Source organism: Candoia aspera, chromosome 2 (genome assembly GCF_035149785.1).
Source record: "Candoia aspera isolate rCanAsp1 chromosome 2, rCanAsp1.hap2, whole genome shotgun sequence".
In the NCBI taxonomy this organism is placed as follows: Eukaryota; Metazoa; Chordata; class Lepidosauria; order Squamata; family Boidae; genus Candoia; species Candoia aspera.
In genome coordinates this window covers 149,296,106-149,366,148 of record NC_086154.1, presented here as the reverse complement: position 1 = coordinate 149,366,148, position 70,043 = coordinate 149,296,106, and the positions used below count along the sequence as shown (strand labels likewise).

General features: G+C 43.9%; 2 protein-coding genes across 4 annotated transcripts; one reads left to right on the top strand and one right to left on the bottom strand.

Moving 5' to 3' along the window:
- Positions 1 to 1,944: 1,944 nt before the first annotated feature.
- DUSP9 (dual specificity phosphatase 9) lies at positions 1,945 to 13,194 on the top strand. Its single transcript, XM_063294221.1, has 3 exons — positions 1,945 to 3,675; positions 9,019 to 9,441; positions 11,872 to 13,194. The coding sequence occupies exons 1-3, from the start codon at positions 3,318 to 3,320 to the stop codon at positions 12,168 to 12,170; spliced, it is 1,080 nt and encodes a 359-aa protein (XP_063150291.1). The 5' UTR covers positions 1,945 to 3,317; the 3' UTR covers positions 12,171 to 13,194.
- A 10,066-nt stretch (positions 13,195 to 23,260) lies between these two features.
- Positions 23,261 to 59,425, bottom strand: PNCK (pregnancy up-regulated nonubiquitous CaM kinase). Of its 3 annotated transcripts, XM_063294220.1 has the most exons (12): positions 59,324 to 59,425; positions 54,324 to 54,434; positions 52,384 to 52,515; positions 50,153 to 50,227; positions 48,090 to 48,228; positions 43,020 to 43,143; positions 40,713 to 40,788; positions 40,482 to 40,594; positions 38,010 to 38,088; positions 37,400 to 37,487; positions 35,922 to 36,042; positions 23,261 to 23,510 (listed from the first exon to the last, which is right to left on the bottom strand). In XM_063294220.1, the coding sequence occupies exons 2-11, from the start codon at positions 54,398 to 54,400 to the stop codon at positions 35,932 to 35,934; spliced, it is 1,014 nt and encodes a 337-aa protein (XP_063150290.1). In that variant the 5' UTR covers positions 54,401 to 54,434; positions 59,324 to 59,425; the 3' UTR covers positions 23,261 to 23,510; positions 35,922 to 35,931. The 3 variants fall into 3 exon arrangements, with proteins under 3 accessions (XP_063150290.1, XP_063150288.1, XP_063150289.1); XM_063294218.1 differs by lacking the exon at positions 23,261 to 23,510 and having other exon boundaries at positions 35,051 to 36,042; XM_063294219.1 differs by lacking the exons at positions 23,261 to 23,510; positions 59,324 to 59,425 and adding an exon at positions 59,056 to 59,160 and having other exon boundaries at positions 35,051 to 36,042.
- Between the last annotated feature and the right edge of the window lie 10,618 nt (positions 59,426 to 70,043).

Sequence of the window (70,043 nt, the reverse complement as noted above, 5' to 3'; positions counted from 1 at the left end):
TTTGGGGAGCTGCACATTCTGAATTCTGTGAACTTGCCAACATAACCCCCTTCATAAGATTGTTAGGAAGGCCAGGGCAGTAAAATACTTGACAAATTAAAAGCTCTGCAGAACTGATAAATGGTCATTGCTTTCAAGCTCCCCTGGGTAAATCAAGTTAACTTTCTGATACAGAGAGCATTCTAATTTGGAAAATAAATTCTGCTGAATTCTTCTCCTTAAAGGACTGGGAATAAGCACTGCTTAATTAGCCTATTCATATTCCCTGCATACAGATAACAGATAACAAAATAAGCACATGTACTGTAGAGCAGTGGTGTTATATGCATGTAGTAAGCCATGGCCTACTTAACCGTGATTTATTGTGTGAACCACTAGGTTCACACAACGTGCTAAATCAAAACCAAACTACAGAGCAATATAATGCACGAACTCAGCCTGTATTTCTGTTCTGTTCCACTGGCTAAGGCAAAAACAGAGTTGAATCATAGAGTTGAGGGGAGCTGTCTAGTCATTAATCAGCCTACACACCTTGCTCTCTTATTCCCATCATGTCCCCACATCTTAGCCTTACTGGGTTGTCCAAACATCATTTGTTTTACCAAAGCCAAGACTTGTAGTAGATTAAATGGACTCAGCATGTGGTGGAAGCATAGCCATTGCTCTTTATGGGGATTTCAGTCCATGTTCATTATAGCTTGTTCATCTTTTTAACCAGCTCTGGCAATCTTGGCAAAAAGCTTGAATTGCAGCTGTTGACACCTGATGTCAGTTTCTCTGCTATGAAAAACTTTCCTCTTGAAAGCATAGGAATAAAACAGGTTGCTGTCTGGTTAGCTGGCAACCCAACACTATGACTTAAGGATTATGAAATCCATAATTAAGTCATCCTAAGTGCTACTTATTCATATTTTTGTAACTGGATACAGAGGTTTGCACATTAAATATACCAACAGTTAAATAGTTTTGAAGGATGTATCATGTGTATAAGAAGATGCCATCCTTTCCCTTTAAAATACACTGTAAGTTGGGAGGTTGGTCCATTTCCTGGGATGTGTTACATGTCTGTTTTTGGCATTAATCTGCCCACATTCAAGCCCTTCAAAACTTTGTGCTAGGCTGTAATCGCTACTTAGAGCCCAAACTATGATATAAGTGACCTTTAAGACCAGTTCACCAGCACACATGCACAGCAGAACATGTCATGGCCTCTCCTGTTCTGCCTCCCCAGGTATATAACTTCTAGAGAAACTAGGGGCCTTTCAGCTTGGGTGTGTGTGTGTGTGAGAGAGAGAGAGAGAGACAATGAGTGGTATTCCATTGTTCTACTTTGCTGGCAGGATTACTTCTAACCCCAGTACTGTAAATGCTGAGTGTCGAGATGGTGTTCTTGAAAAAGTGACATTTAGCTATTTTATTTTATTTTCTGTCTGAACTTCATTATTTTTATAAATAACTCAAGGCGACAAGCATACCTAATACTCCTTCCTCATCTTATTTTCCCCACAACAAGAACCCTGTGAGGTGAGTTGGGCTGAGAAAGAATGACATACAGTTGCAAAAAGTTGCATTATACTGACTGTGGTCACAAACATGCTTAATCAGTACAAGGAAAGAATTAGCTTCTGATTAGTTCTAACCTTGCTCATCTTTTGTAAGTGTGCTGTGCAGACCCTGCCTTGGTTAGTTCATGGATCAGTGGGTTGTGGGAACCCCAGAAATAGGTTAATCTCGTGGGAATGCAGCCATCAAGTCAGGTTCTGGTCCAGGTAGCTCAATTGTACATCTGAACTAAGAGGGGCTTCCTCTCATTTTAGACAGGGAATCGTTCCCGCTTTACCTGGAATGTCAGGGGTTGAACTGGGAGCCTTTTGGACACAACGCAGATGCTCTGCCACCGAGCTATGGCACTTGGCAAACTCCATTTCCTCCTTCCCTTAGTGTAGCCTCAGTCGGTGCTGCTACCGCCACCCCCCGCTGGGTCAAAGATGTGACTGACTGGCCAGTTGAGGCTGGCCACCTCTTCCCTGACAAACGAAAAGGCCCTGGAGGGGCTACTGTGGGCCTCTCTTTCTGCTGCCCTCTAATTCTTGGCAATTGCAGCTGTCTTCCCTTTGGTTGCCAGGAAGTCTCTGTCAGCATCTGGCCAGGATGGAGGGGGACAGCAAGGTGCCAGGAAGGGAACACGCACTTCCCGTGTTTCCCTTACCCAGTTGCTTACTCTCCCGCTCTCCCTCTTGTTCCCCACTCCCCCTCTCCCCCTTTGCTTTTCCATTGCAGGTTTGACCAGGGATGGCTTTCAAAGCCACCATAGCAACACCCTGTTCTCTGGAGTCCTGAGGCATCCTTCGCTGCTTGCTTGCTCTGTCTCGCAGCCCGGGGTGGTCCTTCTTCTTTTCCCACTCCCCGCAGGCTTATGTGGATGCCTTCTTGCCACAGACCCACTCTCCCCTGGCCTCTGCTCCAGCACATCCTCTCCAGGGGAGTTGGGTAGACTGGACTTGGAGCACCACAGGAGGAACTTCTTCAGGCTGGCCACATATGTGGTGGCTCTGCTCAGCCTGCCAAGCTGAGGCAATAACTCAAAAGAGCAGCAACAGCACAAAGGTTATTTCAGATAAACAAGACGCTCTGGATTTACGGAGGTGAAGTTTCATCCGGCGGCCTCTCTATAGTGGCCAATTTTTGCTAAGCCACGCTAATCAGGGATCCTGGGAGCAAAGCAGAGCAGCATCTGAATACAGCTCATTGTTTGGGGCAATTCCTTCATCAGGCCTTTTCTTTTCCAGACCTTCTCCAGAAAATCCCAGGTTCCAGGTTTTGTTTGATGCCCTCGTCTTTGTTTGGAAAGACTGCAGCTGCTGCTTTTTCCTGCCAACAGATTGAAAGATGACTTCTGCTCATAAAGTCATGCTCCAGGATGCCCTTTTCTTGTTTTTCTAGCAAAAACTGTCACAACTGGGTGAAGGACAAGACCATCTATACTGGCAGCACAATGTAGACATTTCTCTGGAGCAAGAACTTGGGATCTTCCAGTCCCTGGTTTGGAACATTCCCTGCCTTCTGGCAGAACCATCCCCTACGTGTGTGCATGTGCACTCTCTCTCTCTCTCTCACACACACAAACACACACACACGTACAGATTTCAGGCGCTGGAAGAGCGGAAACAAGCCAAGTGGCAAGCACGACTCCTCTTGTCAGGCTGATGCATCAGGGTGACTGGGACAATTCAGACGGTATCTTGAGATTCTGCCAAGGTTGACACAAGGCTTTGGACCAAGAAAGTTCCAGCCCCAAAACGGTGGTTTACAGCCTTATGGAAGACCTGGGCAAGTCCACGTTGTGGCTGCAGGCCGAGCTGGCCTCTCCTTCTCCGTGCTTTCATATTCTGGATTGCCGCAGCCGGGAGCTGTATGATTCATCCCATGTGGAGCGGGCGCTGAGCGTGGCCCTCCCAGGATTACTCCTGCGCCGCCTGCGGAAGGGGAGCCTGGCAGTCCGATCCTTGCTGCCTGGGCCCCCTCAGGGGCTCTGCGAGAACCTGGTTTTGCTGTATGATGAGGGGACAATCCAGCTCCCGCAGCCAGACAACCAGGAGGAGGAAGAAGAATCGGTGCTGCTCACACTGTTGCAGAAGCTCCGGGAGGAGGGCTGCCTGGCCTACTACCTGCAGGGTAGGTGTGCAGAGTGGAGCAGTCTAGGCAGGAGAAGGAAATGGCCTACCAATTCCTGACTGGTGCAGCAGGGTAAAGATGGGGCTGGGCCAAAATTGTGGTTGCTGGAATGCAACTAGAGAGTTCCCTTCTGTTTTTTAAAAGCCCACTCATAAATTGGGAGATGCGGAAACGGGGTCCCCTATCCTACTTATTGGTTGTCTTTCCCTGCCCTGCTGGTGTGTACTTCCTCATCTCTCAACCATTCAAATGGGTGAGATTCCAGGTGTGCCACAAAGGGAATGGGTGAAAAATCCTTTGGTTTGAATCAGTGTTTCTCAACCTCAGCAACTTTTAAGACATGTGGACTTCAACTCCCAGAATTCCCCAGCCAGCATGCTGGCTGGAGAATTCTGGGAGTTGTAGTCCACACATCTTAAAGTGGCTGAGATTGAGAAACACTGGTTTGAATGAATGCAGACCTGGTTACATCTCCCATTTTGGCACAGTCAGATCCATATATTCTAGCATCCCATGTCACAATGACCAGCCAGATATGTCTTGGAAGCCCTGACCAAGAGGAGCCCTGACCAAGAGGAACACAGTGTCATTCTCACACTCCTGCCCAGCTACTGTTATCTGTTGCTGGAAGTGATACGTAGGCATCAGGATTAATAGCCACTGATGGAGTCACTGTCCATCAATTTCTTCAATTGCCTTTTAGAAGCATTAGGGTTGGTGGCTATCTTTCAATAAGGAATTTCAGGTAATAACTAAGTTCTGAAGGAAGGTCTAATTATTATTTGTTGTGAATGTCTCACTGTTCATCCAAAGTGAAAATAACTTTTCTGTACCCACTTTCTCCATACAAGGAATTATTTTACAGAGCTCTGTCACATTCCCCAGGATTTACTTTTTCTTAAGCTAGAAAATGCTAGCCACTGTAACTTCTCAAACTCTACAGTATCTTTTTTGAGATGTGATAACCAGCGTCATGCACTGTGTTCCAAGCATAAGTCACATAATTGGTTTATAAGGACACTACTGGCATTTCAGTTTGGTCACTTTTATAATGACCTGTGTTTTGAAATTTGTATTTTTCACAGCAGTTAGATCAATGGATTATTGATGGATCATTTAAAAAGTTATCATCCCCCTAGCCTTTCCTAGCCAGTTTCTGCTAGATTAGGCACCATCAGGTTATATGTATGTATGTGTACATCATTTTAATGTCCTTTCTTCTCTTTAGAAAGTTCTCTACTCCTCCTTGTTTGAATCAAGCTAAATAATTTGATTGTCGGCACATTTGGCCATATCACTGCCCGCTTCTAGGATCAGATCACTAATAAAAACAGATAAAAGACATTTCTCCCAGCAGGACCCCTTGTGCTTACATCTCTTCATTGTAAGAACTAGTTCTACCCCAGGACTTCTAAATTTGCTTCAAAGGGCCCTGAACATTCAATTAAACAATGGCCACGCTGGCTGGACAGCACCAGAAGTGCAATTGAAACGATCCTAGCTATTGAATTAAATCATAGATCTGCCTGCCTCAGTAGGGTCAGTGAACCTCTAGGGAGTCAGGCAAAAGTCTTCTCCGGCTCAGTTCCTTGCCATTTTTTTATTGAGGATATTTGAATGCTATGTGTGATGCTCCCTGTATTTGATAATTGGTGACTCGTCAAGTGTAGAAGGGCCAGCCAAAGTGAAAGAAAAGTGCTGGGAATGGATTGATTCACTGCACTGGAACTTCCTTCTAGTCTAGTTTTGCAATTCTGATGACCACCTCAAGTACAGAAATAAAGCAAGCCACCCATTGAATATAAAGGCTCCCTCAAATCCATGGTCATGTCTACGTAGGTTCCCTGGGGACACAGTGGAAATTGTTTGCTATTGCCATATTCTAGGATGTTTCTGGACTTGGTCCTGATCTTCTTAGATTTTTTCAAGATTAGCTACAATCAGTTAGGAGCTTCATCTACTGCCTGTCATGCAAAAGAGTCCACTGGAGTTGGACGACTAATTAATTCAAATAATGAATAAAAATTAAGAAGGTAAAAGACAGGAGGGCTCATCCCAGGAGGAGAAACATTGGCAACTCAACACTGACAAGTTCTTCAGGGGAGGCTTAACACCAATCCAAAATATACTGGGCTTGACCCATTCCAGAATCCACTGGTTGATAGGGATGTCAGCAAACTGTTGTAATTATGCTTTTTACCAACCTTTTGATCTGCAGACATTTAATCCCTGATTCTTTCCAACACCTTTCTTGCTGATCTCTGCATAACATTCTGCAGTTAAGAAGCACTGATTTTTTTTCTCTGCTCCATTGGCAACTTCTAGATTAGCAATATTTTTGGTAAGTTTGACCCAGAAGGGGGGGCCACTCTTGCCTTACCTGTACTTTGTTGTAATTGAAGCATTTGGAGCAGATTTTACCCAATAACCCTGAAATAACTTTTCCCCCCAATAAATAGTTTCCATATAGTTGGGTGCTCACCCTGTTCTTCTGGAAACATTGATTAAACAGGAGATGTAGCAGCTATAGTTTCTCCTGCAGACTTTTTTATCTGGTTCTCACTGTGGGAAGGGTCCAGGGTTATGTGACAGAGCAGCCATGGAAAGAGATGGACAAAAGGAAGTGAAATCAGTTGTCTCAGTACTGCAACTTTGGTAACTTGCTAGTAATGAAAAAATAACAACTTGGGACTAGGCTAATTAATAGATGGCCTTTTCTGTTAAAGATCTGGACAGTTGATGGGCTTATTTATTCCTTAAATAAATAAATAATCTTGCATCATGACCCGGTGGGCTTTTTCTGCAGAGATGCCAATATTCTGACATGATTTCCCCTTGCCCCCCACATTACGCCAAATTCATGAGGTTTCTGTGAACAACCTATCTGGCCATCTAGGTATTTTCTGTGTGAATGTCAGATTAATGTTTTTTTAATTTCTGCCTTTGTTTTTTCTTCTCCCCTCCCCCTTCCTTATTGCTGTATATATTTTGATAACCTTATTAATTCAGTAGTTTTTATTATGTATTTTATAGCTTTCAACCACTTTGAGGTGCTTATCTCATAGGATTATAAGACAATATAATAATCTGCAAAAGTGTAAAGATACAAACACAGTACAAAAGTATGAAGATCTTGCAGTTAGGTCACTCAGTTTCAGCACTCAATGTTAAGAAGCTGCTTTAGGCTGGATTTCAGATACTTTTATCATTAAAATGCAAAAAAGATCCTATAGGGATGTGCAAAATTCAGCAATTCAGGAATGGAATAGTGTAGAAAATCAGGGACACCCTCATTCCAGGGAGTTTCCCTGAACCACTCTCAAAACAGCATGGTCCAGAGGAGGTTCAACATGGTTCAGAGAGGGGAATGATGCAGAGAGCTCTATCCCCAAATCATTGGATTTTGCACATCCCTGGCCTATTATTAGCCTAGAGCAGTGTTTCTCAACCATGGCAACTTGAAAATGTATGGACTTCAACTCCCAGAATTCCCCAGCCAGCATGGTTGGCTGGGAAATTCTGGGAGTTGGAGTCTACACATCTTCAAACTGCCAAGGTTGAGAAACACTGGCCTAGAGGCTAGAAAAGTCCCATTTATTTATTTGTTTATTGTGGATGCAAATCTGGGTGGCTGACAGCACTTTACAAAGAATACAGAAAACAGCATCAACAAAAGTATAAAAACCTACAAAAGTTGCTAAGATCAAACCCAATAAATACTCAACAGTAACAGTAACATCTCACAGCCATGTTACTTTCCAACCCTCATGCCCTAAAGCTTATCCAGGTTTTCACTGCCATGTGAAAGGTCAGCAGAGTTGGGGGCAATTTAGACTTGGGGGGGTATGGTATCCCAAAGGGCAGGCACTGTGATAGAAAAGGCCCACACCCTAGGTCCCATTAGATGGAATTCTTTAATTGAGGGGAAATGGAGCATACCCCATTGGTTGGACCTGGTGGGTAGAAACAACCAGGGAGAGGCAGCCCTGCAAGTAACCCCACCCCATGCCATGAAGGGCTTTGTAGATGACGACCAGCACCAAGTACAATTCCATCCAGAATCACATTGGGAGTCAGGGCAGCTCATGGAGCAGAGGTGAAACATGGGCGTACCAAGGGACGCCCATAACTGTCCATGCCACTGCATTCTGGACTAGTTGTGGCTTCTGGATGGTCTTCAAGAGCAGCCCCATGTAGAACACATTGCAGTAATCCACCTAGGAAGTAACTGAGGTGTGAGTGACCATGAGCAGTGCCTCCTGGTCCAGGAAAGGATGCAGCTGGCACACAAAACAAAGTTGTGCAAAAGCTCTCCTGACCATAGCTGCTACCTACTCTTTGAACTGGAAGCATGAGTCCCAGAGGAACCCCAGATTGTCCACTTGTTCTGTTTGGGGTGGTACAACCCCATCCAGAATCAAAATAGGCTCTAAAACCCACAGGCACTTGTGCCATGGTTGAGCTGAAGTCCGTTCTTTCCCATCCAGTCTCCAGATATTGAGACAGAACTTCCACAGTCCAAGGTAGAAATGTACAGCTACATATCATCAGCATACTGATGATCCCTCACTCTGTGCTGTCAGGTGGCCTCAATCAGTGGCTTCATGTAGGTATTAAATAGAGTGGGGAGAGTGTGAAGCCCTGAGGGACCCCACAGAGAAGGGGCCATGGGCTAGATCTCTTCCCATGGAACAAAAGTTATCCAAAATGGTCAGATCCAGCAATGGCTTCTGGAGGAAGGAGTAAACTACCACCTCTGTCAAGTATGAAGTCATCACTACCACACATTTTCTCCTGGAAAGCCTTAGCCAACCAGGAGGGACGTGGGTTCAATGCCCAGGTGTCCAAGCTAGCAGTCCCAAGAACCCTGTCCCTTTCATCAGGACCAACAGGATCAGACTCATCCCAGATAACCAACCCAGACTGAGTCTCAGTCACCTCCATATGCTCTGCTTCAAGGCCGAAGTCCAGTTTGGAGCAAATCTGAGCAGCTTTATCTGACAGATGCCTCACATCTTCCTCAGAGCAGCTTGAGGGGAAAAGAAATCTCTGGCTCAACCCTCCCCAGGAGGAGCTGGGTCACTCTCAACAAGGTCACCAGGCAGCTATCTGTGGATGCAGTGAGGCTGAAAAATACAGCACTAGCATTAATATTCACCCAGTTTAAGAGAAATCAGGACAATATGCTGAAGTTGAATGGTTCATGCAGCTTACTTCCTGCCTTGGATGTGGATGGATCTTCCCTGTGACTTGTGGGGTGGTAGAGAACAAGGTTTGCCACATCCTATAATATGCTGCCTGTAACACTGATGCTGTTCTTTCTTGGATCTGCCCTTCCTCCAGGAGGCTTCAATAAATTCCAGGCTGAATGGCCCCATCTGTGTGAAACCAACCTTGACGCAGCCAGTGCCAGTAACTCTCCTGTTCCTCTGGCGGCTCCCATCGTGGGGCTGGGAGGCCTGAGCCTAAGTTCAGATGGCTCAGATGCAGAGTCAGAGCCCCTAAGCAGCGGCATGGAGTCTGAAGGCGTGAGTCCCCCCTCCTTTCCTGTGCAGATCCTACCCAATCTCTACCTGGGATGTGCACGTGACTCTGCCAACATGGACACTCTGGCCAAACTGGGAATTCACTACATCCTCAATGTGACTCCAAACCTACCAAACCTCTTTGAGAAGAATGGCGACTTCCATTACAAGCAAATTCCCATCTCAGATCACTGGAGCCAGAATCTTTCTCAGTTCTTCCCTGAAGCTATTGATTTCATTGGTGAGTGACAGAAAGCTGAAGGGTAATAATACCATGGTGATGGTGATGGTGATGGTGATGGTGATGTGATTGATCATGTGCCATCAAGTCATTTTCAGCTCCTGGCAACCGCATAGATTTTCTCCATGCCGATCTATCCCTAATCTGGTCTTTCAGGCCTTCCAACAGTACACTATAAAATACAAGTAGTACATTGTATTATTTGGGTACAGTGGTATTCATACAGTGTTGACTGGAGATTATTAACACTCTAATGCTTAGATAACTTAAAGATAAAGAAAAAAAGAAAGTTTGTTCGTTTACTGAATTTATACAAAGGCCCATCTGACTTGCATGTGACTCTGGGCGCCATACACAAAACAAATACTAGCAATCCAGATAATTCATTCACGAATTATTTGTTATATAATAACAGTTTCTGTCTTAAGCCTGATGCTTAATACTAGGGTCTCCACTGTATTGTAGGTATGGTTGTTTATGCATATTAAAAAAAGAAACAAAAAGAAACAACATTTTTTTTAAAAAAGCTATTTGATTTCTAACTTCCCCTTTCTTGTGCCTCTACCAGTTTGCGGTGTTTATAAGCATTTGGGCCCCCTTAGAAACCAGTAATACCCCACTGTTGAACACATGGGCTAGATTACTCTGGAGGAGTCCGGGGCTAAAAGGTCAACTGCTGAAAACCAATTAACATGAATATTCTGAGGTAAAGGGTGGCTTTTTTTTTCAGAGGGGGGGCGCTTGTAAGCCCAGACTGAAGTAGGGATCTGATTTCTCAAGCCCTCTGGTCACCCTTGAATGAAATGCGTTCCTGGAAATGAAAGCTTATAGCTGTGCTTATCTCTCCAGGGGTCAGTCATAAGGGAGAAACCCTTTATAAATAAACAACATTCTTCAGATCTCAGAGATTTCTGCAAGATAATCAGTCTAAGGCTTTCCATGATCTCTCTAATGGAGATAGCCAATACATAAAATGGGGAGCGCATTGGGGTTCACTTCCATTCTCTGCCCTAAATTGGAAAAGATTGCCCCTCTGCAATCAAACCAATTAGCAGAGAAGCTGAAATGGGGTTTTTCCAACCCTGGGTCCTTTTCAGTGAGTTGTTGGAGCCTGGAGTTTGTGTGAAGACCAAAACAAAGGAGGCCAAGGTACTTCTCTGTTGACCAAAACCGGGCAGAAGGTTTGGCTTTCAATATATGTTGCTGGCCTGTCACACCTGAAAGTCTCCTATTGCCTATCAGTTGCAGGGGGATCAGTGCTGTGCAGCCCTGTTCCCTGAAGAAGGCTTTTGAGGCCTAAAGCATGCACCCAGCCTTGGATAGCTTGACAGCCCCCTAAAGCTTGTGAGGTTCCCCCATCAAGCCTTTTTCACTAGTTTTCATCTCATGACCCCTTTACCACATAATTCTGAACAGCCCATTGTCCATCAGTCAGGTGAGGTACAGTAAATGTAGCTCAAAGCCTGCACGGAAATAACTTCTTGACTTAGAGAGGGAAGTAGAAAATAGTGCTTATTTATTTCAGTGTGATTCACTGGGAAACCTGCTCAGAGCAAGGCATTCAGTTTTCAGGTAGCCTGTGCTGATTTCCAGTCATATTGCGAAAAGACCAGAGCGTGTGGCCCAAATTGGCTTAGGCTTTTGCGCAGGGCCAATGACAGCCTATCCGAGAATGTGGAGGATGCATGCTAAGTGGTTGAAGGTCAGGTCCTTGCTCCAGCTGCTTGCTGCCAACTAAATTTGAGTATTTATAATGACATTCATCACTCTGATTGGTTCATCTAACCACCAGTCATAAGGAACATACTGTATATTTCTTCCCACCTATTCCTTTCCTTCTGCCGTAAGCCTGCAATCACTGTTAAATGAATCAAAGCTTTTTTCTTGTTTTCAGCTGTTTCACCTTTCCCATACATTTGGATCTTGGGTCATTTTGATCATGTGCTGGTGTGGCCTGCAATGCTATGTAAAATATGACATCTCAATATTAATGTTTAGGTCACAAATAAGCAAGATGAATTATTTTCCAAAGTTTTTGCTCAGTTAGAAAGGTACTTCTGGTTAGTTAACATAATGTAATCCAGTTATGACTACTGGACAATATCATAGCAAAGCATTCTACCTCTCATTTCAAACTATTTATTGCAATATGGATATGACTAGGTTGATTATGAAATTGAAGTCCCCGTTTTGCTTCATCTGTGAAAATCTTATTTCAGATGATGTATTTTTATGTGTTAGACGCCAGGCACAAAGATGGAAAAATGCAAAGTCATACAGAAGGTTGCTGTTGGATTCACAAACACGTCACAGGAATAAAGATGTGCCATTTCATTTTTCTAGCTCAGAGTTAACCAATTCCACTTACTTAGAAATGGCCTTGTGTATGATTGCATCCACTTGACGATCTATCTATTATCTCTTTGCCAGATGAGGCCCTCTCTCGGAACTGTGGCATTCTGGTGCACTGCTTGGCAGGGATCAGTCGCTCAGTTACCGTCACTGTAGCCTACCTCATGCAGAAGCTCAACCTGTCCCTCAACGATGCCTATGATTTGGTGAAGCGAAAGAAGTCCAATATCTCACCCAACTTCAATTTCATGGGGCAGCTGCTGGATTTTGAGAAGTCCCTGGGGCTCAGCCAGGGCAGCCGGCGGCCTGCCTCAGACCAGACCTGCTTCTTCACCTCGCCAACCAATGACAGTGTCTTTGAGCTGGATCCTACGTAGGAGCCAAAAGGGTGCTACTTTCTCACCGATGTCCACCAACACCTCCTGTTCTTTGGTTCTACCTGCCTGCCCTGGTGGCAGAGCCCTCTGGGACCAGCTGAATACCTCACACAAGAGAGGGAGGTGCCTCTTTCAGGAACAACTGCCACTTCCAGCAAAGGTTCTCATTGCCTTTTGGATTTTCTGAAATGTCAACAGCAATGTTGTCCTTACTAAACTTGCAGCCAGGCTGACAGGGCCACACCAGTAACCAAAGACTCTTCTCCTCCTCCCTTTCTCCCAAAAGCCCTGTACAGACCAAGAAACCAACACTTTTCTGGGGCCTCCTGTTTCTAGAATGTTTGGTCTGGACATTACAGCATGTCGAACTTGATCCAGATCGCCCTCTTTTAAAATTTCAATATTTGGAATGGAACATGTCAGGGCTGGAACCTGCCAGTTATTAATGATGCTGATCATATATTGAATGTTTTATGGTTTTCTTGTGTTTCTCCTTCTCCAGCCATAATTTAGAAATTAGGCAGAGACCTGCAGCTCTCCCATAAGAATCTTCTGTAGGCAGGACTTTTGGTGATAGAAGCCTTCACCAGCTGTGTTAGGTTATTACTCCAAACACCTCCAGTGAGCATGGCCAAATGATGACCTCTGGAGCGCTCTTAACCGAAGAAGGCTGCTCTAGAGTCATCTCTTTCCGTTTGAGAAGTGAGGGGAAGGAACATAATTCTAACATGGTTATCCTGGAATGACTAAAAAGATTTTATAGAAATTTTAACACAGAGTTCTGTATTTTAGAAGTGAGACAACAGAGTTCCCCAGCTCTCTTGCTGAGACCAGGATGAACGATAGAATCGAGGAATCAGTGTTACAGCTTACACAAATGTAACCTCTAGAGATATCTTAAAGAACCTTGACTAGCTCTGATGGTACAGGAGCTGCAAAAATAGGTTGGAGAATCTGCAGTCTTAAACTTTGTTGATGCTAGGAATTAATATCAGCAGAACAGACCCTGAAAGCTCCAGTTCTGGGACTCAATCTCCAGTGCTGTACCAGGTCCAGAATTGGAACAGGTTTAAATGTTTGTACGATAACCTTAACTCTCCCATCAGTCCCAAAGCTACGGATGCTCTCAGCATGCCCAAAGCGCTCATTCAGTCACTCTGCAGTCCATTCAGGATTTAGGCAGAGAGAAATAAAATTGGGGGGGTGGGGGGGAGAAGCTATGGAAAAGAATCACAGTGGGAAAGCATAAGTATTAGAAGCGGAAATCTTGGTTGTTACACAACCGGTCTTGGGTTGTGGGATTAAATAGAGCAGCTCTGCATTTTGTATCTGTATTTGTACAAATGTTGAGTTTGTATGTGTGCCTTAATACTTGCATGAAAGCAACTAGACCTGCGAATGTGTGTACTAGGCATTGTCTGAGTAGTAACTGCCTGCAAGGGTTAATTTGTGCCCAGGTTTTGTTCCCCAAATTTCAATCTGGAACTTTTCAGTATTAGAGCTCAATTCCAGGATCACGCGAGGTCATAGCAAAAAGACAAAAGCTCTGAGCATTACAGGAAAAGAAAGTGTGTACAGAGGGACAGTGTTTCTTACTCAACAAATTTAACTAGGAAGAAAACTGGAGACTTGGCAATGTCAAAATTTTCTCTGATTACTTAAAATCAAGTTAACCACTATGTGTACATGAGAATGGTCAGACAATAAATTGTGGGTGTGCTTAAAAGATATCCAAGGTGTTCTAGTGATCTGCATTTAAGGCTTTTATTTTAGCTCTGTTAGGGACCCTACCTGGTAGTTCCACAGGAATTCAGAAGGACATCTTGTCTGCAAAATTAATCTTCCTGAGAGTCTGCTTTCTTAATGTTTTACTTTACAGGACTTTTCTGGCCTTTGGGACTGTGAAGATATGTGCCTAGGGACAATGCTTGCTAAAATACAGGTAATCCTCGACTTATGACCATTCATTTAGCGACCATTTGAAGTTACGACTGTGCTGGAAAAAGTGACTTGTTATTGGTCCTTGCACTTAACTACCGTCGCGGCATCCCTGCAGTCACATGATCAAAATTCAGGTGCTTGGCAACCGGCTCGCACTTACGACAGTTGCAGCGTTCTGGGGTCACGTGATTGCCATTTGCAACCTTCCCAGCGGCTTCCAACAAGCAGAGTCAACGAAGGAAGCTGGATTTGCTTAATGACCAGGTGATTCGCTTAATGACCACAACAAAAAAGGCCATAAAATCAGACATGACTCAACAACTACCCTGCTTAGCAATGGAAGTTCCAGTCCCAATTGGGGTTGTAAATCGAGGACTACCTGTAATTTGAAATTGCTGTTAATTGAGATTTGGAAATGTGGGGCTTCAGTGCCCTGCAGTGTCTTACAGGTTTTCCCTCTGATGAGAATAAATTAGAATAAATTGAGAATAAATTATGCAAAGCAGTTAAACTGGCAAAATGTTATGCAAAATATGAATTGTTATGCAAATTTGACCAGCTAGCACAATTCAAGGTGGTTGCAGTATTCAGGTTTGCTGAATATAATTTGGGTTGCCTGAACACAGAACTTTACATTACTGTTCATGCAGGCCACACACAGCATTGGCTACCTGCATGCTCAAAAGAGTTTGCTTGTGTCTGTGTCTTTCTCCTCTTAGTGGCAGCTGAGAATTTGTCTAAGAAGGATCTCTCTTTTAAGAGAGAGAGAGAGTGAGTGAGTGAGTTTGGGTCTCTTGTTTTCAAGTGAATGTAAATGACTGGAAATAGAAGGCGGGTGGACAAGAACTGCCATTTCCATGGACAACAACAGTTACTTTAATAAAGCAGGACTTTTAAACAACACAAACAAGTGTGGATTTATTGGTAGGCTTAAAGGTGATGCGTTCATGAAATAGTCCCCGACCATTCTGCTTTAATTACAGACACGAGATAGAATTAGAAAGCTCATTCTACTCGTGCGCAGGCACTGTGCAAGTAGAAAACAGCCACTTTCTGCCAGCTCCCTGAATCTGAGGGGGCTCCCAAAGGAAGCTTTACTGGGCAATCAACTCTGCCTTATAAATGAAATCTTATGAGGAACTCAGAAGCTTGTCTTCTGTTTGTGGCCAACTGTAGCTACTCTTGTTTTCCTTAACAACAACAAAATACCCACTAATGGTATAAAAACAGAACTTCACAGTATTTTCTGATGGACAGCAACAAAGATCTTGTGAGACGCAGGAAGTCTGTCTCCAAATCAGTTCTTGTGGTTCCACAAAATCAGTTTTAAAAAAGGAAGGCAAGATCACCAAAGTCTCGTAAAAATTGGGGATCCCGTAAGATTTCAGGCTTCGGGGGGGGGGGGCACCAAGTATCTCTAACGTTGCCAAATACTTTATAACCACCAAGAATCTCAAGATCTGGTGGTATATAACTGAAATAATAAGTATCAGGAAGCGCCTAGAATATAAAATAGTGTATCTATATAATGATTAAGATGGAGTATGTCATCAACAGGTGTCATGCTTAAAAAAGAATTGACAATTGGTATAATAGTTTAATTCCAAAATAACCTTTTCACCAGAAAAGACGACAACCACATCATATTGGCCCATAAGAAGAAACACCTTTATAATGGTAAACTCAAAAAGGACAAACTCAAAAATGTACAAAGTTTTGATTAAGCTATCAAGTTTGCCAGGTCATCAGGAAAGATAACTGCCAACAACAACAAAGTGGGAATGACACAAGGGGAGCAGGGGATGGGAAAAGGCTGACTTGATATTAAAAATGACCTGGTTGGAGTCTTAAAAGGGAATCAAGAAGCAAGTTCAAAAAGTCTCACTAGAAAGTATCATAAAGTTATGGCTAAAACTCCCATAATAATATTCTCATTTTAAAAAATATAAAGCTCATTGTGTTACTTGGATTTATTTCCAGAAGCAGCTGTAGGGTGGTAGGTTATGAATACCCAAAATAGAGAAGAGATCAGGATAGATGTTTGCATAAAATGTGTGTATGTTAAGATGATGGATGGATGGATGGATGATAGATAGATAGATAGATAGATGATAGATGATAGATAGATGATAATCAAGGCCACTAAAGGAATAACCATTATAAATCTGAAAGATAAGCCAGTTTGGAGAAGAATTGCCATTCTGATTGTTTCTGTGCCGAAGAGAGGATGCCAGCTTGCTCCTTGCCTGACGTAGCAAAGTGATTGCAGCTGAAACTCTTCCTTAATGCTGCTTGGATCCTTGACTTCCAAGATGAAGAGCTGGCCACCAAAACTGAGTCCCACAATGCTTCTCAGTTCTTTGCAAGGAGCCCCCTTGCCACTGCCTTCTCCCTCACTGACCTCCTAGAGTGGCAAGAGATTGCCATCCAAGATGTCACTGGCCTCCCAGAACAACTTTTTCTCTTGGCAGAGACCTTCTGGAAGAGCCAGTGCCATTCTTGACAACCCCTTCCTCCAGGAAGACAGTGCTTCTCTGGATCTTCAGCCACTCAAGTGGGAGAAAGGAAAGGGATGTTACACCATGGGTGGATGCAGAGTGCTTCTTCAGGTCCTGGCACATCTCATCATGCCTCTGTTTCCAGACCTCTGGCTGGCAGTCAGTTGCCCCTCTTCTCCATCCCCTTTTGATCTGGGAGAGGGGCATGATCCCATTCCAGACATCAAACATCAAACAGAAACTGGAGTTCCTCTTTTCAGCAGTGTTGGTTCAGTCCTCACACAAGCTTCCTCCCCTGGTTCTCCCCACTCTTCCCATCTGTGTCTGCTGCATGTCTTTTGGCTTTTTAATTTTTTTTTTAAAAGTCTCTCTCTCCTACTCTGTTGCTTAGTAACCAGTCTCTTTTCTGTTCCGAGAAGAGGGTGGAGTGGGAGGAAAATTAGTTCTAATCCTGGGGGATGTCCATATTGGACATTCCCTCCCTCCACCTGTTTTCTTTCCTTTGTTCCCCCCCTTCCTCTGGAGGAAGAGGCCTATGGCAATGTATGCTTCATTGGCATTATCAGCACCCACATCATGCTGGAGTTAGAGTCAGCATGAATTGCAGCATTGTCCAAGTGCTCCTTCTACCAGATTATACCGGGACAAACTTCCATGGCTAAGAGTAAATAAATAACCATGTGGGAAAAACAGTGCCCAGCAGATACAATAGCTAAGCCCACTGCTCACTGTGAGACAGATACAATCTGAAATACCCACCTGGTAAAGAGTGTGAGGCAATGAAAAGTATGGATCTAAAAATTCATCTATCAAAGATCAAGCTAGATGTGTCTGACACCATAAAACTGACAGGGAGTTCTTTGGGAGTTGGCAGTATATAAACACCATAAATAAAGTGGAGTAAACTCTTCTAGGTAAAACATCCATGGCAAAAAAAAAACCCTAGATCAAATAGATGAATATGTATACCTTTGTAGAACATTTGTTAAAGATGGGGAAAAGAATTGAAGACATTTTAAGATGTGCAAATGCTAATAGAGAGGTAGGGCGTAGTATGTGAACTGTTGCAAGAAATAAACATTTGTCAGAAGGAGTGAAAATGGATGTATATTAAGAGTATGATTCTGCCTGCTTTGTTATATGGAAGTGGAGCTGGGGATGTCATAAAAGTAAGTGATATGCAATGTGAAGGCAGCACTCGGGTGTGTGAGATAAAGGAAGAAGAGATAGGATCAAGTATGAATGGGTCCTGCATGAAGTTGGATTCATTGCAAAACCAGTATGAAAGAAGTAGGTGGTGGTTTGGTCATGTGGAGAAAATGGGAGGACAGAATTGCAAAATGAATATGTGATGAAAGAGTGAATGGATCAAGAGAAAGTTGTGATTGTCTGGAGTGAATGAGATCCTCAACAAGAGAGAGGTGAGAAGCTTCAGAAGCAATAGGAAATGCGTGACTTGATGTGGTGGAAGCAAGGATCATTGCAAGATTATAAAACTATGGAGAGGTATAGTGAACGTTGTTGGTGTAACCTGGTTTTAGCTATGTTTCTTTTTCTTGTTTGTATGTCATGCCTTTAATTTCTTTGTCTTAATGTTTCCTTCTCCTTTTCAGTGTTCCCCCAAAGGAATTATGTGCTGGATACTATATACTGTATATCTATGTATCTATGAATGGGAACAGCCATAGTACTGCAGCACCTAGAGGAACTTCCTGGCCTTCCTCCATCCAGATGTATTAAACTGCAACACCTAGAAATGTCCCATAACAAGGAACGGGGGCCATATAATGCAACACATTGGAGAAGCCTGAAGAGGGTACAAGCTTTGAATAGGAGAATGGAAATATCTAGTCATAAATCTTTATATATGGGACTGGCCCTGGGCCGTAAGGTCCAGAGATACGGAGGTCATGTCATTCGGTGTCATTGAGGCAGCTTGGAAGACAGTGGCGAAATTCCATGCCTGTCACTTTAAGCTTCATAACCAAAGTGTAGAGGCTCTGAGCTGGCTTCAACTACAGTACCACAACGGCAGGGTGTATTTCTGCTGTATATCTATTAAAGAGGTAGGAACTCCAACCGGAAAAAATAAAAGCTGCAGCCCTCACAGGGATTGAGAGAACTAGCTGTCCCGGCATGTCTCGGCCCCCCTCTTCCACACGCACCCTTGTGGTTCTCTGGCTACAAGCTTCCGTTCCCACCACCACCCTTCCCCTGTTTGCAGCCGTTTCCTGCAAGCTGTTTCCGAGGGATTATTTCACTCACTTTTCTTCCTGTTCGAGGACAGGAAGGGCAGCTTCCTATTCAGAGGGGATTGCTGTTGCCCTAGCAGTCATTCTTATTCTTTCTCTGTTATTGTATGCTGTGAGCTTTAGTCCTTATCTTCTGTCATCCCCCAAAAAAGGCTTCGGAAGACAGGATATTCAAATTTTTACAGGTGGAAACTTAACAGAACTGCCCTGTGCTAACGGTTCTTTATAATAATAATAAAGGCGGGAAATAAATAAATAAATAAAACTTGGAAGAAGTTAAGGCCAAATTTTGTAATGGCTGCCCAATGATCCTGTTTCAACCTGTTTTTCCTGCAGTGCAGAGAGTTGAATGCAGATCTTCCTCCTGATCAGATGTTATCCCTACCACAATCGTACATGATTTGTTAGCTTCTCCTTTCCTTCCCTCACTTGGTGCCATTCAGAAGTGTTGGATTTAAGTCCTAGAACCCTTAGCCAACACAGCCATCAATAATATCTGAGATAAGTGACCAAGTAAAGGCTGCCATATCTGGGCTGCAAAATCAAGGCCACCACTGGATGGCAACAAAGAGTTTTCTGTATCTCTTTACTGACCTCTAGTTGTCAGTGCAGGAATCCAGAGTAGAACATCCTACACAGATGGCTGTCTAGCCTCTGCTTTAACATGTACCATGATGAGGAACTCACCAGCTCTCTGGGTCCTTCATTCCACTGTCAAACTACTCTTATTGTTAGGATGTTTTTTTCTCCCTAAAATTATGTCAGAACCTGCCTTTCTGTAATTTAAATCCCCCTTTCTGCTTCCTGTGCTCCAGAATTAAGGAGAGAAGCTCTAGACCTTCTTCTTTGAGAATGTATTTCAGTTGTTTGTGGAGTTCAATCACAGCCCCCATCGGCTGTCTTTTCCCAAAGCTAAACATATCCAACTCCTTTGTTCATTGGGTTCATCTACTGCAAGCTCTGATTGGCTGTTAGCTCTCAATTAATTTACATTGCAAGGAAGTAAATCTGCCAGTTCCCGTAAATTATTGGTAACAAAAAATAGTCAGAACTTCATATTTTACTGAAATTGTGTAACCAGAAGACTTGGATGGTGGAAAGGTGGTCATCTGGAGAACTCCTTAAAGTTAAAATCCTAAGGACTCTTGTCTGAACCCAGAGATGCCATACATTGGGATATATAGAAACTATAATTTGAAATCCATGACAAGCCTTGGTTTGTTACACAGCTGAGCGTAAGGTAGCTTATTAACCAGACTTTTTCCTTAGCATATCATGGAAATGTAGCCCGTATGGTACACACAATTGTAAATTTTATGGGTGGCCAGATTCTCCCCATTACCTCTGCTATTTTTGTTCTTTCTGGAAAAGTTGCTTTCAGAATGGAAATGCAGCAGAGAAAGAAGGTGCATTACTAGCCCGACATTTCCTGAAAGTGATCTGCTGACTCCCCTCCCTGCAGGGTTTTAGATGGTCTGGGTCCCAGGGGAAGTCCCTGGGGATAATATGAAGCAGGGAAATAGCAAGTGAAGAAAAGATTAAGCACCATCCCATTTGCCTGTCATCTGTCAGACCATTTGGAAGTACATTAAGAATGCTGTGCTACCATTTCATACATTTGAGGATGTGTTGGCTTCAGATTTGTTTAGTTATTTATTTAAAGCTTTCAAATCAGCCTTGACTCCTGGCAACTACACGGACAAGTCCCTGCAGTTTTCTTGGCAAGATTTTCAGATTTGCCCTTGCCTCCTTCCTAGGGCTGAGATAGAATGGGGCTGGCCCAGGGTCACCCAGATGGCTTCATGCCTAAAACGGGACTAGAACTCACATCTCCTGGTTTCTAGTTCGGTGCCTTTAAGCACCACACCAAACGGGTTCAGATAAGTGAGATACTACACCATGTTCGCTTCCCTGAGCAGTTCTAAAACTCATTTTATCTTAAGGCAGTTGCAGAAATCTCTTCTAGAGTAAGGATGGGTAACTTTTCAACAGCTGGGGAATCCCTTCTGAAATGTAATTTTTTCAGCTGTCAAGAGCCACAGTGTACAAAACAATAATCTACAGTAATGATGCTGTCATAAAAGGAGGGATTTGTGGCCCAGTATTCCCCATTTTGGAAGATGGGGAAAATGTTACCTTTTATAGCTATATGATGGCTGTCAGCATTTAACATATTGTTTTTTCTTACCTGTAGTTTCCAGTCAAAAATCAGTGGGAAGTTATAGCACAATAATTCTGCAGTTTGCCATTGCAATGGGCAGATTACCCTAAGAAATTGAGCAATTGGCTAAGTCCTGCATATCTTTCCTTATATCTTCATAAGGACTAGTATCTCAATGATGCCCATTGAAAATCGGGTGACATACAATTTTAATAAATTATTATTATTATTATTATTATTATTATTATTATTATTCCTCCAAAGGCATTGAGATTACGTGCAGATGAACAGTCTGGAAACTGAAGCTCAGTACAAGAGCAATGTTGAATGGGGAAACTGGTAGAGAGAGAGAGCTCACAGCATGTCTCTTGGCTGTCAAGCAACTCTGCTTCTTCCAAGTTTCAACACTAAAAGGGACAAATGTGTATACTGGTAGAATCACACACCACTTCAAGTACCAAGCTCACTGCTTTCCTGACTGGAGAGGGAGTGTCATCCTCATTGAAACTGCCAACAGAATAGCTCGACCAGATGCAATGGAAGGATGCCGATACCTTAAGCAATCACGGAGAATGATCATCCCAAAATGCACTGTTAAACTCCCTTCCATGGGGTCCCAGTCTCCTAGGCTTTATCCTCCTTTGAAATTGATCACCCTATCATCTAACAGAGTCATGTGCACCACCTGGAGTCACAAGCGTGAGGTGGGCAGGCTATATAAATTTAATAAATAAATAAATAAATACCTGTTGATTGATTGATTGATTGATTCATTCATTCATACATTTGTTCATTCAAGTTTAGCCCACTGCAGCTAACTGACCCTCAGCTGATACATTAGTAATCTACAGTAAAAAATCTCCAGTACAATCAATTAGAAGTAAACTCTCAATCATTAAAACTACAGGGTAACATCAACAGGTCTAAGGTTAACAAAAAACAAGAAAAACGACAATCGTTTTTTGTTAAATGTAGTAGTGGCCTTCGAATGTCTGTAGCCCCTTTGAACAGTTATGTTTTTAATAGCAGATCAAGCTAGGCACAACGTGAGGGAGTAGTTATAAAGCTGGCCTCCCATCCCCTGCTTTGGGAAAGTCTCCTGCCCAGTTGGACAGAGATTAAACTGTTCTAAACTAACTCTCAGGTGCTTCTAATGCCTACTAAAGTACTCAAGCCACCTCTCAATTCCTTCTGAGATCTTAAAGAAACGAAAAAGCAAGTTTTCAAAAAGAAGTGCACTTGTGATATAAACACTGAAAGAAAAACAGGCATCCCTCCTCCCTTGTAAATACTCCATTCTCCCATGTTTGTGACTGCTGAGAAAGTACAGTAGGAAGTCTTTGGAGGAAGGAAGCCACATTTCCTCTTCTCTCAAAGGAGGAAGCCAGACTTGGCTCCAAGGTCATGCTGGCAGGAAGGACTTTAATCCAGGGTCAAAAACCAGGATGAAGGCAGAAATAATATTTTTAGAGCAGTGGAACTGTTCAGGAAGGATTCTCACTGGGATTGATCCAAACATGCCTTTCCTTCCCCAGAATTAACTGTGTGGAAAAAGAGAGGGAGAGAGGGAGAGGGAGAGGGAGAGAATTTTTAGCAGTAGCTATTTTGCATGATGCCAATATCCTCATGTCGCCAAGATAGCCTCTCCCTGGCATGAGTGTTGGAGGAGTAGATCAGCTAGTCCAGTGTTTCTCAACCTTGGCAACTCCAAAATGCATGGACTTCAACTCCCAGAATTCCCCAGCCACCAAGGCTGGCTGGGGAATTCTGGGAGTTGAAGTCCATGTATCTTGAAGTTGCCAAGGTTGAGAAATGCTGAGTTAGTCCCTTAAGACATAACAAAGAAACTTCCACCTCACCAGAAAAGCTTTACACTTTCCATTTTGTTTAAAGGTGACAAATAAAATATAATGTTGGTGAATTTTGTATTTATTTATTTCATTTTTTTACAATTGTGTTGGTTATATTTATTACAATTTAAAGCATCCACCCTGAGCTTCACATAAAAATTAAAGCCATTAAAATAAGACCAGACCCCAAAGATCCAGATCACCTTTTAAAATAAAAACATGACAAGATATAAAAGATGGCCCAAACTTAATTAGAATGCTCTCTGGAACATCTCAGCCTGCAGCAGTTCCCTGAGCGCAGTCAGGGAGGGGGCCTACCCTGATCTCCACTGGGAGACTGTCCAGAGAAGAAAGAGATGAGAGAGAGAGAGAGAGAGAGAGAGATTTTGAGATACCCATCTCTTCATGACTGTTCAAAGTACATGAATCCATTCTTGGCATCTCATTCCCATCTCAACAGGTGCAGTGATAATAACACCATCTCTGAGCTGTGAAAAGCTCTAAGTGCTTGTTTCTACAAATCAAGCTGCTATTAAAAACGAGATAGCAAAATCAGTCAGTGTTTTTCCTGTTCAGTTGGCCCCCTTATTCCCAGATTTCCTGAGGGCTTCCTGGATCCTGCTTCAACCATACAAACTCTGCAGGGGAAGAGAGGGAGGGGAATCACCGTATGAGGCCAGCTAAACCCCTCTTGTCTCTCTCTTTCAACACTTGCATTCTCCTTCCCTCCACACACCCACACATCAGGATGCAGCATCTTTTTCTGCACTCCCCAAAGAGATGACAGGGGCAAGCGCTCTGGACCCCAGGCAGGGCAGGCAGGTAGGGCCACCAAGATGGAAATCAGCCATAGAGGAGGAGGAGCAGCAGCAGCACCAGCAGCAGCAGCAGGAGGAAGGTTTTGTGTGGTTCCAATGAAATGTGTGGGGAGGTGTGATTCAGCCAGGAGACAAGAGGGATTTGTCATCAGCAGTGGTTGCATAACTCTCTTGGCATTGCCAGCAGCCTCATAACACCCACCAAATTAGCATGAGACGCCAACACATCCCAGACTCTGAAAAGGGATATGTCTGCCATCTACTGGAAGACAGGTGAACTATGCTAAACAGACCAACTGGTCAGGCCACCTTCTCTCTCAGTCCTCCTCTACAACCTTCTTCCGTGGAAGAGTTAGGTTTTGCCATGCTGCCTGTAGAGGGAGCTTTGTCTAATTCAACTTTCCCTCTCACAGAAACAGCCATGATGTTAGGCATTGTATCCAAAGGGAAGTCAGGTCAGACCTGGGTACTACTTGGCTGTGGAGAAAAATTCCAGGGCTGCCTATGGGCTTGACTGCAACATCTAAAGAACATTGCAGAAAAAGCCAGTGAGAAGCCACTTTTCTGTTGCTGCTCAGGAACCTGTACAACTATGTCACAACATCACCAGGAGTCAACTTGGATGCAAAGGAGATTTGGCAACTTTAAGATGTGTGGACTTCAACTCCCAGAATTCCCCAGCCAGCATTCCAGGAATTCTGGGAGTTTAAGTGCACACATCTTAAAATTGCCAAGGTTGAGAAACACTGCTTTAAAAAGAAAAAGTCTGGGGGGGAGAAGCATCTCAGGTTTGGGATGTAGTCTCAAGAGGCAACAGAACCCCCATAGACAGAGCAGTGTTAGAGGACAAGGATGGGGACAGGGGTGGCCTCCATGCAGGACAGAAAAATCTGCATTTGCAGTGGGCTTTTCTTGTTCCATATCCTTCCAAATCAAAATGGCTATGCTTTAATCATTTAAAACCCTATGCCGTTAGGGTAACTTCAGCCTTCTCCTTCCCCAGCATGGTCCACATAGTGAACTGGTTCCAGTGTGCTGGCTGATCATTCTGGAAGTCACAGTCCAATATCCTTAGGGTGTATCAAGCAGAGGAGGGCTGATCCATATCATAGATGTCCCTTCAACCATGATACAACCAATGGACTTAATACCATCTACTTCAGAGCCTTTTTTAAAAAAAGAAAGGAATTTGTTTTCCCATCCTTTTTTCCCCTGGGCTTGGGCTGGGCCCTTGACAGCATCTCTTCATGTGCCAGTTTAACAGCAGGACTTCAAATTAACTTCTGTTTGCCCAGCTGCTAATAAACTTATGCAACTCACTCTACAGGTCTTAAAATAAGAGGCATTTAGAGGCTGAAACCAGTATAAACAGAGGATGGTACATCCATAACCCAGGAATTTGCTGGGAACCATGACAAGCAAAGGGGGTGACAGGAAGCTGTGAAGTCTTCTCTTGATCATTTATTCTCAGCTCTCTTTGTCCTTCATTCATCTCCTCATGTCATGACAAGCAAGTTGACAGGTGCCCTACGCAGCAGGTGGAAAAAGAGAACAGATGGGACAGAAGGAAGGATAGAAAGGTATGAAGAGAACCCTCCCAGTTGCAGCCTGTGCAAGAACTGTGTGTCTGTGTACATGCACACACAAAAGGACAAGCAAATTGGGAGATACTTCCTGAAAGGAAAAGAGGCATGTAGGTTCCCAGCTAGCCCTAAGCTTACAGTAACTCAAGAGCTCTCAGGCAGAAAATTGCATTTCTTCATGTATGTATCTTAAAGGAGTTTGGATCACACGTGAAACCACCCACGTTGGCCAAAACATCATTTTATTGCATAAATATCTTTCCTCTTCTTTATAATCTATTAGCAATCACACTTTTTCACATATAAATGTGGAAGCCAAACTAGAGATTACAATAGGTCTGATTCACACATTGTACTAAACTCATATAAGCCATGTTTTGTAAATTATATTGGCTAGATTCACCTACAATGAAGTTTGTCAGGTTTTGGCTCAGGGTAGTATTTGAATCCCTGGGTTTGGCAGCTAAGTAGGTTGGGTCTCTTTAGCCCTTGGATGGAAGAGCTTCATGGAATTCCAGAGCTGTAGGCTAAACTAAGATGAAAAAATATCCCCAAAAAAGGCAATGGTAAACTACTTCCACATGTTTAACAGTGGCTTCATTGTGAATTGTAATTGTTAACTTTGCTTACTTGGATTGGTCTTCTGGGAAATGTGGCTCACTGAATAAATTTGACAAAGTCTTGAGAAGCAGCAAAAAGGTTTTATTAACGTTCTGGCAAGGACGGGTGCCCAGCCAAAATAGGCACACCCCTTCACACAAAACATGCAGTTTTATTCTCTATCCCAGCCAGTGGAATCCCTCCTCCTTTCCCCCATTGGATAGGTACTTAGGAGTTACAGCCTATCTGAGACACCTAAAATTCTGCAGGAAGTCCCGCCTTTGTTTATATCTCCCATTCCTCGCTTTTTACCTCCCCTGGTCCCCTATTCACTCTTTTCTTTATAAGGCAGCTAACCCCCTTGGAGCAAGTAGGTCAGGGTCTTGTCTGACCACAAAGCTTGCTAGTACTGGTTTTGAACATATTTTCAGCTTGGGTAGACAGCCTACTTCCTTTATACCTACCCTTATGGAGGAACAGTCTCCTGCTTGCCCAACCACATATATCCCACATCCTCAATATTTTGCAAGCTTAGGTTTGCAAGCTACTGGAAAAGCAATCTTGTAGAAATAGCTATTGCAAAAACAACATTGTGACCCCCCTTTTTCTCACAGTCTTATTTGGTACTTTGTTTTTAATATTTTGAAAACTTGACAAAAATATTAATATGGTGGCCACATTATAAGATCACCTTTATCCTATTGGTTTCATTCCTTGCATTCTGTGAATAGTGTACAGCTATGGCGGGAGGTATGGAATTGGATGGTAAGAGAATTGGGAGTAGGTGGGAGTTTGCTGAAGAGGGAAAAGTGATTGCTGGAAATGGGGATGCTGGTGAATGGAATGGAAGAGAGTGGAGAACATGGGAAGAGGAAGAAGAAGCTGACTGCAGAGTGTGAAAGCGGTGTTCACTGGAAAGCAGTGGAGCCAGCATGATGTGAATGCCATGGCTTCCTCTGATACTGCAGCCACTGGGGACAAGCTGGCTGTGTGGCAGCTGCCATGTTCATCTGAGTGGCTAAGAGAGGAGAAATGGTGTAAGATGGTGTGGCACAGCAGCTGCAGCTACAAATCTATTCGGGCAGTGTTGGCAGGCAGAAACTCTCAGGCTGCAGTCAGGAAGTTAGGGCTGGTGGCACCAGGGGGCACAATCCAACTGCAGTGAGCAGAGGCTATGGTACAGTTTTGTCTCTGAGTGATGCTAGGTCTGGATTTGGATGTTTAGGAAAAGATTGTGGTAGATCATCCAACACCCATGTGAGAGCCAGAGAACCATGTGAAGGGCCCTCTTGGAGTGGGAGAACAGAGGGAGACCCACAGCCCCCACTTGGGACTGAATGGGAGTGGACTTCAGTGGGTTAAGGAGCAAGCTGAACTGTTAGAAGGTGAATTCAGTGTGGAATAGATGGCGTGTGCCTATGTTGGACAGGATTAGGTCGAGTTCATGAGCAGAGAGCTACCTCTAAGAGTTGGTTGGGGAGAATAAGGAGGAATGTTGATTGGGGTAGGGTTAGGGGATGCAGGGAAAGCTGGGAAGGGGCTTAGAAAGGGGCAAGTGTCAGACCCCTCGATCAAATGTTAACACAACATCTGATCGAAATCGCCTCCATTTTGAAGAAATCCAGAAACCCGTGTCAGCAGACTGCGAGTCGCCAGCAGGGAGGGGGAGCCAGAGTGGAGTGTGAATTATATTGTTTGGGTTACATGCCCCTTGCCCAAGGTCAACGGGCAGAAACCACTCGAGCCATCTGCTGGTACCAGGGAGGGGTGCATGCCTATGCAGGGAGTGGGGGAGGAGGGAATTGAAGGCTTTTGTGATTTTAAACTGTAGAATGCGTGGGAACTGCCATTCGCAACTTTGCCTTGTATCGGATGCTTCACTTCATTAAACAGTTAACTGAGCACAAAGTCTCTGGACTGTCTTTTGGTGAATGCTCAAGCGTTCAAGTCATTACAGCAAGGCTATTTCAAGTGTTGGGCAAGGGAAGTACAATGAGAGTAGCTGTCCTGGCCAGCACAGGAGAAAGAGAGCAATTTGGTCCATGACCCCACGACCCCACTTCTAATCCACTTCCTGCCCAGGAGCTTAGTGGTTGGATGGTGGGGCACCTTGACCTCAGGCTGCTGGTGGAGAGTGGCAGGTCCATCTGGAATAAGACCTCATCCATTTACAGCATGGTGATGGATGAATAGGGGAATCTGGCACATATTACTGAGACATCATCAGATGAGGCCAGAGAACTAGCCCTTCCTGAGCTCCTGGGTCTACTGCAGGGCTGATGGCAACCAAAGCACAAATGGCCACAGAGCTCCACCACCAGAGGAAAAGCAGCTGTCCTGTAATGGGCCAGTTGGAGCGCAGCAGGTTGCCCACCTCTCTCAGGCTCCTCCTCCAGTGACATAGGTGGTTTTCCTCTATTTTCTGACCATCTTTTGGACAGATGACTTTGGGCCAGCTTCAGCCTACTTCAGCAGCAGTAGCAAGTTCCTGGGATGGAGGCTGTGATTTGAGGAAAGATCCCTAACCAACAAGCAGGCCACCGCATAGCTGGGGCAAGGGGGCTGTGTGGATGAGCCCACAGCCAAGCTGCTATTCTCCCAGCAGCAGGCTGAGGGGAAAGGAACAATGCCATCCACCATCCTCAAAACATGAGTACTTGCTGGCCCAGGATGTCTGACAGTTGCAGCCAGATGAATTGCACAATGGGAACACCCAGCTTCCAGCTTAATTCACCAATAGCATCAACAGAAATAGGCAGGAGAGGCATCAGCCCACAAATGGAAGGTCAGTGCCAGCTTGCTAAAGCTTGTTCTTATGCGCAGAGATCATTTCCCTCACACATTCCAATTGCAGTGAGCAAGCCAGACGGAAAGCACGTCGATTGACTTCCCAGATCCTATGGCAGATAAAGACGATGAACCGCTAGAACTCATCAGGAGGAAAAAGATGGTCACAGTTTGGCTGAACAAAGAGAGGCATTCCCACAACAACGTTCCTGTTTTCACCAGTTTATTTGACACATTTGTATAGGGAAGGGAAGCATGAAGGGAAACGATTCCCACCCATTCCACCAAGAATCGTTAGAAAATTTCCAACTCTGAGCAATTCAGCAAAGCAAATGACCAGTCCAGCAGGCAAGCTACAGACAAACGTGGTGGTGCAAAAGGCAGAATACAGCTACTGGCCTTGCTACCCCTTTCCCTGTCAATCATTGTCTTTATGTTTGGAAGCCTTGTGGCTTACCCGTCGTTGGGGGGGCACCCACAGCTCCATTTCAGGACGCAGGTCTCATTCGGCTTGCAGCAAAAGTTTGCTAAAATATTTTCAGAGAGCATCTGGATTTCTTCATCATCTTGTAGTCATTAGCACCCCCCCCCACATACATATTTTATTTCTCTTTCTTTTTTTTTCTCGTTTCCACTGACAATCCATTTAGCTAGAAACAGAACAGAAACATCATTCTACAAGGTAAAAGAACCTTCTTTAGTTCTTCACTCTCAGAAGTTCTGAGGGGATACCCCAGTTCACTCCCCATATGCCAGTATTGGGACCATTTGAAACAATAATTAAACTAAAAGTTTGAAACACATGTTTGCTTTTTTATAATTTGCTGTATATCTCACCTATATCCATCTTTTCCTCTTTCCCATTCAAGGTCAAAGAAACTTTTCCTACATATGTACGTAAGTGGGTAGCCAATATGCAAACACATGCTTTTTAAAATGTTCCTATTTGCCCTTCTGAAATACTGATTTGGGGGAGGGAAAAGATGCACACAAACAAATTCTAGTTGGTGATATCAGGACCACTGCTGTCTAGAGAAAATTTGTTTATACATTTATCAGCTTTAGTGGACCTCTCAGTGTTGCAAATTAACTCTTTCATTGTTACCAAATGTAAAAATGTCAACATTATACTAGGAGGACTTTACAGAAAACTTGGTGGTATTTTGAAATTCTGGCTTAAATAAAAAACAGTGTACAGGTGTGCAAAACACCAGCACATGCATTTTCAAAACGACCAGGGTGTCTGAGGGTTGGTGGGACGGCATGTAGAAGTCTGAGAAGATCCTGTCGTAATCTGCTTGCCAATGTAGATGAGATTTTTGCAATGAAACACTAAAGGGAAACACATCACATGGATCCACGTTCCAGTCCCACGGAGTACAAAACCCGAAAAGCAATGACATAAGGGAAAAGAAGACTCACATCTGGAAGCAGCCTAGATGCTAAAGCCATCCTGCAGACGTTGGTTCGCTTCTATTACAGGAAGAGGGATACTACAGTAATAGTTTTAATTTTAATTTGCTTGGAGCATCAAACTCCTCCAGAAGTCCATTTCTTCTTCTGACAGGACCCTACTGGCTCTCTGTTTCCATCAAATTCTGACAAGATCTTGTCTTACTCAGCCTATCAATTAAGATATAAAATAAAAACCCAACCAAACCCAGATGCAAAGATTCAAAAAGCAGGTACAAGTGGACCAAGCTTCATTTTGCATCACCTACAAAGCAGCAGCAAGTCAAATATTGGATCGGCCAGTTGTTTCCTAGGCCAAGGAGATGCATCGGCCTGCTGCCTTGATCCATACCTTGGGCATCACACAGGCTCTTCTTAAGCAGCTCGTTTTTAAAGTGTTGCCTATATTCAGCACTGATCTTATCTACCCAAAATCTCACTCACATATTTTAAATGGAGGCAACATTGCTCTAAGATCAGAAGGAAGTTGTATTCTTTGGGGAGTTTGGCAATACCCAGCCATACCCTTCTAGGACTCCCGAAACCTCTATCCAATTTCATTTTGATCCTGATTCAACTTAGGCTAGATAGCTCAGATTCAAGACATCTCAAGACCAGCTCTCAGCTCTGCTGTGGCAGCTCCCAGGTCCCTTACTATTCCTGTTTCTTCCATTCCAACAGAGTTGTTGTGTTTCACTGGACACCCTCAGCGCCACCAGCGTTTCCCTCTGTGGCAGCTATCGTTCTAGGACTCTTGAGGAGAGGCGGAGAGAGAGCTTCTCAAAGCAATTCTGAAATTACCCCCACAGCTGGCAAAGAATGGCTGAGAGTCTACTTTCCCGCCACCACATTCTCCCCTGATCCTCCAGTAGGTTGCTGGCCTTGGTGGCTGACATGGATGGAAGTGAGGTGAGTAACACAGCAAGATTGCAAAGGCCCCACCAGCTTCAAGGGGAAGACCGCTGGCCCCAGGCAGGGTGAATCTGAGCCGGCTCAAAGCAGGCTGGACAGTGATGCTCTTGGCTTGCCTGAACTCCTGAGCCCCTCAGGGCAGAGATATCCCCAGATGGGGGGAGCACAAAATGAAAGGATACCCCACACTTGGGGAAGGGTGCCGACGCAGCGTTGTGGCTGTGAAGCCGCATGCAGGAGGGTAGCTCATGCAAAGGCAGTGACCCAGGCTCTTTGAAGCACCTGCGGATGGCAAGAAATGGGTTAAGTGTAGCAGGCTTGCTGTGGAAACAAGCTCTGTAGCAAAGTGGGCCCCCATCTTGCCCTCCTCCTGGAAAGGCCCCTGCTCAGTCTTTCTCTGACATGGTCCTACAGGCTGTCAGATCCTCCCTCTGAGCCACCCTGTTTTTCTTGTGCAATTATACATGGGTAACAGATGTGCTGTGATATACTGCCATATTGTACAGGTAGTCCTCGCTTAGTGACCACAATTGGGACTGGCAACTCTGTTGCTAAGTGCTGTGGTTGCTAAGTGAAACGTGATCACAACAGACTTCCAACCTCACTTCCCCTTCGGTCATTAAGTGAAACATCACATGACCACGACTTACAATTTCACTTCCTCCTTCTCTATTAACTCTGTTTGTCGCAAGCTGGTTGTGAAGCACACAAATAGTGATCACATGACTGCGGGATGCTGCAACAGTCATAAATGTGCACTGGTTGTGAAGGGCCTGAATGGCAATCATACTACAACGGTCGCAAAGCTTTTTTTCTTTTAACACATTGTAACTCTGAATGGTCATTAAACGAGGCAGTTGGTAAGCAAGGAATACCTATAATAAGGCAGCTGGGCCTGCAAGCAGTTCTTGGGGCCGCAAGGGCCTGGGCAAGTGATGGCCTGTTGAGTGAACCAAAAGGATCAAGAGAGATATACTGGTGTAGTCTTTCATGGCTGGCATCAGTGAAGCAGTGATGAGCTTTCGAGTTGAATGGCCGTGGTCCAGTTTTGTTTTGTTTTGTTTTGTTTTATTATTTTATTTTATTTTATTTTATTTTATTATTTTATTTTATTTTACCACAGCTGCTGGCAAAACATCAGAACAAAATAAAACTAGACTACAGCCATTCAGCCCAAAAGCTCATCGCTGACCAGGAGAGAACTCTAAGAGAAGAGAATAGTCTTTGTATTAGAGAGGAATACAAATTGTCTAGGCAGTAAGCATGCTCAGGACCATTTGGAGGCTTTGAAATGAACAAACAATTTGACTGTGTCTGTTTTTATATGAATTTAAAGAGCAGAAGTTAATAGGTATCATGGCTATAGACTCTCCCCGACTTTATTATATATCTGGCAAGGAGGGGGAGAGAAGAGAGTGTCATGTTCACTGTTCCAATGTTCCTGGTACATCGTAACGTTTCGCATGTCATTTGCCTGATACGTGTTTGATCTCGGGAGGGAGGAGGATTCCTCTTCGGGGAGTTGTTATCTGTTGGCTGCTGGGTTGGAATGTGTTTGGGTTATCTCATGTGTTCAAGGTTGCTTTCCCAGGATGTGTGGAAAACGGTTACCAGCACCTGGGAGGGGGGTGGTTGCTATGGCCGGGCGAGGGGAGGGATTACATTTGGAGCCGAGGGTTTTTAGTTTGTATTTGGCGCACTTTTAGTCATTCTCAGCTTTCTCTGTATTTGCATACTATTCTTTCAATAAATCAGATATCATTAAGTACCTGCTTGTGAGTCTGAGTATATCCGGATAGGCAATCACTACATAAAGCTGAGAATCCTAAAATTTTACCGTTAACATCCTTCCAGAGTAATCTGTGAGGAAATTAAGTTAGCGATGACTGAGCCTACTCCTTACTCGGGGGAAAGTGAAGACTCGAGTGCGGGGGAACCGGATTCCACGGTAAAGAAAGGGGAAAAGGCCCCCCCTCCGAAGTCGGAGGACCTGTCGGAGGCGTTGAGCTCCAGCCCAGCGAAAGGAAAAACTGTGAGATCTAAAGTGGTTAAAAAAGCAGAAGAACCGCCGGCTGATCCGATGACGTGGGGTGAGGAACAGGGCACCCTACCAGGGATGTCTAAGACGTCTGGGAAGCAGAGGTATCCGCTGTCCCCAAATGTGGTCAGGATTGACAAGCGAGGGTCGGAGGACGCCAAGATCCCTGAGAGATCACAAGGGTGGGAAGCCAGGATACAATTCCTGGAAGAACTGATGGTGAAAATGTCATTGGCGTTGTGGGGCCAGGGCAGAGGGGGAAGGGAACATCACTACAGGCAGTCGTCCCCATCTCCTTCCCCCCCCCCCCCCTGGTGTGAAGAAGAAGGATCGTAGGAGGCATCGGGCGGGCTCACCTTCTCGCAGTCCCAGACGTTCGTCCCCATCGCCCCCACAGAGTCTTGAAGACAGAGGAAGGAGGAAAGAGAAAGATGGGAAGAGAAATCCCAAAGTCAGGGTTTCGAATTCTCCCCCCCCCCCACCCCCCGAGAGGAAAGATCCCCGGTGTCCAGGAGAAGGGCTGGGCAGAAAGAGAGGAAGAGAAGCCCAGAGGGCGCAAGATACAGGGATTTCACTGTCAAGTTTGACGGGGATCCCGCGAAGCTGTCATTTTTCCTGACCAACGCCAAAAGCTATATGGAGGAGTTTGGGAGGTTGTTTCCTTCAGAAAGGGCTAAGATAAATGCTGTGGCCACCAAACTGAAGGGGAGGGCAGCTGATTGGTTTGTCCAATTAACTGAGATGGAGGCCCTGGAACTGGAAGATTTCGAAGACTTCCTGTGGGCACTCAAATTGCATTTTGCTGACCTGTTGGCTAAAGAGAAAGCCAAGGTGGCGCTGAGGGAACTGATCCAAGGATCAAGGTCCATTGCAGATTATGCCCTAGAATTCCAAGCCTTAGCTGCAAAGGTGGACAACTGGTCGCAAACGACCCTAATAGAAATGTTTAAGGATGGACTAAAACCCGAGTTGCTGAGGTGGTCGTTGGGAAGAGCTGATCCCATTACCCTATATGACAGGATTCAGCTGGCGGGGAACATTGAACAAGCCCACGCTAAGTTTGCAAAGAGCAAAAAGGGTCCTAAGGAAATAGCTATGATGAGAGCGACAAAGTCCCCGGGCACCACGGGCAGAACGGGGCGCACAGCCTGGCAGGAGGAGAAGGAGAGCCGTTTTGCAAAGGGGCAATGCCTCCAATGTGGGAAGGAAGGACACCGAGCAGCGGCGTGCCCGAAAGGAAAGACCGAGGAGCGCCCAGGAAAGTCGTCAGGGAAATCTTACAACCTTAAACGCTTACATCCTGTTTTTCATTGCAGCTTGCTCAAGCCTGTTCACCACTCCGATCGCTGGCATCTCCAACCTACACCCCCTCCACCCATTATGATTGATGGACAACAGCATTTTGAGGTGAAGGAGGTCCTTGATTCCTGCAGGCTTCGTAATACCCTACAGTACCTTATACGCTGGAAGCATTTCCCCCACCCTGAGTGGGTGGCTGCCCACGATGTTCACTCTCCTCTTCTAGTTAGGCGTTTTCACGCTGCTTATCCTATGAAACCTGCTCCTTAGTATTTTGGGGGGGGCAGTATGTCATGTTCACTGTTCCAATGTTCCTGGTACATCGTAACGTTTCGCATGTCATTTGCCTGATACATGTTTGATCTTGGGAGGGAGGAGGATTCCTCTTCGGGGAGTTGTTATCTGTTGGCTGCTGGGTTGGAATGTGTTTGGGTTATCTCATGTGTTCAAGGTTGCTTTCCCAGGATGTGTGGAAAACGGTTACCAGCACCTGGGAGGGGGGTGGTTGCTATGGCCGGGTGGGGGGAGGGATTACATTTGGAGCCGAGGGTTTTTAGTTTGTATTTGGCGCGCTTTTAGTCATTCTCAGCTTCCTCTGTATTTGCATACTATTCTTTCAATAAATCAGATATCATTAAGTACCTGCTTGTGAGTCTGGGTATATCAGGATAGGCAATCACTACAGGGAGGCTGAGACTTTCTGGTTCATCAGCTGCACCAGCTGAAGTGAGGGAAACAACCACTCATTCGTGTAATACACAGAGTTTATGCTTTATAGCTCAGAACCTGTTTGGCACTGTGCACTTGTGTGACTTTTGTACCTGTTTTTGGACACGGTTACACATTTTCAAGTATATTTATGAGATTCTCTGCAGCACTCTTTTCACAGCCCACTCTCTCTACCAGGAAGAAACCTAGTGACCTCCTGATGTTGTCGCCTCTGTCGGTTCTTGACAGCCCCAGGAGGCAGAAACAATGGCAGGGGCTTGTTCAAAACATCTGGAGAACGTGAGATAATCTGCCTTGGTCCTATAGGACTTCTGCTACAACAAGACAGGCTATTTGCCACCAGCAGCACTGCTGCCTCATTTTCCTCTTCCAGGGTAGAAATCTAATGCAGAGGAAGGCAGCAAAATGATCTAGGGAAACCCTGCACAATTCACATTGACTGCGGCAACTTGGCAAAACAAACCCTGGCATACCACGGCAATGGATCCACAGAGGTCACATGGTCACACAACACCCTGAACTGCTAATTGGCCAATCACTACAAACAAGCCTATGAGGTTTGAATATACAACAGGAGGTTATGTTAACCCAGAAACCTGGATGAAATTAACCAGAAGTAAACTTGTTTTGTAAAGAGAGGCATATGAATTGTGATCGTCCAAAACCTGCCCATGAGCATTTTTCCACTGCTCAACAAACTCTTGGGTCTGCAGCCCTGGAAATAGCGACTGGTCTTCTCAATCTAAGCTGGGTAGCAATTCAGTAAAAACCAGGATCCAAAGAAACCTAAGCTGATGTTAAAGATACAATATTTTTCTTCAGTGAACCCACCTCTGGGGGGTCACCATTTTCCACGCTGTCCTCCAGGCGTTGCCTCTCCAATTTCTTCACCCTCTGCACCAGGTCCCAACTTGGTGATATGGCGCAAAAAGGATGTGGCATTGATTGCCCGCTGCAAAAACAAAAATGGGAATCAAACCCCCAGATGAACAGGAAATTATCTCAACTGCTTTTATTGCTTTTCATGGCAGCCTGAAAAAAGCTACCAGATGAAATTTTCAATGGAAGGATTAACCTCCTTGTATCCATCAGGGTGTTACTGCTGATAAGCACAGCTACAGAGGTGGCTGTAAAGCTGGGAATTCTAGCTGGGAATTTTATGAAATGTGGAGATCACATCTCCCTTGATTATAGAACACAGATCAGCAGATAACCAAACAATCCAAAGCTGGGAACAAAGGGCTTGTACACAGAATTTATTTATTTATCAGCCACATTTGCAGCATTCCTGGCACCATGAAGTATTGGTTTACTTGTTTGTTTGTTGAAGGAACGCAAGGGGGTAACACAGCTCTCCCCCCTCTAAATAACTGAGCAAACATAACTTTCTGTAAATATCAGCATGAGTACAGAAGTAGAGCCAATGAACAAGGAAGGCTGATGTCATTTTATTTAATTAGTTTTAATCCACCCAATAATCAGAACACGCTGGGTGGATTACAAAGTACCCTAACACAGTAAAGTGAAAACTCTGATCAATAACAGAGGAGGAAAAAAAAATATGTACAACACATGCTGTCCCAGTTTAATTATAGCCCACCTTTCCCAGTTTTCGTGGAGAGCAGAACGATTTTGGTTGAAAAGCAAGTTTTACCTACTTTCTCAATTTACCATCTAAATTGTAGATTCATCCATGCTTAAAATAGAGCCAAGCTCAATGCTGCCAAATCTGTATTCCTTACAATAGGGACAAGAACTGGAGCCAAAAAATGGGGACACAGAGGAACAAGGGGGAGACTTCACCAGGCTCAGCAGCCCCTCAGAGCTTGCAAAAAGAGAACTTGTTAAAAAGCTGAGGGAGGAAGGTTATACAGAGGCTAACAAATCACAAAATGAATGAAAACAAATCACAAAAAGATGGAGTTTGAGTATTGTTGAGTCACAGGAGTAAGGCTTTGCTCACAGGAATCTTGACAAGGAACACGCCTGTCAAGAAGCAGCAGAAGTCTGCTAGACTAACCAATTTAATTAAAAGGTACCAGCTGTCATGAGCTACAGCTCTATCTTGTCAAGAAGGTGAGAACCAAGTGCCAAATATTGCAGCAGGCTCCTCTTACGTTATTCTACTGTTAATGAAGTGTTTCTAAAAAGACATAATCTTACTAATCGAGGACAGAGCATGCAGGTAGGGAGATATATTACAGCTACTGAAATCCAGTTCCAGTATCCCCCTTTAAAATTAAAAAAGGAGCACAGAAGGAATGCAGAACCATCCCCATCTTCAGTTAACCTTCAACCTTTGTCCTTACCTTCCACTGACTGCGAGCAAAGTTCTTCTGAATCTGCTCACACACAGATCCATGAATATCCTTCTCGAGAGCTGTGTCCCCAGAGATCCTGAAAAGTATAAAAGGGAGGGAAGTAATTTCAGTCCTCTCAGTGTTTGCTGAACTGTGTGTGGTCCATTTCCTATATGCAAGAACTCTTATTTTACCCCACTTCCTGGGCTTCAACCACCCTATCAGGTCTTTGAAGGGGAAAGGTGTCCTGATGGCTTTGCTACTCACTATCATAGGAATTGCTCAGATTTTTTTTGTACATAACCAACCAAATGCAAACAGCAGTTAAGTAAGAGCATGATGGTAGTGGAAGCAGGGGATGCATATAATTTATCTTCATTCTTTTTTTTGTAGAGTGGGATGAGGGAATTTTTGTTTCTCCAGAATCTGCAGCAGCTTAGAATAGGACAGGATTCTTTGCTCTCTGTCCTCAGCCTTGAATGATCAGCAGAAGAGCCTCAAAAAAAATTCAAGATCCATAACCCTTTTAAGGGATTGGGGGAATAGGAATGGAAAATTGTAATGGTGTGGAAGAATGGTAAGAAAGAAAACTTTTATCCCCTCAGGTAGTGAGACTTACCAGGGATGTTGCAGAGCTTGTTCACAAGTGAATCGTTTCTCGGGGTCCCGTTCTAGAAGATGTCGGATGAAATCTTTGGCTACATGGGAACAGAAACACAAACCTCATGATTTAAAGTTACCAGCAAAAGCATTTTTCTGGCAACCAGACAGGTATAACGGCTCCTATTATGACTACATTCAGTATCTTAGCTACTGAACCATCACTTTGTCACTTAATGTAGCAGGGCAACATGGGGGGTGTCAAGTGATAGCAATCTATATCAGCTTATTGCCATCAGAACCTGGTCACAGCTGCTGAAAATCTGAAAAAAATGCAACTAAAACAAGTCTAATCCTCATTAAGGGGGTAGATCAGGGTTGTGGGGGGTGTTAAAAAATGTCAAGATGGCAGCTGCAACCACACATTCAAAGCCCTGCCCTTATTTTACATGCAATGCATGTTTAAAAGGGGTAGGGCTTTGATCACAGAGTCACAGCCACCATCCTGACTTTTTTTTTATCTCTCCCCAAGGATATTCCTGGTAGACCTTCCTCTGTGCATCACAGGGTTTAATGATTTTCTTCATACCCTGGAGCATATGAAGCATGTGACAAAGGGGGATATAAGAGAGGCTGTGTACTGAGACTGGAGGTGTCTTTGCTGTGGGGGTGAACCTGGTATCATGCATAAAATCCAAATGTACATAACAGGGACTACTGTCTCAATTGTCATTGGTTAAGCCATTATTTTACTAAGGCAAGGGTGGATTTTTAAAATACAAAAATGTAGCAACTGGGGAGAGGGCAGTTGATTAGCACAATCAACAGCAAACTCTACCTTCATACTTACAGAAACACCCTTGATGCTAGAGAGAAAAACCAGTGTTGAACAGAATAACACTTCAAAGAGTTCTAAAATCATTACAGCAGGATTCACACACCTTACCAAGACATAATTTGCTTAACCACAGTCTACTGAATAAGCCACAACAGTCTTGGTTCATACAATACACTAATCCATGGTCTACACAGCACAATGGTTGGAGTCAAACCACACTCTGAGCTAAAACCAAACCATGTTATGACTTAGCACTGCTTACAAACCCACAAAATGTTAATTCCAGCTCCAGCAATGTGCCCTTCCCAAACTAGACTGGCATTTCCCTGACCTCTTGTGGCAACTGGCACCCTAGAGACTAGTACTGGTATCTTCCATTATCCCGGATGTCAGCTGAGCCCTCTCTCCTTATATGCACCCAGATTTGCTTTCTAGACAATGTAGATTAGAGCTAGAGAAAATCCATTAAGAGACACATTCTTTCAATCTGTTGGAGGATGCATACTGCTTGTGGGAAGGCATAGCTGTCACAGAGGAGGTCATCTTTTTTCTCTCTCTTGCCTCTGCCCCCCCCCCCTCCTTTAGCAGGCTACTAGGGCAGGGTAGCTAAAGATTTGAAAAAATCTTAAGTAATACAGGTAGTCCTCACTTAATGACCATAACTGAGACTGGTATTTCAGTTGCTAAGTGAAGCAGTCATTAAGCAAATCTGACCCGATTTTACAACCTTTTTTGCAGCGGTCATTAAGCAATTCACCTCAAGCATTACACAAACCATGTGGTTGTTAAGCAAATCATGTGGTTCCCCATTTATTTTGCTTGCCAGAAGCTGGCCAGCAAGGTCAAAAATGGTGATCTTGTGACCACGTGATGCTGTGACAGTCATAAATGCGAACCAGTTGCCAAGTGTCCAAATTGTGATCATGTGTCCATGGGGACGCTGCGACAGTTGTAAGTGTGAGGACCAATCATAAGTCAGTTTTTTCAGCACCGTCGTAAGTCCGAACTGTCACTAAACAAATGATTGTTAAGCAAAGACTACCTGTAAGACAAAATGCTTCTCAAGGAACAAACACTACAGACTTCTCACCCCACACGTAAGAGCCATGGCTTGAATGCTTCTGTCAAAATTTCCATATCCTATGCTGATAAGCAAAGATTTCTTGCTCTGGTTAAATGCTATCCAAGTAACCCAACAGGTAGGGAACTAGAGCCCTCAGGCTAATCCAGGATGAAGGAAGCCTGGAAAAAATATGGATACATGGAACAAACCCATGCAAGAAATAGCTTTGTAACTGGGAACATCTTGTAGTTCTGGCCCCCTGGAATTCTGTTAGAAGAAAAAGGCTTGCAAAATGCATACTAGGCAACAAAGCATACAAAGAACATGCACAAAATTGTTTCTGATGCCAAATGTGTATACTGATGGGGAAAGGGGACCAACCAGAATATGCAGGTGGCAAAGTGAATGGGATGGCTAAGGCATGGCATCCCGTTTTTAAGGAACAGGAATGAAACCCTCTCCCAGTCAATATATTTCCCCTTTAGAGAGATTCTGAGCAGGGCTTAACAAAAGGGTTTCTACAGCTTCCAAGTTTAGAACTGGCAAGAAGGCCTTCCTATGCCACTTCCTCTACCCAAACTTGCACTCACCTGACTCAGAGATATCATCCCAGTATGGGGAGTCAAACTCATATTCAGCTTTCAGGATCTGGTTGAAAAGTTCAGAGTCGTTCTCATCATAGAAAGGAGGGTAACCACAAAGTCTGCAGGTTGGAGCACAGGCATCAAATCTCACATATGTATGCAAAAACATATTACAAGTTGCTCCTTGTGCTTATAATGCAAAAGGCTGGATTGTTAGTGAAGTAGAAAGGTACCCACAAGATGTAGGAGATGACACCAAGTGCCCAGGAGTCCACAGCTTTTCCATAGGGCTTCTGCTCCAGGATCTCAGGGGCTGCAGAAGACACAATGGCCAAGAAGGAAAGGAAGGTATGGGGCTGTATTAAGAGCCGTACCACCAACTCAACCTTGCGCAGCTTAACATTGTTTTATACTATGAAAAGAAGGAACAGTTACCCAATAGATCAACTACAACTCCCAGCAGTCCCAGACAGCATGATGAGCCTGGGGGTTGGTGAAGAATACTGGGAATTGTAATCAGCAAAACCTAGTGGTTACAGATTTGCTAAAAATAGTGTTGATCTTGCAAACTGCACTCTTCCAGTAACCACATGTGCTTAGAGCCACCACCATCCCAACCCCATTGCTATGCCCAAAACTTATACCAATCTCTAAGTATTGTTGTAATGATTGCCACTCACTTTACCATTACATCCAATTCATACATGTTAAGTAGTAATCTCTTTAATGAGATTGAAATGTGCAGTACAGAAAAAAAAGTTGTGAAAAGAAGTTCCCACACTTTCCCCAAATTAAAACAGTCCAGTGACTTCTACCCCCCCTTCAGTATGTAGCCCCCCTTTTCATGCCAGTCTGTTCAGTTCTGTGCAGCTGTCTCTGCTGGTTGACCTTGGCAGCTAGAGATAGTCCACACAAGATGTTTTCACATTCCTGGCTTATCCCCCACTTCTACTGACTCGCAAGTTTCAACCTGGGTTGACTCCATTCATGCATGCAAGTCAGATCAGATGTTCTGGGAATGTTTGATCTGGGAGCATGACAATTGTTCTTTTTCTGTACTACTAACCACTTCCTTAGTTAAAAATAAAGAGTAGTGAACAGAGCTCATGATCCAGAATACCATGGACTGCAAGAAGAACCAGCCAATCAGTCCTCAACCCAATAAAAGCTAGCTGTCTCTTGAGGTGATGTTCAGCAGGCAGACATTCACATAATTTGGGCATATGATATGAGCAGAAGATGGACTAGAAAAAAATATTATGCTTGGAAAGACAACATACAAGGTAGATGAACAAGTTCAGAGAGATTATTGAAATGTTCTTGGAAAAGTTAAGTGTTGTTACAGGAGACAGATCAAGGTGGTGAACATTTGTCCAGGCAGTCAAAATTGAATCCAACATGATGGCATCTAAGTAACTAATTAATCCTGTAATCCTGTCCCTATAACCGTACAACTGAAGTGCAGAGCTACAGCATTTTCCAGGTTATAACAGTAAGATTCCCATGCAGATTCAGCTCCACTGCTCCAGCACCTCCCTGTTTTGGTTAAATGTAATACAACCCTCGCTTTTGTTGTCAGTATTTAAGACAATTGCCAGTTGCAAAGTCTTGTGCTAATTGTCATCTCTTCCTGACATATCTATTCTCAGCCCACCACCCATGTAGCATCACATCCAAGCAGGAGGCTGGCTTACCAAGGAAAGAGGAAGCAGTATGGGTTTAAGAAAATACATGATATCCCCAATCTCCTTTGAATCTAACTCAAGGCCCCCACCCTCTGGAACAGCACCCCCCCCCCCAGAGGTAACAACTGCACCCTCTCTCCTAGGGTTCAAGAAAGCTCTGAAAAACTGGCTTTGGTCCCAGGTCTGGGGTTGATGTGTTATTGTTTGTCTAGGGCCCCTGTATTGTTTGTTTTTTGTTGTCTGTAAAATTATTTCAGTCCAGGCTGTCCATTTGGCTTAATGTTTTTATCTGTTTTTATGGATTTTCCTGGTTTTGTGCACCGCCCAGAGCCCATTGGAGTTGGGCAGCTTATAAATGCAAATAAATAAAATAAACAAATAAAAGGTTTGTTTATTCCTTAACTGGATGAAAATCATCTTTAGCTCACCCACTGGTAAATGAGCAGATGGAATGTGAGCAGATGGATTATGAGTCAGAATACAGGACGAAAGCATTACAAAATCTCAGTTTGTGGATGAAAAAAGGAAACAGAAAAGAAACAATTGGCAGTCTTCAGAATTAGAAAAAAATCACCCCCAATGGTTCAAAACCCATTGTAGGATGACTTTTAAGGTTTCGGGTTGCAGTTTCAGGCCCTTGTATTACTCCCTGCTCAAGGATAGTGGAGCAGATTAAATGTTGCAAAAAATCACAACATGTTCTGTAAAATATTTGCATCATTTAGTCTTTTCTTGCCATGCACTGAACATCGAACTGAATTATCAATATGCTACAGAAAGGGGTCCGCACATCTACACAAGGGTGGATATTAGCACAGAATATGTTCCACCCCTCACCCTTCCCCACTGTCACACTCACCAACATAGCCAGGGGTTCCGCAAGCTGTAGACATGATGCCATCAGCCTCAATTTTAGACAGCCCAAAGTCTGTAATCATAATCTTGGCATCCTCAAATGGTGTGGCGTATAGGAGATTTTCAGGCTGTTTGGACAAGCAAAACATAGTAGAGTTACACCCATCATGTTTTATATCTCTCCCTTCCTCTAAGGATCTTAAGAGTTTTCTAGTTTATCTTCACAACCAAGGATAACAAGAGTAGGCCTTTTCCTCACTTGTCCTTTTTTTCTGCTCTATCCTAAAGACATTGCCTTCATCTCATCCCCACCCCAAGAGTGACAGAGGCTTAAGCTGTCTTAGCTGTATAGTACTGATATTAAAGTAGGGTTTTTTTCCTTTATTCCAACACCTTCCAAGGGCATCTCTGAGATGTACATGCCTTCAGGTGTGAGAAACAGATCTTTGTATAGATATGGCTGGCACGAAAATTCAATGTTTATAGCAAATAACTTCCAACAACCTAAAAGGTAACATGGACATTACTGGATGGACAACACCAAAATCAAGTACTGTAGGCTGTAGGCAAGCAAAAACAGAGCAGCTCTCCTCAGTCAGCAAAAACAAGACCTAGTGCTAATTACGGCACAGATTACAATCCCCTGCTTGCAAAATTACAACTTAAACAAACACAATAATCAGACCAACAAAATACAACCTCAGCAGTATTCCAAATAATTATGCAGTGAAGGTGAAGAGTAGCTTTAATAGACTCAATTTGATAAATAGGCTGCCTGAAGATTTCTGGACTGAAATCTGTAAACCTCTTAAAGATATAGCAAACAAAAATATCCTGAAATGCAAAAAGCAGAACAAACCCAAATGGCTTTTCATGATATTGTCCTGGGGGAAAAGCTGCTCTATTAAAACAAGAACCAGAGCAACGGAGATCTGAGTTTGATTCTCTTTATTGAGATACCTACACTGTGATAGCTGAGCCCCAGCCAAAGTGAACTGGGAACCCCAAGTTTAGGTCAGTGAGGACTATATAGAAACAGAGAGAAAGGTAGTAATCCGTAGTGTACTATGTACTAATCCATTCATTAGGGAAGTAGTATAGCCCACAATCTTACATGACTAATGAGGCAAATATCTGGACCCAGACCTTGTTTCTGACACTTGGTTCTTCTGTTTCCCTAATTTGCCCCACTGAGCAGGGAAGCTGGGCCTTCTGTTTGTTCCATTTGTTGTGATAAGGTAGTCCCACTCCATGCTTGCCCTTGCTTGGCAGTTCTAGTCTCACATCTTCTTACCCACTTCTTGCCTCAGGTCATCTGTGGTTAGCTGCAGTATCAGAAAGCTGTCTGCATTCCTTGCTCACTATTTGTGTCACATGGGTGAATATACTATATCATATTAAACCAGAAAGGACTGATGTCTTGTTTTCTTTGCTGTGCTAGCCGAGAATAAAATTCCAACTTCTAAACCCCACAATATGTTGGAAATAACTGAAGAAAAGCAGAAAGCAAAAGGCAAGGCATTTGATCTGCCCAAATGCAAAGTCCCAGAGAAAGCAGCAAAAGGCAAGGCGTTCTATCTCAAGAAGCAATACAAAGAAACTGAAGGGAACATCTGAATGGGAAGGAGAAGGGATTTATTTTTTAAAAAATTACATAAAACAAAAGACTTTTATGAAAAACACAGGCATGATAAAAGACAAACAAAGGAAAGAAATACTGGAGAAGAAGCATATAAAGGAAAGACGGTGCAAATATCTAAAAGAACTATAAAAAAAGATCCCAAAAACAATAATATATACAAAGGTTTGACCACCAAATTAGAATTAGATGTTCTGGAGAGTAAAATTAAATGAGTCCTAGAAAACACTGCTAACACTAAACTCTAGGAGTTACAGCAGAACCTTTTACAATTTTACAAGACGGTGCAGTTAAGGTGCTAACTGAGGATTGTAAGCAGGAATGGAAAAACAACACTGGCCAAGAGGCTGGAAAAGATCAATTTATATTCTAATACCAAAAAAAGGGAAGTACTAAAGAGTACTCAAACCACTGAATTGCACTTATCTCACATGTTAGTAAGATATTGTTCAGGATTCTGCAATTCAGACATCAACAATAAGTGGAACAAGAGCGGATAAAAGTATAAGGTGGATCAGAAACCACACTCGTAATGTCCAGTGGATAATGGAAAAGGTAAATACATCTGGTTTTGTTTATTGATTGTACAAAGGCTATGTAAACCGCAACAAACTGTGAATAGCCCTTAAAAGGATGGTGTACCTGGCCACTTCATCTGCCTATTGAATAATTTGTATGATGACCAGGAAGCAATAGTTAAAACAAATCGTACAGAAACTAAATTGTTCATAACTGGAAAGGAATATGCCAAAATTACATACTATTATTTAACTTATATGCGAAATAAATCATGAGAAAAGCTACAGAAGAAATAGTAATTGGAATTAAAGTTGCTGGAAGAAACATCAACAACCTCAGATATGCTCAGATTTGCTTCCCATCAACCATATTGATGGGAAGCGAAGAAAACTTAAGGAATCTCTTGTTGAAGATGAAAAAGGATAATACAAAACTCTGCTTCTCACTGGTAAAAGATGGGCTAAGGGAACAGACTAAGATTAGTAGCAATGCCACCCCAACACAAACAGTGGGAGAAGTTGAAGTAGTAACAGACTTTATCTTCCTAGTTCAAAGGCTCAAAAATCCATGAACTAAAGAAACATCTGCTACTTAGAAGAAAGACAAAATATTAAAGGTATGTATTGTAAGAGCCATGGTCTTCCCAGATGTAACATACTGCTGTGAAAGCTGGGCAATAAGAAAGACTGAACAATGAAAAGATGATGCCCTTGAATTTTACTGCTGGATAAAATTGTAGAGAATACCTTGGAACACAAGAAGAACAGTTTTGTACTAGATGAAGTAAAACCACTAATAACAAAGCTAAAACTTAGGTATTTGGGATCAGAAACATAATGCAAAGACAGGCGTCACTGCAGAAGAACCCATACGCTTAGAAAAATTGAAGGCAATTAAAAAAAGAGGTCAACACAAGATAAAGTGGCCGGAGACTATCACTGGTGACAAAGAGTTCTATCAATAACAACAGCCTCACTAATGATCACGGAGAGGACAGGAACTGATTCATTCCTCCAGGCCTAACCCAGAGTCGCCCAGAAGAATGGGATGCTTTTTTAGGTGAAAGTTGCTGGGCAGAACTCAGTCACTTGTTTCAGACCAGCAGTGGTATTCCCAGCATTGTTCCACAGGCGAGTGTTCTAACTGGACACAGTTATTGGGAAATGTAGAACATGCTCATCTCTATCAAACAAAAATACTGCATCTCCTCCATTTCCTATGAAGGCAGGTCCAACGTCAGCGTACAGATGTGGGACTTCCTCTACTCGGCATTCATCAATCAGTGCAGAACTTTCAGCATGTTTTTCCATGCACACCTGAGCAGCAGCCACTTGCTTATAAAAGAGGGAAGACTCTGACGCAGCAGGAGTGAAAACCTGCATCTTACTAAGTGACAACAGCCCCCATCCCTCATTGCACCCCCTTTCGGGAGGTTAATTTAGGGGATGGAATGGTTCCCATGTTACACTCTGATCTTTCCACCCTCCTGCCCCTTCCCTCTTCCAGCTGGCCCATTCTGCCAGGCAAAAAATCAGGCCCTGAATCCTGTTTCTTTGTTTCTCTGGGGACCACCATTTCTTGCAGGAAGCAGCTTCATATTGCTTTTTGTTCTGTTGATTGTATTCTGCCCCATAGATTATAACAGAAGGCAAGGTAAGTGCAGCTACAAATTTCAGTGAGTTTCAAACTGGATTTTGCTCATCATGCAAACAAGTTTGCACTTGAAGGGAGAATGAACCAAAAGTTGTGCAATAAAGCGTTTCTGCCTCTTATCCCCTTTTAATATCTGTTTAATTGCAACACAAAAAAAGGAGATTTGTGAGAACCTCAGAGGGACTAATTATCCCATTCCTGATCCTCGCAACTGACAGCTCTGTGCTAAAGGTGTCCCCACACACCAAAGTCTCTCATTTGCTTAATCTCTGCGAAGGGCTGGCACACAGTCTGGCTAAGATAAACCTGTCATTTTTCCTAGAAAAAAAGTAAGTGCACAAAATTCAGCTGCTTCTTCCACATTGCCTCACTATATCTTGGTTATACCAACATGTGACAAAGAGACAGAATCCAGGAGCTGGATTTATAGATAGGACGCACACTGAAGTAATATATTCAGAAATTTGTAGATCTCTTTATGGAGTAATCTCTTTCCCTCCGTGTTCATGGCCAAGTGCCTTGGCTTTATTACAAACATGGCCAAGTACTTTGGCTACATTACAAAATCAGCTTTCTCATTAACTTCCTAAAAGCAAAGCTGCATCTGCACAACACACTGAGCCAGTTTAACACCCAGCACAGCTCCGGCTAATTTTTATTCTCAATTCAACTGAATGTAAGAAAAATATTATATGTTTATATAATATAAAATATATCATATCATATCATGTTATATAAACAAGCTCAGCAGTCTTAGCAGAACAACTCTTTGGAAAATGGGAAAATGGGACCAAATTTTGCAAGGTGGGAGAAACCAATGAAAGAAAGATGCAGTTCAAAAATGGACCAAATCCAGCTGTGAACTGCAGAGAACAAAATTCAGAACAAATTCCCCCAAAGCATCCTTATGGAAGAGGCAAGGCTTGGAATGCTGACTGCTCCATTCTTAACCTTCCTCCCTCTTCCTCCCAGTCATGTGACTCTTATTACAAAGGGTTGGAAAGAATTCCAGAACCTAGGCTTCACATATTTTCCCTACCTTGTTTTTGGTGGTAGTGGGAGCTTAGTGTTTTGTGCCAACACAGACCACTTGGTTAGTTTATGGTTCGATTTATTTTTCAAACCCAGAAAATAGTTTAATTCAATAACCAGGTTAAGTATAAATGTCTATCAGCAAAGCATGGCCTCCTAGTCTGGGGGTTCCTCTCTCACGTATAATGTTGGGACCTATTGGCCAGCCCTAAAGCATCCCAACATACTCACTTTGAGATCCCGATGAACAATTCCCAGATCATGGAGGTAGTTCACAGCCTCCAGCACCTGTCGGATGAGCTGGCTGGCATCCTTTTCTGTGTAATAGCCTCGTTCAATGATGCGGTCAAAGAGCTCTCCACCTGTCACCCTGCACCCAGGACAGAAGTGATTTACATTCACACTCTCTCAGCATGAGGACTAATCCAACTGTCAGGAATGACTTTCTTTCCCAATTGGAAAGGGAGGCCGGGGAACCTAACATCCAGCTTATGTATATGGCTAATGGATAAATTTAGGTAGCACCAATTTATGTATTTGCTTGTTTGTTTGTTTATTTTGTGCCTTTGAGTCAGTTTGGTATAGTGGTTAAGGCATCAGGCTAGAAACTGGGAGACCGTGAGTTCTAGTCCCACCTTAGGCACGAAGTCAGCTGGGTGACTTTGGGCCAGTCACTCTCTCAGCCCCGGGAAGAAGGCAAGGGCAAACCACTTCTAAAACCTTGCCAAGGAAACTGCAGGGACTTGTCCAGGCAGTCACCAGAAGTCAACACTGACTCGAAGGCATAAATAAACAAACAAACAAACAAACAAACCCTTCTCACCCCTATAGATTGTATGTGTCTTCTTCAACCTCAGGTCCTCTACCAGGAGCCTGGGAGTTTGAGGGTTCTGCATAGTATCTTAGCTGTTCCTAGCACTGCACTCTTCTGGACAGAGAGTTCTGATGTTGTTCCTGGGATCCATTGGAGCCACTCTCCCAGCTTATGAGTCACAGCCCCGAGTGCTCCTACCACCACTGGGACCACTTTGGCCTTCACTTTCCACATCCTCTCTAGTTCCTCCTTCAGGCCCTGGTACTTCTCCAGCTTCTCATACTCCTTCTTCCCGATGTTGCTGTCACTTGGCACTGCTACACCTATCACCACCGTTGTCTTCTGGTCCTTCTCTAGTACCATGATGTCTGGTTGATTGGCCAGTACCTGCCTGTCCGTCTGGATCTGGAAGTCCCACAGGATCTTAGCTGTGTCATTCTCCACGACCTTCTGTTGAATCTCCCATCTGGATTTGGGAGGGTCTAGCCCATACACTGTGCAGATGTTCCTGTACACAATGCCAGCTACTTGATTGTGCTCTTCAGTGTATGCTGTTCCTGCCTGCACCTTAGGCCCTGCCACTATGTCAGGAATGTCTCTGTCTCTGAGGCCTCTCTGCACAGTCTGCACCTCAGGTCCTGTCTAGTATGGTAGACCCCTGCTTCTATGGATCTGGTGGTTAGTGCCTGTTCTTGTGCTGCTATGATCAGTGCCTCAGTGCTGTCTTTTAGTCCAGCCCTTTACATCCACTGGTAGGATTTCCCAATGTCAGCTACCTCAGCTATCTGTTGATGGTACATCCCATGCAGGGTCTTGTCTTGCCATGGCACTTCCTCTGCTTGATCTTCCTCCCATGTCTGCTGCTGCCTCAGGCATTCTTTCAGCAGCTCATCTTTGGGTGCCATCTTACTGATATACTCCTGGATGCTCTTGGTTTCGTCCAGGACACTGGCTTTGACACTCACCATATATATATTTGCTGTAGTGGACTCTAGAGCATCTGTTAATACCAGAAAGAGGAAGTAGTGATCCTAATGAGCTGGGATCCTTCATTTGGAGGGTCCATGGTGCTACCTCTCCAGTTCCCTCCTCAAAAGTCATTCTTTGCATGGATTTGGAATAAAGCTAAGTATCAGAAACAGCATTTGCTCTTGAGTCTCTGCAGCTCCCAGACTTGCCTTCCCTTTGCTGTCTGATTATTAAGACCAGCCTTTCCCAACCTGGCACCTTTCAAATGCAGTTCCCCAAATTGCAATAGGATTGCACCAACCAGGAAAAGATTAATTTTAGATTGTAAGTTCATTGGATGCAAGGACCTTTTTCTTTGAAAGAACCACACATCATTGTGATCTACAAAACAATTATTATACCTGCCATTTCCTATCTCTCCAGAAATAGCTGATTATCTCCAAAGGACAAATTCCCCCACCCCAGACTTCATAAGTAGAACCCCATTCATGAGACAGGGTCTTCTACTCACAGCTGCATGGCCAGGTACAAATGAGTGGGACTCTCATAAATATCTTCCAGAGCCACAATGTTCTCATGTTGAATCCTACAACAAAAATTAAGAGACAGAAGAGTGAATGGCTGCCAACATCCCAAGATTCTACCCTGTCCTTTATAGAAAGCTCTGTGTAGGAAGCATTATGAAAACCATGTATGTACTCCTAAGGCTGAAAGGTTGATTAGGGGTTGGGTGAAAGTGATAGGAATATCACTAAGGGCTCTTCCCCATAACTAGTTAAAGTGCTGTCCACCAATCCTTGAGCAAGTTTGATCTAGTAGGTTAAGGTGCTGGGCTAAAAACCAGAAGTCTGTGAGTTCTAGTCCCGCCTTAGGCATGAAAGCCAGCTGGGTGACCTTGGGCCAGTCACTCTCTCTCAACCCAACTCACCTCACAGGGTTGTTGTTGTGGGGAAAAGAAGAAGAGGAAGGTGTATTTGGTATGTTCGCCACCTTGAGTTATTTATAAAAATAATACAGGCGGGATAGAAAACTAAATTAAATAAATAAATAAATAAATAAGTATCTTGACATAAAACCTGCTGTTCCCATTGCCAATCACTAGCCAGAAAATGGTGCTTATTTACTAGTGCTTGTTTACAGTATACAGGGTGAGTTAAGGAAAGGGGTTGGTGGATTTCCCTAGACTGGTTTCCCTCCCCTCCCACCAAACTTGACCAGCTGGTGAGAATCCACCAGTCACACTCCTTAACTGAGATGGGGCAGGGAGGAGGCAAGTTTTGATAGGTGGATTATCGGCCAGCTCTACACCAGGGCTGTGAGAGGTGGCAGGAAGGTGGGGAGCTGATCCTTCACCCACCAGATTCTGATGCTGTGGTGGGATCAGAAATTTAGAGGGTAAAAGGGCCAGCTCTCCCCGCCTCAGCTGCCTCATTTCCCAGTTGTGGTGTGGAAATCACCACACAGTCCCCTGACATTTCTCAGCAAAGCCTAAAAAACAGTTGACAGGCATTGGGGATAGCTGCATGGTGAAGCTGACAGGTGTGGATGGGTTGCATGGTAAGAGAGCTCCCCCAGTGCTTATTAGCTATTTTTCAGGTGACTTTTAGACATGGTTTCAGTGCTCCCCTGAAAGATCAGTAAATCTATGTTTAAAAGTAATCTAAGGGAGGAACTGCATGGTGCAGCAGGAGTCTTTTTCCTAGTGTCGTCCCCACCCCCACTCCAATACCTGTTAGTTGGGCTGATCCGTCTTTTAAACACAGGTCTCCTAGCTGGGGACCAGCTTGGAGGCTTGATGGGTACAAGGGGAGAGGCTGGTTTAAAAGACCCACATTCTCCTACTGCTGTACTCAAAGCAGAATGGCCTTGCAGAATGCAAGCAGAATGGCCCCGGAAGATTTGAGGACTGGACTAAAAGACATGCCTACACCAGCCCACACCAGCCTAAAGTTGCCAGTAGGTGCCAGGCTGATCTGTCCACTAGGATGTCACTAAATGAATGCTGCCTAAGGGGCAAAAACACTGTTAAGGATGACTTAAGGTCACCCCAAGTGTGGGTTGGGGATGAGTTGAAGGTAAGGTCATGAAGTCATGACAAAAAAACCACAATTGCTGGGACATGTTTATGCTTAGGGGCAAATGGGAAAACATGATAAGTAATCTTGGGACAATTACTGTCTCTAACCTTAACCTGACTTCAGAGATTCTTAAGAAAAGTACATCACCCTAAGTATCTTGGCTGAAGGCTAAGATATGGAATAAATAAAATTATACAATGCAAAATTCACTGCCATCCTGCTATGTAAACAGGTGTGGTATGCTTCTTATTTAAGGCCAGACCCTCTCCAAAGTTAAAAGAATGAGAAAAATACACTCAAGAGAAGGAGATCAAAACCTGGAAACCACATTCTCTTACCAAAAGAGAAAAAGGGTTGCCTTCTGAGCCCAGAACTTTGCTAGGTTGGCCTGTACAAAAAATGATTGCAGGTCAAGCTGCACCTCTGAATCTCCCTTTTCTATACAGCTATAAGGGCAGACAATGTCATCTCCTTTTCCCTATCTGGAAACTGGATTCTCTGCTAGATCAATGAAATATCATCTGTATTTGCATTGTTATTCATTATTATAATTGTTGTCTCTGAACAAAACGAAGCTCCAGTACCAAAAATGGATGCTGAGCACTGGACCCTGAAACTCATTTTACATTCTGGAAGAAAAGCACAGAAATCCAAACTGACTTACTTTTTGAGCACAGCAATTTCATTCTCCACAGCCGCTTCTTTACCCCGCAATGCTTTTTTAGGAATACATTTGAGGGCTACAAGGCGCTGAGATCCATGTTCCTGGGCCAAGACCACTTCTGAAAAGGCCCCTCTGTCAGAAAAAGAATGAAAGAAAGGCAGAATAAATGCAGATATGCATAAGTACTCACAACCACACAAGCAGTCACTAAGGTTCTTACAAAAATCCAATACAGCTGCAACAGCAATTCAGCAGTACAAACTCAAGTGTGTTCATATAGCTTTAAGCCCTACTAAATTAAACGTGATTTCTAGGAAAGCGGGGTTTTTTTTAATCCCTTGGAACTTTTTGTTGGACTGGATGTTAAACAAAAAGCATAATGAAAGTAAGGGAAAAACTGTTGCCATCCCACCAATGCAATTCTTTTAACTCTTTGCAGATTATGTGTGAGTTTAAGGTAGCAAAAATGTTCAGTTTGCTTCAAACTGTTCTGGGACAAAGAAACAACTGAGTGTCCCATTTCAAAATATAAAGTCAGCCATTAGAATTTCACCTTATTTTTAAAATTGGGAGAGAAGGACAGAATGAGTAGTTCAAAAGGGGAGGGGGTTGTTTTGATTTTTTTTATTTTGGCTTTGGCTTTGGGGGAGGGAGATCTTTTGGAGTAAGCAAGAGTGACCAAAATGCAAAAGTGGTAGAAATTTCTGAGATTTACTACACAGGTTCCCCCAAGAGTTTTCAACTCCCCCTTCCCCATCTTTGCTCTCCCAACACGCCAAACTGGAGCTGATTCAGATGATTCGATCCCTTGCTTGATGCTTTATGATTCTGGGACAAATTGTGTGAAGCATCTCCAGTGTCAAGGATGCAAACTGACATCAGGTCACATGCAAGTTCTTCAGGGTTGGCTGACTCCTGTGCAGACCTGATCTCCTAGTGCTGCAGAGAAAACAACAGGGAGGCATCCCCTAGGAAATGGTAGCAGACAAAGCCTGTTCAATGTCCCTCTTGAAATGGATTTGGATTCTCTTCCCCTCATCCACCTCAGAAGGCTTGGTGCACTTGGTAAAGAAAGGGTTAACCTGTCTTCACTCCCACCACCTTCCACACATTCCCTTGGGCGCCTGGTCTATTATTGTCCAATGCACGTCAGATATGTCCAAGAGCCCCAGAGCCAATGGGATCACAGCATGCAAATTAAGCCGATCAGGCTGCAGCATTCCTGGGGTCTCTCTCTGCAGAAGAGGCTTCTGGGCGGGGGTAGCACATCCAGCCGCAGAGGCCGGAGACCAGCTGGCTGAGGACCTCAGGGCAGGAAAAACAGATGGGGTGCAGTTAGCATCATGCTAGGCTTGGAGAACAGGAGAGTGGTAGGCAGATCTCAGGCATGCTAACATCCCATAACATTGCACGTGTGAGGTTATCTGTTACATGGGGGGTGGGGGGAATGCTTCTTTTGGCCTATATTTAAAATCATGCAATCTTTAACATCAATCCAGTGCATAACACTGGAGCGGTATTGAAGCCAAGTGGGGTAGGAGGGAAGCATGGTTTAGCTGCATGATAGATGGGCAAGGGTTAGGATTGGGGATGCAAGGGCAGAATGTGATTGGCAAAGAAAAAAAAAAGAAATGGAAGTGGGTGGAAGAAAAGCAAAATGACTGAAGCTAAAACAGCCTTCTTCAACCTTGGGCCCTAAAACTCAGAATTCCCCAGCCAACATGGTCTTTGGCATTCCCAACACATCTGGAGGGCCCCAAGTTGGGGAAGATGAGTATAGAAGTAGAGAAGGGCTAATCCAGAGCACAGAAAGTAAATATATCAAGAAATAGAGGGTGAGATGAAGCTCCAGATCCATGCTAAAGCCCACAAGAGCAGCATTCCCAGAGCAGAAGAGTGTCTGTGCAGATCTCTTGCTGGCCCTTCCTTTTTTTACTCACGCGCCCAGCTTCTCTTTGATGTCATAGACACTGGCAATGTCTTCGACTGTTTTCTTCCAGCCTTTCCCAAGAGGCATTGTGAACAGCTCAAAGCAGGCAGGCCAGAAAGAGCTGGGGACAGAAAAAAGGAGAAAAATGTTACATATGGAGAGGGAAATTTGGAATGGAAACATCTGGAATGGGGTCAGCCTATTCCCATGGCTCCTTGGGCCAGAAACCTCCTGGCCACTCCTCTCTGTCATAAGATACTGAAGAAGAAATTTTGGTGTCCAATATGGAAATTAAAAGACAACACAGAAATACATTTGGAGCTACACATCACCAGAAAGTCCATTCTCACTTCCAAATATTCTTGAAGTAAAAAGAAAGGTAATTTCCAGATGATGCCATGTTCTGATATCCTTAATAAAATGCCTTACAAACCCAGTACCTGAGGAGGTCTCCCCATTTTATGGGTAGGGCCATCTCTAGGCCTACAACCACATTGCAAGCCTTTCCAAGATGCTGCCCCTCTATCTGGAAACTGTAATTTACCACAACCAGAGGGCACCAGGCTGCTAGAAGCTACAGTTACCCTATGGTATATTCTATCTAAATGGTTTAAACTTTGATTATAAAAACAGGTTTTTACCAAGCAAAGGTAGAATTCTGTTCACATCCTGACAATTAAGATGCTCTCCGTGACCACATAACTGGGGGCAGGGAGGAACATGGGCCTTGAAGAGCTTGAAATCAGAAAATCCCAATCCCAGATCAATTGGGTCTGTAAACAGTCATGAGTCCATGTGGAGTGTGGAGGAATATAAAAAAATAAAAAATAAACACCACATTTGGCCCGATTTGGCAACTTTTAGTGTTTCTTACTCAAGTGTCATTAGCACCAAAGGGCAACAGCAAGTGGCAATTTGTCTCAATGCCATGAGAAGTTTTCCTTGCCAACTTTTGCATATCTAGCTGTGGTTCAAAACATAAGATCAGGCCAGCCTAGGGGCTGTTTCGTCAAGTGACAACCTTAATATAAACTCTTAAATGAGAGCTCTTCCAGAGAATAAAAAATATTACAATAACAAGACTGTTATGAAAATATGGCACCTCTGATTTTCTCCCCAATATTTAGGAAGGGGTATCAATAAAAGGAAGAAGTAATGCCAGATCCATTAACAACAGCTACAATTCAGTATTAGCAACAACAAATGAAAATCAATGGTAAAAAAAAAATGGTACAGGCAGAAAAAATTATACAGTGTAAAAGCTGACTTGCTATGTTGTTTCTGACTATATTATCACTGATAATTATTCTGTTTGCTTAGTATAATTCCTTAATAAAATTTAAATCAACCTACTTGCTATTTATGATGCCAGGTAAGAAGTAATTCACTATTAGATAAGATGGTCTGATCATTTGTATTCATTTCCAGAATTGGACAGAATCTGACCAAATCTTAACAAACTCTGTCGTGCATCTCTCCCACTGAAACAGAGATGGCAAACAACTAGAACCACTCAACTGAACAGAAATAAAACTGATTTGGACCGGTTTATTAAGAAGTGTGACTCGACTGTCATTTCAAATGAAGAATGTATCTTTTCAAGGGATAGGAACAAGCAGTATTTCACATTTCTATGTTCTATTCCTGTATTAGATTTTTGCTTTTAGAATCTCTATGTGTGCATTTTTGTGAATGTAAATGTGTGTATGTATGAATGTGTGTGAGACAGAGAAAGAAATACTTGTAAGCCCTTTTTTGCAGATACTGGGCCAGCTTTATTATAAACCATGACCCCTTTTGGGAGGAAAGAGTGAGAAAATAGACTTCTTTCATCCCCTAAATCACTGTCTGAAGCAGCCAATCTAAAGTAGTCAAAACAGCTTTCCCCAAGATGAATCCTTCGACAAGTGCCAGATTACATAATCACTTATGCCTTCAAGGGCACCAGGTTGGAGAAGGCCAATCTGGGAAAAGAAGAACAGACAAGAAGACAGGAGCTCTCACAATGGGACCTTTTCTTCTTTTCTTTCAAGCAGCTGCAGAAAGAAAATAAAAAAACAGTTGGGGTCATAAGGGAATTTAAATCTTCCTCCTGCTCCATATATCCCCTTCTATATGCTTCTCTCTTCCAGAGTAAATAGAGCTTGGGTGGAGAGGGAAGGGGATAAATTAAGTCAATGCAACAATGGAGAGAATGCATGCCCCGTGGCCTGGTCCATGGCTACATTTATCCCCCTGCCAGCCCATCTTGTTTACTCTTCAATTATTTGGGCCCCTGAGTCAAGCAACACGGGACTCCCTTGCATGCCCCCTTTTCAATTTCCCCAAGGGATTGTAAGAGTCACTGTCATTCTGAAGTCCAAGTATGCCTTGTGCCCTTGGCAGGGTGCACCCTGAGCCTCTTGCAGTCCTGAGCTTGAGCTGGCAGAGAATGGAAAGAGCCATGCCACATGCCCTCTTTCCAGCCCAGACTTCTTACACTTCCATTGGCCTCCTCCTCCATTGGCCCAGCAGGGCTTCTGCTTTTTTAATGAGCTTTTACTACTACTTCTACTACTTCTGAATTTATCATTTAAAGGAGATATGCTCTCACTAACGGGATGCATCTTTTATCTACAGCAGCATAATTTCTGAAGTTGGGACATGGGGTGTGTGCATCTATCAACTAGAAAGCTGCACCATCGGTGCCTCAGATAGCCAGAGTGTGCACGGATGCCTGGCAATTAATATATGTTGAGAGAGTTCTGCCATGCATAAAACATGGATGCTACTTAATGCAGAAACTGATAGTCAGAATCACTCAGCCACATCCACTTCTTTGAGAGATGCCATTTGATTTTCCCATTTGTTCACTGGAGGCAAAACAGACATGGAGGACTAGTGGCCTTTGGGACAGTAAATCTGATGAGTAGCTCACTGCAAAAGACGCTTATTACAGTTTCTTACAAAAACCAGTTGCCATTTAGGAAAATGCACTGCTTCTCGGAAGGCCTGATGAACCAGCCATGCCAATGGCAGGTCTTTCCCCTCCGATTCCTATCCAGCCTTTCCCAACCTGCATTCTTCTTACCAGATGTGCTGGGTGGAGAATTCTGGGAGTCGTAGTCCCAGCTCATTTGGAAGACACCGGGTTGAGGAATCCTACCTTATATTGTATTCTTCAGATAATTATAAACTTTTATACTCAGTTACCAGTTGTGTGTGTGGTTATCTGGACCTGTTCAGTGGCCATAGAGAAGTTCTATCTTTGAAGACAGAGTCATGTATCTTTGTGCGTATGTCTGTATGTTAGGACTAAGGTTCTGCTAGTTCAGGAAGGAAGGAAAGTTGGTTGTGTGTTATGTGTGATGTTCATTCCTTTGGCCTGAGGTGAAACCAGGTCAATCCATATGAAGTGTACAATGCATTTCGCTGTGCTTCATATTCCAATGATACTGTATGTTTACACTGTGCCTAAAGGGTTATTGTGTTTAGAGAATGGGAAGAAGTAAGTGAAAATTACAAAAGCAACAGCACTGTCTGATGAATACAAAAATACCCAAATACATGTAAGCACTTTTTTTTTTTTTTTTGCAGTAATGGCCATTATAATATTTTGAAAAAATACTGATATGTGTACTAAGGGTGGTTAGGCATCACTTCTTGTAAACGGTGTTACCATGTGTCTTCTTGAATCTCTGATGGAACAGCAAATGGATCCATGCAAGACAGATAAGAGCCTACGTGTGTACTTCTGCATGCACACATTTTGTGGCAATACGGCCTAAGCCTGCATAAATGGTTGAGAACTTGTTGCTGTGTGTGTACAAATACAGGCATAACAGGGAAACTGATGAGGAACAAAGATATGATGAGAGGAAGCAGAGTTCTGGAAAGGAAATTTGATGACAAATGAAAAGGAAAGCAGGGAGGGAAGGAGGGAGGGAGGAGAGTTGGGGAAAAGGGGTAAATTATGGGGCATTCACTAAAGAAAGAGGGAGTTTTATGGGGATAGATTTTACAAATAATTTTATGAAGATAAGCGTGTTACAAGAATGGAAGAAGGATATGTAGAGATGGATGGAGTCAAGAAAATGGACGGACATACTTAGATGGGTGAAGGGACTGACCAAAAAGTAGAGATATAGCCCAGTAGGGCCTCCGCTTCAGAGCCGCAACACACACGCTTCGCGCGCCTCCAATAACCCAGCTTAAAATGGAATATTTCAGATTCGCATGACCCATCCACCCCCTTCTCGGCAAATGGTACAGCCACCTGTTCGGAAGCCCAGCGCGACCAAGACGAGCGCTCTCCACACCGACAGGCAAAACCGCCCGCCGCCAAAAGGCCCCCGCCGTTTTCCTACCGACAGCACGGCTCGCAGCGGTATCCAGCGCACCGGTCTAGCTCAACTTTACAGATAAGACAATCCGAAGCATTTTGCGCTGAAATAACTCAGGAAGATTGACTTTCTGGCCAAGCGGGTATAGAATTACAGCCTCGCTTTCCGCCTTCACCTACGCACCCTCACAATGCTCTCCAAGCCTTCCACCCACCCCAAGTTCGTGCGTGCGTGTGTGCTTTCAGCACGTCCCTTAGCATCAGCCGCCCTTTGATTAGGAAGGAAAGCCGACGAAGAAGCGCCCTGCCGGGAGCATAAACCAACACAGCATCAGGCGAGGACAGAGCTGTGTGCCTCCCTTTGAATCCCACGCAGCCACCCCGTCTCCCTTCCCGGTTCCTCCCAGCCCTGGCGTTCTACCTCTCCCAGTTTCACACGCTCCGGCGATCCTCCTCCTCCTCCACCCAGCCCGGATCCGCTGCAATCCGGGCTCGTTTACATTCCTTAGGCGTCTCTGCATCCCGCGCGGTTCCCAGCCTGGTGGTGCAGGCGAGTCGCTGGGTGGGGCGGCGAACGGACTGAGCGAGGCGCGCGTGTGTGCGTGGGCAAGCGCGGGCGGGGAACCGAGACTGGCCCTACTTCGCCCCCAGCTCCGGCTTGTCCTCTCTCCCCCGTTCCTCCCACGTACCTGCTGCAAAGTCTTGAGCCCTCTGGAGTTAGCCCACGCCACAGGCTGCTGGCGCCCTCTTCCCATCCTCTAGCCCGCTCTTTGCCTCGCCAGCCCGCCCGCCTGCCCGCCCGACCCACCTCGCCACGCCTCGCCTGCTGGCTCAGTCCACCCTTCCACTCCGTCTTCCTTAGGCGTCTCTTCGCCCCTGCCTTGTAAGGCAATAACAGGCGGACGTGGGCTTAGTGGAGCGGCTGGAAATCAAGCGAAGAGGGACACCAGTGGTCATCCTGCGGCTGGACTTCCCAGATCTGCAGCCCGGGAAAGACAGCAGGGACCACAGATAGCCAATTTAAGTAAAACCTCTAAGAGTGGAAGCAGTGTATCTCTGAATAATGGGGGATGAAGTACTGAGGTAGTATAAAGAGATTGGCCTACAAATGAGGAAGGTGGCTAACATTCCCAGGCTTTACCTTGAGCTAACCCTGGCTTTCTCTCCACCCAAGTATGCTGTGATTGAGAATAATACTGTAGATCACCCTTACAAGATTCTAGTAAGGCATACAAGAGAGTTACTATCTTGTTATGTTCTGTGAGGTGGGTGGCCATATAAATGTGATTTATAAATAAATACATAAATCTATCAAGTAATTTGACCAACTCTAGAACAGCCTGGTGCCTCCAGGTGTGCCATCCAGACTTCAGCTCCCCATAATTCCACAGCTTAACTGGAGACCACCACACTGGGGAACCCTTCTCTAAAATATCCTGTTCTGATAGAAACTAGTGTCTGCTGACAGCAAAATGAGAGAAGGAGGAATTGCTACCTTCAAGACCTAGGAAACCTGAGGTTTAACATAATGGAACATGGGGTTTTGTTATACTCAATTTTCTATTCATAGAGGCTACTTGGAGCATGAAGTTTTCAAAAGCTCCAACTTTTGAAATTCCAACTAAATAGGTAACAGAGTTAGAAGCTATCAGCTGGGAAGTGTAGAGGGGCAAGCATAGCCAGTATATGTAGAAACTGAGAAAGAAGGGAGGGGACGAGCATCCCACAGTAAGTTGTGGGTCACCCAAAATGATCTATATACTAAGTTTGTTTGTTTGTAACCTTTAACTGGGCAAAACTGTGCAACTTAAGTCAACAATTTTTGAACCAAGGTACCTCAAATGGGCTAACTTACAAAATGTGTCCAAAATCCAGGTCCCATGACTCCTGTGGAACTGAAATCTGACAAATTTTATAAAACATTTTAAGTTATAACAATTATCCTAAAACATTTTATGACATGATACAAAATGTCATAAAACATTTCCTGTGGTCAACTCATGATGTTTGACTGGGCTATACAATTCAATATGAACGATTTGGGTTATTTTCAAGGCAGATACATCTCTGAATATCTCCCTGAATTTTTAAGAACTTTTCCAGTAAAGGCAGTATATTAAAAGCTCTGCCATTTTTGAAGGCATTGAGGAATCTGCTAAGGAAATATCTCTGAAACGATGACCCAATGGGTCACAGGTTGTCTAGTGCTGTCCCATTTCTAAGATAGTATCTTCTAGGATGTCACCAAATTGCACCCTGCCAAATTGTCATTTCTTCAGCAAAGGATCATTACCTTGTCGTGGTGCTGGAGCTTGAGCGCCTCAATGACACCATGAGCTAAACCATGAAGGGCCACCCAAGACAGGAAGGTCATGACAGAGAGGTCAGACTAAATGCGATCCCTGGGGAAGGTAATGGCAACCCACCCCAGTATTCTTGCCGTGAAAACTAAATGGATCAGTACAACCAGAGATATGTCGGTATACCATCGGAAGATGAGACTCCCAGGTCAGAAGATGGTCAAAATGCTACTGGGGAGGAACAGAGGATGAGTTCAACTAGCCCCAGATGTGATGACACAGCTAGCTCAAAGCCGAAAGGACGGCTAGCGGCCAACGGTGCTGCTGGTGGTGAATGGAGAATCCGATGTTCTAGGGATCAACACACCATTGGAACCTGGAATGTAAGATCTATGAACCAGGGCAAATTGGATGTGGTTATTGGTGAGATGTCAAGATTAAAGATAGACATTTTGGGCGTCAGTGAACTGAAATAGACTTGAATGGGCCACTTCACATCAGATGACCACCAGATCTACTACTGGGACAAGAGGACCACAGAAGAAATGGAGTAGCCTTCATAATTAATAGTAAAGTGGCTAAATCAGTGCTTGGATACAATCCAAAAAACAATAGAATGATCTCAATTCGAATTCAGGGCAAGCCATCTAACATCACAGTGATCCAAATATACGCCCCAACCACAGATGCTGAAGAAGCTGAAGTAGAGCAGTTCTATGTGGATCTGCAGCACCTACTGGACAACATGCCTAAAAGAGCCGTTATTTTCATCACAGAGACTGGAATGCTACAGTAAGGTGGGAAGTCAGATGACACCTGGAATTACAGGTAAGCATGGCCTGGGAGAACAAAATGAAGCAGGACATAGGCTGATAGAATTTTGCCAAGACAACTCACTCTGCATAACAAACACTCTCTTCCAACAACCTAAGAGACGGCTTTATACATGGACTTCACCAGATGGACAACACCGAAATCAGATAGACTACATCCTTTGCAGCCAAAGGTGGCGGACATCTATACAGCTGGTAAAAACAAGACCCAGAGCTGACTGTAGTTCCGATCACAAACTTCTTATTGCACAATTTAGGATCAGACTAAAGAGATTAGGGAAGACCCACAGATCAGCTAGATATGAGCTCACTAATATCCCTAAGGAATATGCAGTGGAGGTGAAGAATAGATTTAAAGGACTGGACTTAGCAGATAGGGTCCCGGAAGAACTATGGACAGAAGTTTGCAACATCGTTCAGGAGGCGACAACAAAATACATCCCAAAGAAAGAGAAAATCGAGAAGGCAAAATGGCTGTCTGCTGAGACACTAGAAGTAGCCCAAGAAAGAAGGAAAGCAAAAGGCAACAGCAATAGGGGGAGATATATGCCCAATTAAATGCAAAATTCCAGAGGTTAGCCAGAAGAGACAAGGAATTATTTTTAAACAAGCAATGCGCGGAAGTAGAAGAAGACAATAGAATAGGAAGGACAAGAAACCTCTTCCAGAATATTAGAAACATCGGAGGTAAATTTCAGGCAAAAATGGGTACGATCAAAAACAAAGATGGCAAGGACCTAACAGAAGAAGAAGAGATCAAGAAAAGGTGGCAAGAATATACAGAAGACCTGTATAGGAAGGATAACGATATCGGGGATAGCTTTGACGGTGTGGTCAGGGAGCTAGAGCCAGACATCCTGAAGAGTGAGGTTGAATGGGCCTTAAGAAGCATTGCTAATAACAAGGCAGCAGGAGACGATGGCATCCCAGCTGAATTGTTCAAAATCTTGCGAGATGATGCTGTCAAGGTAATGCATGCTATATGCCAGCAAATTTGGAAAACACAGGAATGGCCATCAGACTGGAAAAAATCAACTTATATCCCCATACCAAAAAAGGGAAACATTAAAGAATGTTCAAACTATCGAACAGTGGCACTCATTTCACATGCCAGTAAGGTAATGCTCAAGATCCTGCAAGGTAGACTTCAGCAATTCATGGAGCGAGAATTGCCAGATGTACAAGCTGGGTTTAGAAAAGGCAGAGGAACTAGGGACCAAATTGCCAATATCCGATGGATAATGGAAAAAGCCAGGGAGTTTCAGAAAAACATCTATTTCTGTGTTATTGACCATTCCACTAAAGCCTTTGACTGTGTGGACCATAACAAATTGTGGCAAGTTCTTAGCGGTATGGGGATACCAAGTCATCTTGTCTGCCTCCTGAAGAATCTGTATAACGACCAAGTAGCAACAGTAAGAACAGACCACAGAACAACGGACTGGTTTAAGATTGGGAAAGGAGTACGGCAGGGCTGTATACTCTCACCCTACCTATTCAACTTGTACGCAGAACACATCATGCGACGTGCTGGGCTTGAGGAATCCAAAGCTGGAGTTAAAATCACTGGAAGAAACATTAACAATCTCAGATATGCAGATGATACCACTTTGATGGCTGAAAGCGAAGAGGAACTAAGGAGCCTTATGATGAAGGTGAAAGAAGAAAGTGCAAAAGCTGGCCTGCAGCTAAATCTCAAAAAAACTAAGATTATGACAACCAGCTTGATTGATAACTGGCAAATAGAGGGAGAAAACATAGAGGCAGTGAAAGACTTTGTATTTCTAGGTGCGAAGATTACTGCAGGTGCTGACTACAGTCAGGAAATCAGAAGATGTTTAATCCTTGGGAGAAGAGCAATGACAAATCTCAATAAAATAGTTAAGAGCAGAGACCTCACACTGACAACAAAGGTCCACATAGTTAAAGCAATGGTGTTCCCTGTAGTAACATATGGCTGCGAGAGCTGGACCATAAGGAAGGCTTGGAGAAGGAAGATCGATGCTTTTGAACTGTGGTGTTGGAGGAAAATTCTGAGAGTGCCTTGGACTGCAAGAAGATCAAACCAGTCCATCCTCCAGGAAATAAAGCCAGACTGCTCACTTGAGGGAATGATATTAAAGGCAAAACTGAAATACTTTGGCCACCTAATGAGAAGACAGGACACCCTGGAGAAGATGCTGATGCTAGGGAAAGTGGAAGGCAAAAGGAAGAGGGGCCGACCAAGGGCAAGATGGATGGATGATATTCTAGAGGTGACGGACTTGTCCCTTGGGGAGCTGGGGTGTTGACGACCGACAGGAAGCTCTGCTGTGGGCTGGTCCATGAAGTCACGAAGAGTCGGAAGCGACTGAACGAATAAACAACAACAACAACAAAAAATGTCATTTAGGCCACAAGAAAGTTTCCAATATTACAAGTGCTCAATCCTTAGCATGAAGACACAGAAGTGAAGTTTCTTACTCATTTCTCCTCACCTTGGGTTTTAGCAATAAGGAGGGTAGCATGCTTGATTGTCTCCTGAGACCAAATAAAATATTAGACTGGATGCAAATCAGCAATAAGTGTCAAGACAATTGATAGAATGAAATGTAGAAATGCTGCACTGACCTGGTACTGCAAGTTTTAGTGTGATTTTTCATTTATTAGCCTGTTGTTTTGAAAATGAGGTGATTTCTTTCCAATTGTTTCAAAATTTCATCCTTATCTTTTAAAGGACTTTCGATAGATTATGTACCATCAGGATAGACCTTCTCCAGGAGGACCTGTCCCCAACCTTGTCCTTTAGGTCTTCCAAAGGCACACCTATTATTGCTGTAACTGAGTCTATCCACTTTGCTGTTGGTCATCCTCTTCTTCTCTTTCCTTCCACATTCCCTCTCCAGAGAGCTAGGTCTTTGTATAATGTGTCCGAAGAAAGAGCCTGGTCATTTGTGCTGAGTGCAAATTCTGAGTTGATTTGTTCAATGATCCATTTGTTTGTTTTCTTGGCTATCTATGGTATTCTCAGGAGTCTTCTCCAACACTAATGTTAAAAAATGTCAGTACTCTTTCTATCCAGCTTCTTCAAAGTCCCACTTTCACTTCCATAAAGTGTCACAGAAACACCATTACTTGCACAATTCGGATCTTTGTAGGTAAAGACACATCCCGGCATCTGAATATCTTTTCCAAGGTCTTCAAGACTGCTCTACCAAGTGCTAGGTAAAGGTAAAGGTTTCCCTTGACGTAAAGTCCAGTCGTGTCCGACTCTAGGGGGCGGTGCTCATCTCCGTTTCAAAGCCTTGGAGCCGGCGTTGTCCATAGGACACTTCCGGGTCATGTGGCCAGCATGACTCACGGAACGCCATTACCTTCCCGCCGAAGCGGTACCAATTAATCTACTCACATTTGCATGTTTTCGAACTGCTTGGTGTGCAGAAGCTGGGACGAGCAACGGGAGCTCACCCCGCCGCGCGGTTTCGAACCGCCGACCTTCCAATCGACAGCTCAGCGGTTTAACCCGCAGCGCCACCGCGTCCCTCCAAGTGCTAGTTTGCAGCATATTTCTTGACTGCTTGTTGACTTACTGTTGATAGTTGATTGTAAAAGGCAGAAACTACCCACCACTTCAATATCTTCATTGCCAGTTCTAAGGCTGGCTGCTGTCATTAGTTTGGTCTTCTTCACATTTAATCTTACTCCCATTTTTTTTTCATTGTGCTCTTTGACTTTCATTACTAGACCTGGCAGATCATTTGCATTTACAAGGAACCATTCAACTTAGCTGGATAACTCACAGTCCACAACCTGCACCCAGTTCCACAAAGCTTCTGTTTGCCTTCAATTGTATTTATTTGTTGGCTTAATTGATCTCCTGCTTTTCTCCAGGATCAAGTGCCAACATGTATAATACTTCCTCCTCAATTTTTTCCCACAGCACCAACCTTGCCAGACAAGGTGGCCTAAGAGAAAGTGACTGGCCCAAGATCACACACTAATTCCAGGACTCAGGGTGAACTTGAACCCAGATCTCCCTGATTGTAGTCTCTCACATTAACTACTACATCACTCTGACTTTTTACCAAGAGACCTTTCCTTCACCACCAACATTTGCTGCCAGAATGACATCAGCAAATTTTGGAAGCTGAATTGCTTTGCAACAGCATCTAATTATTCAAAAGAATTAGGATTAAGTGACAAAAGTTGACATGTTTGTCTTAAAAAACAAAGATGATATATATTGAAGATGAACTAAATGCTACAGAAACATCCTAGCTCTAGCAATAGATGCTAAGAAGCTACAGACGGTGTGATGACAGTGGTCCTAGCATCCAGATATGGTACACTGCCCCTAATCATGCTGGGTCCACTAGATTTGTCATAGCCAGCCCAGAATGGTAATCAAGACAATAGCTGAAATACCCTAGCTAAGACATTGCTCTCCTCCTTAAGGAAGGATGGTGAGGGAAAGGAGGTTTGTTATAGTCATGAGGAGAAGGTGCGTTTACAACAAAAGAACACTAGATGGCACATTTGCTTCATGGAGCTGGGCAATTACAGTAAATAAGAGCACTCAGGCAGACTATGTAAATATAGAGATGATGATGATGGTGATGGTGGTGATGATGATGATGATGATGATATCATCTAGTGATGACTTGCATGTGCAGATGGGCCACCATCGTAAATAAAACATGCCTGTTGCCTAATCAGATATCCCTGTGGCCAGGTTGCAGAAGGGAGGGTACTCCATGCCTATTGCTGGAGGCCGGCCTTCCCTAATCTGGTCTTCCTTCTAGATGTGTTGGTCTTTAATGCCCCAAACTCCTAGCCATTGGCCATTCTGGGCAAATGTTCTGAGATCTGCAGTATAACACACATTGTCCTAACAGCCAGGAACCATGCTGAGACGAGGAATAGGCCTCTAGTGCTTTATTACCGCTACGGTAGACAGAAAATCCTAACAAACTGGACAAGCGTGGGAAAAACCCAGACAGATAAACCCCAAAGGTTGAGGCGGGTCTGTTCTGTGTCTCTTTGAATGGCTGCTCAACTCCTCAGTACTACGCACGCGTTTTCCCCCTTGGATAGGGGCCCCCTCCTGCTCGCCATCAGTGCTCATGACACACATGTAGGGTGCCAGATGTGGGGAAGGTGGCTATGTGAACCTGGAGCTCCTCTGCATGAAGATTCAGGCTTCCTCCTCATGTGGAGAAATGTTCCCACCTGAACATCAGGAGCTGTGCAGAGGTTTTTTTCCTCACTGTCCAGAATACGGATTGCAGAACAGGATTCCCAGCAGGGATGTACAGTAGGTCATGACCACAGCAAGGACAGAGGCAGAGCTTCTAATGTCCTGCCTTCACTGGAAAAGTTCTTAAAAATTCAGAGAGATATTCAGAGATGTATCTGCCTTGAAAATAGCCCACATCGCTCATATTGAACTGTATAGCACAATCAAGCATCAGGAGTTGGCCAGGAGAAAATGTTTTACGACATTTTGTATTATGTCATAAAATGTTTTATGATAAATTTTATGTCATAAAGTTTTTTTGTTGTTGTTGTTCCTTTTACAGGGGAAATTGATGCAAGATAGGAAGGGAAAGGGAAGGAAATGATCATGTACTTAAAAAGGGCTTTGCACTTGACATCTAACAAGAAACTTGAAGGGAAAGGAGAGAGAGTTTATATGAAATTATGCTGGGGGCTGAAACCTGATAAGGAATGTACTCAGCCATGAGTGATCCCCATGAGATTTAAACTTCATGAAGGCTGACAAGCTGGAGAGATCAAGTGACATGGCCAAGGTTGTGCAAGCAATAAATGGTACAGCCTGCACTATCTCCCCCCCCCCCCCCGCTCCCTTTCCTGCCATGCTCCTTTCATTCATTTCCTTCCCTTAAAAAGCTCTGGACTGTTAAACGTTGCTGAATACAATCATCTGCAAGGCAATGGGCCTCGGCCCAATGTTTCTGCCCAACGCAGGTGGTCTGCCGGTCAACACCAAACCCCAGAAGACTTTGCCATTGGAATTGCTCATCCCATTTGCTGTGCAACAAAGAAAGCACAATCCGACTCACCATCTGGTGACTTCTCCTCCATGTGCAATAGGTGGTGAGTATCTATCAGCTGAGAAAGATCTATCTTCAGGCACACAAAACACTGACACACAGAGGCCATGATCATTTCCTTTTATATCATGTAAAACCAGACAATAGTATAAGCTCTAAGGAGAAAAGAGATTTTATTTTCTTGGTTTGGCAAGAGACAAAACATACTGGGCCTCTCTTCTGAAGGCACATCCATAATTGATTCCTATTTTATTATTTTTGCGGAGACCCTCAATCCACAGGGTACCATTACAGAGTCACTTAAGCAAGAGGTAGGCTTTCACAATACTACAAAGTGTTTGCAATCAATGCTGTTCCTCAAGGAAAGAGAAAATTATGTGAGGAGCAGGAGAAGAGTAAATAGAAGGTCTTGTTCATTGTACATGTGTGTGTACAAGAGAAAGAAAAAAAAAGAAAGGGAGGGGAGATGATCCTTCTCTTGCATGCATGAGCCCATTATTATAATTATTTTATATCTGATCATTTACATCATTTAGATCATTGCTGACTGGGGAATCCTAGGAATTGAAGTCCACTCATCTTAAAGTTGCTAAATTTGAGAAACACTGATCTAGAGGCATGATGTTTTACAATCAGCAAATTCTTTAACAATGCAATGCTTCCATGATTTGGATGGACTGGGGGATGTTCCCAATTTGAGGGAGGCTTGGACAAGAGATACTACTATTACCCCGAGGGCTCACTAACACTGCTGTAATCAGGATGGTAGTGACAGCAGCACTGCAGGGGTGAATGGGAGCTGCCGTTTAACTCCGGACAGTACGCCCAGAACCTCTCACGACAGCACCATCCCAGGACAGTTGGACATGATTAGAGCCCTGCATATCTAAAGAGCAACAGGGAAGGGAATGAGGGAAGGGTATTAAAATGGAAAGAGCGGCTTGATGCCAGTGAGCTTTGCAGGCAAAAGACTGGCCCCCAGGATGCCTGAACCAGATGCTACAGCTGTGTAGAGCTGAACTTTTTATGGATTTGGAAATGTTCTTGAGGGTTCCTGGCATGGAGTTAGAGTCCAGTTGAGTTTAGAGGGTGGGAATTGGCCTGGGGCAGAACCCACAACAAAGCTGTCTGTTCAATTAAGATGGGAAGCTTTAATCAGAGGAGAGTTAACATCCTGTCCCCACACCACCACCACGTTATGGCAACCACAAGGAAAGCAAACAAAGCAAGCACAGTTTAGTTTCCCAGTCAGTTGGCAACTTTACATGAAAAAGCAACTGTCCTGTTCCATAGCAGGTAGGAGAAAGCGAAAAAGACCTTGGTTAGAAAAGACACACTTGCGGGCATCCCAGAGGGAGAGGCTTGCCCTACCCTAGGAATTGACAGCAAGGGACAACTTCTGCCCAGTTGGCATCCTTCCATGGCATCATGTGCCTAAGTTTTGATTTCATGTTTAAAGCAAACTCTCCCAGGCTACGTTAAGAGGCAATTTTGCCTATTCAAGGAGATTGGTAACTCATACAGCATGTGGGGGAAGCACAGTGATTAGAGGCGTCATTTATCTCAGACTGAAGGCCACCATGGTTGGGAAAGAGACCAGAGAAGAACCAACAACCCCATGATCTCCACACACTCACACATACCAAGGCACAACACACAGGCACACATTCCTCCCGGCTTGTGAGCAGTTATAATCATATAAAGGAAAGTAAATGAGTGTGATCAAGAAAATTACTCAGTCTGTGAATTGGCTTCCTCCTGGACAATCTGTAGGATTTTATGGTCTTTTGTATCTTTCCTACCAGACCTAAGAAAGAAAAATAAGAACTGGTCCTGAACAGTTATACAGGGTCATAAACGGGTGTACCATTTATGTCAACTGAATTTGACTATCTCATGCTTAGGGGAAACAACACATTATTACGGAGTGTTTTGTATGTGGCTTCCCTGAAAATGGGGAAGGGGCTGAACTGGCTGGGTCTTTGAATGTGAGAGGGAGAATGGCATCCCGAATATGTGCCCCCACTTTCATTCCAATATCTCATCCTTATTTATTATTTCAATTTCAAGGCCACCCAACTCCATAGCAGCTCTGGGTGGCTTACAGTATAGGTAAAAAATAAAACAAAATTGATCAAGAAAAAAAGAGGAGACCCAAGACTGGAGACCAAACAACCAAAAGCCAAACAGGAAGAAACCAACCAAAGGGCCTTGACCTGCATC

Coding starts and splice junctions, on each gene's coding strand:
- DUSP9 (XM_063294221.1), top strand. CDS start 3,318: ATGGAAGACCTGGGCAAGTCCACGTTGTGGCTGCAGGCCGAGCTGGCC. Junction 3,676..9,018: donor CCTGGCCTACTACCTGCAGG/GTAGGTGTGCAG, acceptor CCCTTCCTCCAG/GAGGCTTCAATAAATTCCAG. Junction 9,442..11,871: donor TGAAGCTATTGATTTCATTG/GTGAGTGACAGA, acceptor TCTCTTTGCCAG/ATGAGGCCCTCTCTCGGAAC.
- PNCK (XM_063294220.1), bottom strand. CDS start 54,400: ATGCCTCTTGGGAAAGGCTGGAAGAAAACAGTCGAAGACATTGCCAGT. Junction 52,516..54,323: donor ATCAAAGAGAAGCTGGGCGC/GTGAGTAAAAAA, acceptor TTTTTCTGACAG/AGGGGCCTTTTCAGAAGTGG. Junction 43,144..48,089: donor TTGTTCATCGGGATCTCAAA/GTGAGTATGTTG, acceptor TTGTCCAAACAG/CCTGAAAATCTCCTATACGC.